The sequence below is a fragment of the Natator depressus genome, chromosome 14 (assembly GCF_965152275.1).
Source record: "Natator depressus isolate rNatDep1 chromosome 14, rNatDep2.hap1, whole genome shotgun sequence".
NCBI classification, from domain to species: domain Eukaryota; kingdom Metazoa; phylum Chordata; order Testudines; family Cheloniidae; genus Natator; species Natator depressus.
In genome coordinates this window covers 35,544,693-35,606,422 of record NC_134247.1, presented here as the reverse complement: position 1 = coordinate 35,606,422, position 61,730 = coordinate 35,544,693, and the positions used below count along the sequence as shown (strand labels likewise).

Below are 61,730 nucleotides of genomic sequence, written 5' to 3'. Positions count from 1 at the left end.
ATTTCCCAACTCCAAACTAATTTGCGACTGATCGGTAGCAGTCTGGAGTTGCCAGCTTCCACACAGCGATTGTCATTCCCTTCTCCACTATTAGGGCATCACCCATTTTGTTTAATGACAGGTTTCAGAGTAACAGCCGTGTTAGTCTGTATTCGCAAAAAGAAAAGGAGTACTTGTGGCACCTTAGAGACTAACCAATTTATTTGAGCATAGCTCACGAAAGCTTATGCTCTAATAAATTTGTTAGTCTCTAAGGTGCCACAAGTACTCCTTTTCTTTTTACCCATTTTGTTGTCCTTTTTCTGGAGGGCAGGGGCAAGTGGAGGTGCTGGAACAATTTGTGTAATGGGGGTGCTGAGAGACATTGAACCAAACTGTAAACCCTGTATATGATGGAAGCCACTTCAAGCCGGGGGTTCCTGCCGAACCCCCAGCATCCCTGGTAGCAGCACCTTTCCAGGCGTCAGCTCCAGTCATTGGAATTCATTGAGATTCACCAGACCCCTGCTCTCAGAAATCTCCTTCCATGTAAGTCCCAACAGCCCACAACTTTGAAAACTGTCACTGAGCACTCCCTGGCCATCCACCCTTTGTTTTCTCCTCAACAATGGAAAATTAACATTACTAAAATGTCAGAGTCATCTAAGTGAATAAGCAGGCACGTGGGCTTGCATGTTCCAGGCTCTGTGCATGAAGCGTATTTGGGTTGTACAGCTAGAGTAACATGCATGCCCTCATGCCCATCATGCAGGTCCTATATACGCGGGAGCGCCAGGCAGGCGGAGCGGGGCAATGGAGCTCAAGGGACAGAATAAAAGGTCTGATGGGCCGGATGCAGCCTGCGGTCCGTAGTTTGCCCACTCCTGGTCTACACTGACAACTGCGTCATTCTAACTAGGTCGCCCTAAGCACTACGCCTCTTGTCAAGTTGATTTTATTATGTCGGGGTTGCAGGAGAACATAAGAATGGCCATACTGGGTCAGACCAAAGGCCCATCTAGCCCAGTAGCCTGTCTTATGACAGTGCCCAATGCTGGTGCTCCAGAGGGAATGAACAGAACAGGTAATCATCAAGTGATCCACCTCCTGTTGCTCATTCCCAGCTTCTGGCAAACAGAGGCTAAAGACACCATCCCTGCCCATCCTGGCTAATAGCCATTGATGGACCTAGCCTCCATGAATTTATCTAGTTCTTTTTTGAATCCTGTTATGATCTTGGCCTTCACAACATCCTCTGGCAAGGAGTTCTACAAATTAACTTGGCGTTGTGTGAAGAAATACTTCCTTTTATTTTTTTTAAACCTGCTGCCTATTAATTTCATTTGGTGACCCTAGTTCTTCTGTTATGAGAAGTAGTAAACAGCACTTCCTTATCTACTTTTTTTGCACCAGTCATGTCATAATTTTATAGACCTCAATCATATCTCCCCTTAGCTGTCTCTTTTCCAAACTGAAAAGTCCCAGTCTTATTAATCTCTCCTCATAAGGAAACTGTTCCATACCTCTAATAATTTTTTGTTACCCTTTTCTGAACCTTTTCCAATTCCAATATGTCTTTTTTGAGATGGGGCAACCACATCTGCACACAGTATTCAAGATGTGGGCATACCATGGATTTATATAGAGGCAACATGATATTTTCTGTCCTAGTATCTATCCCTTTCTTAATTATTCCCGGCATTCTGTTCACTTTTTTGACTGCCGCTGCACATTGAGTGGATGTTTTCAGAGAACTATTCACAATGGAGGATTCTCTGCACCTTGAAGTCTTTAAATCATGATTTGAGGACTTCAGAAGCTCAGACATAAGTTAGGGGTTTGTTACAGGAGTTGGTGGGTGAGATTTCTTGGCCTGCATTGTGCAGGAGGTCAGATTAGATTATCATAATGGTCCCTTCTGACCTTAAAGTCTATGATTCTATGATTCAATGACTCCGAGATCCCTTTCTTGAGTGGTGACAGCTAATTTAGACCCCATCATTTTATATGTATAGTTGCGATTATGCTTTCCAATGTGCATTACTTTGTATTTATCAACATTAAATTTCATCTGACATTTTGTTGCCCAGTCACCCAGTTTTGAGAGATCCTTTTGTAGGTCTTCACAGTCTGCCTGGGTCTTAACTATCTTTAGTAATTTTGTATCATCTGCCACCTCACTGTTTACCCCATTTTCCAGATCATTTATGAATATGTTGAATAGGACTGGTCCCAGAACAGACCCCTAGCGGACACCACTATTTACCTCTCCCAATTTTGAAAACTGACCCTTTATACCTACCTTTTGTTTCCTTTCTTTTAACCAGTTACCAATCCATGAGAGCACCTTCCCTCTTATTCTGTGGCAGCTTACCTTGCTTAAGAGCCTTTGGTGAGGGACCTTGTCAAAGGCTTTCTGAAAATCTAAGTACACTATATCCACTGGATCCCCTTTGTCCACATGCTTGTTGAGCCCCTCAAAGAATTCTAGCAGATTGGTGAGGCATGATTTTCCTTTACTAAAACCATGTTGAGTCTTCCTCAACAAAATTATGTTCATCTATATGTCTGACAATATTGTTCTTTATTATAGTTTCAACCAGTTTGCCCAGTACTGAAGTCAGGCTTACAGGCCTGTAATTTCCAGGATCACCTCGGGAGCTCTTTTTAAAAATTGGCGTCACATTAGCTATCCTCCAGTAATCTGGTACATAAGATGATTTAAATGATAGGTTACAGACTACAGTTAGTAGTTCTGCAATTTCACATTTGAGTTTCTTCAGAACTCTTGGGTGAATACCATCTGTCCTGGTGACTTATTACTGTTTAACTTATCTATTTGTTCCAAAACCTCCTCTAATGATACCTCAATCTGGGATGGGTTCCTCAGATCTGTCACCTAAAAAGAATGGCTCAGTTTTGGGAATCTCCCTAACATCCTCAGCCATGAAGACTGATGCAAAGAATTCATTTAGTTTCTCTGCAATGGCCTCAAATGAGAGTTAAATGAGTGTGAGTAGCATTGCAGGGTGTACACCTTTGTAGTTAGGTCGACATAAGACGCCTTATTTCGACCGAACATTGTAGTATAGACAAGGCCTTAGACCTGCCTCAGAAAAGGGGAGTGGATCAATCAATCAAGGTTAAGTGGCCTGTTAACACTTTGCCAGTCAAACGGGCATTAGTGGGTTACAGACTGTTGCCGCTTATAACTCCAGGTAAAGGGAGTGGGAGTGAGGACTCAGATCCTCTCGCTATCCAATTCCACTGGGGTAGTGCAGAAGCCAGGAAAGTTCCCCACAATAGTGGGACCATTCCCCCATGAACATAATTGGCATGGGAAACAGGATCCTTTCTGTAGGATTTGCCCCATTGGTTTGCTGGTTGAATTCTTGTAGTACTGTCCAGGTCTGGGTCAGAAATCTATAAAGGCTGGAATTGAAGAACTACACATGCAGTTTTCTGAACTTCAGCACATATTACTGGACAGGCTGAGGCATTACGACAAGCTAGATCTGAGCAGCAAGAAGTTTTATCATTGGCTAAGGTGATGAAAGACCAGCATGCTGATGCAGCAAAGAAGCCTCCTACCATTTATGTTCCATGAGACTGGAAGAGATCTGAGTTCAATAGCTTGGCAACAAAGCCAGGGGACATCACGATAGAAGACTGAATTAAGTCAGTGAAAGCAGATCTACAGGTGATGAGAATTGAAGATCACATGGATTTTGTGGAAGAGCACGGCAAAAGCCAGACCAGATCCATAGTGAAGTTTAGGGCAACAGCTGACAAGACAGATGTAGAGAAGACATTTCAGCTTCTCTTAGAAGAGTATGGAAACTCTGACGGGTTGGGTCACAGAGATCTCCTTGGGACTGTCACCTGATGTGCTAAAATCACCTCTGAGCCAGTTTTCCCTGCCAGCCCAGGCCCCCCAGAACCCTGCCTTGATGGGCCAGACACACTAGCCTACCCAACACACACACAGGGGCTGGGCTAAACCCCAAAGCTGCAGACTTTAACTGAAAACAGCTCAGCAAGTTACCTATCTCCAGCATCCAGACACCCAGCTCCCAATGAGATCCAAACCCCAAATAAATCCATTTTACTCTGTATAAAGCTTACACAGGGCAAACTGATAAATTGTCCACTCTCTATAACACAGATCGAGAGATATGCACAGCCGTTTGCTCCCCCAGGTATTAATCACTTACTCTGGGTTTATTAATAAACAAAAGTGATTTTATTAAGTCCAAAAAGTAGGATTTAAGTGGTTTCAAGTAGCAACAGACAGATCAAAGTAAGTTACTGAGTAAAATAAAACAAAACACTCTGGGCTAACTTAATACATGGAGGATCTAGTTACAGGTAATATCTCACCCTCAAAGATGTTCTAATAAGCATACTTCAAGACTGGATTCTTTCCTAGCCTGGGCCCAATCCTTTCCCCTGGTATAGTCCTTGTTAGTTCCAGCTTACATCTCAGGTGGTAAACAGGGGTGTTCTCCTGACTGGCAGCCTCTTGAGCCAGCTGAAGAGAAAATGGAGGGGTTTCCAGGGCCTTTTATATTTTCTGCCTAGTGGGAGGAAACCCCTTTGCTCCTTTTCAAGATTACAGCAACAAGATGGAGTTTGGAGCCACATGGGCAAGTCACATGTCCATGAATGATTCAGCTTTCTGCACGTCGATGCCATTGTTTCAATGTTAGCTTAGCACATGTGGATTGGTGTCTCCCACAGTCCATTGTTAGTCAAGTACTTCCAGTTTACTTGAATAGTCTCTTCAGAATAGGTTGGCTCACCCTCCCTTATGTGTTTCCCACAGCAAACACTTAACATATGAGAATAGAGCCAACGCTCATAACTTTAAATATATAAAAATGATACATGCATACACATAGGATGAATATATTCAGTAGATCATAACCTTTTCAGAGATATGCTACATGGCATATTTAGCATAAAGCATATTCCAGTTGTATCATATTCACATTCATAAGCATATTTCCATAAAACATATGGAGTGCAACATCACAGAAACAAAGTGCCCATTGGAACCAGACTCAAGGAATTCTACAAGCTGACACAGAATCCAGGTGAGACCATTTGGTCCTACACATACAACCTCCAGGAGAGAATGAGCAATCTGGGGCTCTGGGACCCACAACGAGTTCCAGACAGAGATATGGTCCTGAAAGAGCAGCTGGTGTTGGGGCTCCGGGATGACTCCCTCTGCCGTGAAATGAAGAAAAGGTTAAAAGAAGAGACCATTAAGAAGTTCCATGAACTCGTGCCAGCTGCTGTTACATGGTCCAAAGAAGAGGAAGTTCCTGTGGAAGAGATGGACAAACCCAATATCTGTACACAAAGTGGAGGCCTAGTGAATGCAGCTACCAGGGAAAAGGCCCTGCCCCAAACACAGTTAACACTGGAAAGTTTAAATGAAGCTGTCCAGAACCTGGCTGAAGGTGGCTGAAGGTGATGACTGAGGTGATGAAAGCTAAAATCTCCCCAGTACACCGAAGTACCCAAGGGCACTGATATCCTGAAAATCTCCACTGAAGGATGAGCAGGGAAGGTACATTTGCTACGCTTGTGAAGGGCCAGGGAGTACTAGCCGAGAATGTCCACTGAGGAGACCAGAGTGCCAGGCACTCAAAACCAAAACTCATTCCTGGTGCCCCATCTACAGTAGAAGGCCAAACAGTGGCAGAAGGATTCCTAGGCCTGTCCTTGGTGGAAAATCACTCTGCAGACAGTGCTGGAAGAAACATGAATAGAGCCAGCATATCTAGTGACTTCTGTTAGTGAGCATTTGGAGACTGTTTAACTTTTGAAGTACTTATAGCAGGGGTGAAGACCAGATGTTTGTTAGATACAGGCTCAGAATGCAACCATTACTGAGTCGCATTTTTAAAAATATTTGAAGGACAAGGAGCTGACCATGCACAGCACACGGTTTGTACATCTAACAGCAGCTAATGGAATGGCAATCCCAGTGGTAGGGTGCCTTGAAACAGACATAGAGTACCTGGGTCAGACACTGCCAGGAAAATGCATCTTCCTCAGGAAAGACAAGGTCTCCGAAGGAAATCATAGGGGAAATGGAGTCCCAGGGATTCTAGGGATGCACATCGTTAGTGAGCTGAAGGAGCTACTGTTGCCAGGAGAAGGAACCAGGAGGATGAACTGTCACAGGCACTTTAAGAAGAATGCTGTGCAGAGTAGGGTCCTGGCTTGAGCAGAGAGACGCCATTCCCTGGGCCCCTTCGGCAGATTGGAAATGTGAAAGTGGAAGGTGGCTATTCCTCCCTGGAAAGGAAAGATCCTTGATGAATGCTTCTGGGTACCAGGAAATATGGATGGATATGAAGTGCTTGTAGAGCCTGCATCTTGGGCAAGCCTACCTAATGGGTTCTGGCCAGCCAATGTACTGACAAATGCCGTGAAAGGAAGAATACCAGTGAGTCTTCTAAACTCAAGTGTGAAGGCTGAGGGGTTGTATCCTCGAATTAGAGTTGCTGAGGTACACCAGCCTGAGGAAGTGGTTCCTCAGGTGGAGATGATCTTTGAAAAGAATGAAGATGAGCTGGAGTTTTATGCCTACATGAGAGCTCTCTCCCATCAGCATAGAGTGTCTTTACTAGATATAGAGCTTCTAGTGTAGACTAGCCCTGAAGTATGTTGCTAGAGAAGCATCAAAAAATCTTTTCTAAGGATGAGCTGACCAATTTGGAGGCCTGGGTCAAAGATCACCATGACAGGCTGAAGACAACCTGTGAAGTTGCTCCCAGCACAACTCAAGACACAGCCCAAAGTAGGAAGAGGACTTCTGATCATAAGACCAGTGGGGCTCTCGTCAGACCTGCTGACCGTGTCCTAGTTCGTAACCGTAGACACCGGGGATGTAATAAAATACAGGACAAGGGGAGTCAAATCTCCACATTGTACTTGCTCACAACAACCCTGATCGGTCAGTTTACACCATCCAGCCTGAATGAGGAGGTCCCGAGAGAGTAGTGCCTAGGAACCAACTAAAACATTGCGCTCTTAGTCCGATTAGGGACCATAGGAGGCACAGATCAGCATGCCCCGAGGAGACTGATACCAGTGTGAGTGTGGTTCTAGTCACATAAACTGAGTCCCGAGGGGAACAGAGTAGAGCAAACCCAAACCCTGATGAAAATGGCCAGATCCCTCAAATTGACCCAGTGTCACTCGGGGACGGGGAATAGAAAATATGGGTAATAAACCACTAGTGTTAAGATGGTTCCAGGGAACTAAGAGAGGTGAACTACCCGTTAAATTTACAGATGATTATGTTATTAGTTTTGTGCATTGTATTAGTGAATGTTATCATGTATAAGATAAAGAAGTGGACATAGAATGTTAAATATTTATATATATCAAATGCTTGTAAATGTTGTTAATGTGGGGCCTGGATGTGCTGGTGTGGACATTCTGGGTGTGGCAGAATTTTAGAAAGGGGGAATGTAGGGGTTGTTGGCCCTGTACTGAAATGTAGTGGAGGTTTGGCACTCTCCTGAAAGAAAGGGGAAAGGCCGAAGAGAAATTAAGATCCTCAGACTGGCAGTCCCCAGGCCCAATGGGGAGGGGCCAAGGCTCCAAGTCAACCTGATTGACAGGACAGGCAGGCCAATGAAGGAGTCAGGAGCCCAGAGGACCATCTTCCACATGACCTGGAGCTGCCTGACCTAATCCGTCACAATTAGCTACCCCTGGACCAGAGGACGGCAGAGATGCGAGGTAGAAAATTGTGACATATGGGTGCTGCCCTGTCATAATTTGCTACCACAGGTCCAGAGGATGGGAATGGTAAAAAAAAAATTGTGAGAAGTGTACCCCCATTTGTTGTAATGCACTATCCATACAGCAATCAGAAAGGAGGGTGGGGTATCAAATTAGAATCATAGAATAGAATAATAGAATATCAGGGTTGGAAGGGACCTCAGGAGGTCATCTAGTCCAACCCCCTGCTCAAAGCAGGACCGATCCCCGACTAAATCATCTCAGCCAGGGCTTTGTCAAGCCTGACCTTAAAAACTTCTAAGGAAGGAGATTCCACCACCTCCCTAGGTAACGCATTCCAGTGTTTCACCACCCTCCTAGTGAAAAAGTTTTTCCTAATATCCAACCTAAATCTCCCCCACTGCAACTTGAGACCATTACTCCTTGTTCTGTCATCTGATACCACTGAGAACAGTCTAGATCCATCCTCTTTGGAACCCCCTTTCAGGTAGCTGAAAGCAGCTATCAAATCCCCCCTCATTCTTCTCTTCTGAAGACTAAACATCCCCAGTTCCCTCAGCCTCTCCTCATAACTCATGTGTTCCAGTCCCCTAATCATTTTTGTTGCCCTCCGCTGGACTCTTTCCAATTTTTCCACATCCTTCTTGTAATGTGGGGCCCAAAACTGGACACAATACTCCAGATGAGGCCTCACCAGTGTCGAATAGAGGGGAACGATCACATCCCTCGATCTGCTGGCAATGCCCCTACTTATACATCCCAAAATGCCATTGGCCTTCTTGGCAACAAGGGCACACTGTTGACTCATATCTAACTTCTCATCCACTGTAACCCCTAGGTCCTTTTCTGCAGAACTGCTGCTGAGCCATTCGGTGACAGGACACCATGGATGTCAATAACTGCTACTTGTAGCAAAATCTGGTTGACTTTTCCAACGTGGCATTTAGTATTAGATGCGCAAATCTGTCTGTATTGCTGGTCTGCAGAGTCCCTTCACTGCATGCAAGGACAGTTCAGGGACTAAATGTTCTCCACTTTACATTGTCTAAAGGCCAGGAGAATGTGGCCAATGCTTGCCCTAGAAAGCAAAGGGAGGTTCAAAATGGAAGGAGGTTTGAATACTTAGTGTTCTGTAGCATTTATATTTTCAGAAATTTCCAAAACTTCCATTACCCTGACTTTCTATGTGAGCTTTGTGATATTCCCGCCTCTCCTGAAATCTTCTCAGTGCACTTTTAACTCACTGGTGAATGTGAGCTATGCATCTGCCTCTGGTCCCGAGCCACAGAGTATATTCAGCTTTTACACCTCTCTACTCATTGTCTCCCTCCTTGCTTCACCACCTGCTCCTCTCTCCTGCTGTTAAACAGGGTCATACAGATTGTAATCGCGTCACAAATGACACAGGGTGAGGAGAAAGTTCAGTTACAGTGTTTCTTTGCACTGGGTGGGGAGACTGGGTGGGGTCAGATTAGTCGGGTAAATTATTTACCAGGCACTGGGAGAAATAGCAGCGGGTGAAGATCTCGTGTCCTCCTGCTTGGCAATCAGGGTATTTCCACACTGGGGAGTAACCTGCATGTCAATGAGCGGCTAACATGGTATAAACACAGTGTGGGGTGGACATCCCCATTTAATCACCAGGTTTAAAAGCCTGATTCTGCCCTTGAAGAGGGAGGAAAGTTTGGGGGCTAACAGGCTAAGGTGACTGGATTTTGCCCCGACATCTCTCTGCTGCCATGCGTGATACTGAGCCACTGGCAATCGCATGGGAGGGCCCCACATGGGGCCCAGCTGACGTCAGTGGGGCTTTTAACCATTCACCCAATGGGAGCGGGATGGGGGCTCACAGGTTTGAAGAATCGAGCTGAGGAGTGTTGCTTCCCCCTCACAGCATCAGGAACAGACAGACCATGTGGGGGGATCATGAGGCTGGATCTGCCAAGGACAGAAGGGAATAAGCTAAGATAAGAGAAGGGTGGGACACTGGGAGGGGGCACAAGGAGTGGGTGGGTGGCAGCAGGAGAGGGGGCCATGAGGGCAGAGTGAGAGCTTGCCCCATGAGAAGTTCTGTACCCTTATCACTGTCCCCTGTGTGAGCCAGGATCTGCCACTATTGTTACCTTGTTCAATGCTAGATGAAGTTTTCTAACTTTTCTTCCTTCTCTTTTTAAGAATGAAACTTCCCAAGAGCCAGACAGTTAATGTCTCCCTGGCCATCGCAAGCAACCGTTGACCTGATAAGGGAATGTTTTATGGTCCTACCCGTATTATTTATTGCTGTAAAGTCTGAAGGTTACAACAATTCCTGCCTCCAGAGACAAGGAGCCTTTCAGCACAAACTGGTGTGAAGAAAAGTTACCAAATGCGGAGGTGACTCATGTCCCCCTGCCCAGATCTGCTCTCACAGGAAACTTCTGCACCAGGGTCCCCTGCTCCCATGTGAATGGGCTCAGAGGTCTCTGTGGCACTGCCCCCCCCCCCATAGAGTGTGCTCCATGGACCCTACAGCAGATGGTGAGGGGAATGGATGGGCCAGAGCTGGCGACACCCATCGTCCCTCCCTCAGCCTAGTGGAGATTCATTGGAAAAGGCAATATCACCTGGGGCTGCATGATATTTTCTGCACCTTCCCAGTCTTGGTGGGGATCCCCCTTTATGGGGTTCCCCGGGGCAGCTGCGATCACAGGGGACTTCCTGTAAGTGCTGCTCCCTAGGAACTGTGTTTCCAAGGAATGGCCATGGGCACTGCCTGGGGCTTAGGGCATCCTGACTTCTTGCTGGTCCCTCAGCACCGGCCAGTTTTGGGGCAAGTCTCTGGCTCAGTCTGTGGGAGAGCAGCCCCCACCCACTGACAGAGCTGTGTGAAGGGTATTCCTGTATAGGAGCCCCATGGAGACTTTCTCCAGCCGCAACCCCTCCAGCAGGTGGTACCACAGCAGGGGTGTGATCCCTCCTGCTCTAGTCAGGTTCTTATACTGCACTCATCCCTGTGCACTCTGCAACCTTGTAATTTATATATTTAATCTTTCATTAATTTTGGAAGAGTTAAAGAAAAGGAAATCAACCTTACGAAAAAGTAGAATACAAATGTTCCCAGCAATAATTTGTACAAACGATTCTGGGAAAATGCAGGGGAGATATTGAGGTATCAAACCCAGAAATCAAAGCAGCTAGAAGGACAAATATAATCCAATGATCCTTCAAAAAGGTGTCTGTTATAGAGAAGTGGCTGGGCATTGGCCCACACCGGGCTTTCACCGCTAGGGCACTGGTACAGTCGGTCAGTAATAGCACAGGACAATACGTGGACGATGTCTGGTGACCTGTGTGAAGGGAGCTGTTGGGTCTTCGTCTATTTCATAGGGAACTGGCCCCACATCGCCTCATCCACCCTCACAATCGGCACCGACACAGATGCTGTTTGGAGTATCAGCAGAGAGGTGAAACAACCACTGGACAGGGAGAGTGACTGACTCTGATCCCTAGAGGGGGCCCTGCCCACGGGGTCTCAGCCTGTGCAGCTGCACGAAGGGGACGTGGCCACAGACTCTGCTAAATTGTTTTATTTAATTGCACCAGGAAATCTATGAATGAAACTGACACTGTGGAGAGGGTTTTGTCTGATTATCTTGGGCGGCTGCCGAGCTCCTGCCAGTCTGCCGGCCCTTGTCACACTCCTCACAACCAGACCTGTGTCGGGGTTTCTCTCTAGTGCAGCAGGAAGCCTGGCAGGTGGGTGTTAATAAACATTATTTCCTTAATTACACCTGGGCCCAGTGAATTCCTCAATTCTCAGGCTGCGGAATTCACCTTTTGCTGGAGAACTGGGCTCCAGAGTCTCCATCTGCATCTTCAATAATCACAGGTGGGATTTTCAAAGCCCCACAGAACACTTGGAGGCCCAGCTCTCATTTGAAATTAATGGGGATTAGGCACCCAATTCCTTTACTCATCGACTTCAAGGGCAGAAGGGGCCATTGTGATCATCTAGTCTGACCTCCTACATGACACAGGCTACAGAACCTCTCCCACCCGCTCCTGTAATAGACCCATAGCTGCTGCCTGAGTTACTGAAGTTCTCAAGTCATGATTTAAAGACTTTTAAGCAATAACCTTGAAAATGTGAACAGGCAATGACGGCCTGAGTCTGCAGACAGCCTGAAACAGTAGCTCTGAGAGGAGTGAACTGCCCCAGACATCTGAGCCAAGGTCCCATGGAGGGGAGAGAAAAGAACAGCAGGGAGAGAAAATGCAGCTTCTGTCTGGGAGTCTGACTCTGACTTGCAGCCTCACTGCTGGAAAATCACAGCACATGGTCTGATCAGCCACTCTGAGGACAGAGCAAACTTGTACCAGCATCCGGCTGTTTAGGTCATTGCTTTTAGTGCCTCCCCTGCAAAATATACAGAAGGAAAAGGAAAGGGACTGGACAGAATAAAAATAAGGTAGGGAAGAAAAAGTACACACAGAGGTTGTGTGTGTGTGTGTGTGTGTGTGTGTGTGTGTGACAAAGTCTCTTATCCTAGGAATATAGCCAGAGTCGGTGATGATGTCACCTGGGACTCTCCCTGGCTCGGTCTGGTCAGCACATCTCTCTGGATCAGGGCTATGAAGGCCCAACTGCGTAATGGTGGATTCTGAGGTCTGAACACTCGGTGGGGATGGCAGCCGTGATGGTGAAGCTCTCTCTTTCCGGCCCACCCAGCTCTCAGTTAGCCAGCATCAGCTAATTCGCCCCCCAGGTTCTCTTCTAGAGGTCCCCAAGGGGATTGGTGGGTGGAATAGCCCATCTCCTCATTATTTTGTTCACCAGCTAGGCCTAATTTCAGACACACGCATTGTGCTTCACTGATTTCCCACACCACCCTCCTCATGTTTACCAGGCATGATCTGAACACAGTCCTGGAGTTAAACCAGGAGCCCGTCTGTTGGGACTGATTCAGTCTGTCTGTCTCCCACCAGAGCCAGCGCTTGGCATAAGCAGACTAAGCAGTTGCTTAGGGCCCTGGGCAGCTCAGGGGCCCTGATTTTTGAAAATAATGCAGTTAGAATTCACAGGGCTGGGTAAAGGCCTCCCCCCCGCCCACATACTGTTCTCTCTTAGGGCCCCCAATGGGGTAGCACCAGCTCTGTTTGCAGCTTTTCCTATCAGCATTTATTGCTATCAGCTATTGTGATATTTTATCAACTATCAGAGTAACAGCCGTGTTAGTCTGTATTCGCAAAAAGAAAAGGAGGACTTGTGGTTAGTCTCTAAGGTGCCACAAGTCCTCCTTTTCTTTTTATCAACTATCTCTCACTTCTCACGGTTCAGCTCACAATTCGGGTGGTTGTGTGGCCCAATGATCACAACATTCCACAGTGAGGGAATTCAGCATTTTCCAAGATCCCACAGAATTCAGGAGGTTTGTTGCATGCAGCCAGGCACAATCTTATTTTTTGTCTCCCTGCCCTGCTGGGACCTGTTTCTAGGGGAAGAGCAGCCAGGGCCCAGGAAAGAGGATCTGGGCCAGGCTTTCTGAATAGCACTGCAGGAGTGGAGGCCCAGGGAGTAGGGCTGGCCCACTGGAGAGCATAGAGCAAAACCCTATCCCCCAAATAATCACTGGTTAATTTTACATCAGGGAACTGGAATGAATTAACATGGCCACTGAGTCTAGGGGCTGCTGCAGCAGGATTTGGTCCCACTCTTTACACAGGGCTGAAGTAATTACAGAGATTCGTAGCGCACAGGACAAACAGCCTGCAGAACTGGCCGTCACCAGGCAACCTGTAGAGCTGAGGCTGCTGGCACCGAAGCTGCCCTCACACTAGCCCTGTGGGTGTGGCAGAGGAATTTGATCTTTGTGCCTAACCGTCCTGTGAGGCGGATCCAGTCACTGTCACGTTCCAGCCTCCATCCTTCTTTCACTTTTGAAGGTGGTGGATGTGCCAAGAGAGGACGGGGCTTAGGAGCAGGCTGCAGTTAATTCCTGCGACTCCCTGACCCCTCCGGCGGGATGGATGTCAGAGCCTGGGAAAGGGAACCAGTCACTGGGAGCAGGAGCTCTGCCTAGGGAGAATGGCTCTGGGTGCTAGCGAAGCAGGGAGCCCCCCGGAGAGACTGGAACGGCTCAGAAACGACTCCACAGGACACCGCAGGTAGGGGGTCACTCACTGCAACCTCAGCTGAATTGCTCCCCTGGATAGTTCTAGGCTGATTAGTCAGACGAGCTGCTCCTATCAACGGGCCTCGTTCCTGGGATTTGGGGGATAAACTGTCACTTTCCTACTGGGAACACAGCTGTGGCTGTAGAAATGCTCACACAGATTCAGAGACCTGCTCAGTCCCTTCTCCACTGTCAGGTTTTTCGTTTGTTTGCTGTTCTGCTCCATTTACTGGCAGCCGGGGTAGGCACCGATCGCCGGCTGTAATGTTCCTGTGGGGTGCTGTTGGGAGTGTGCGGGTGTTTTCATCTTCAGCTCACTAATGGGACACTCCAGAGCGAGAGGGTGAAAGATGGAAGGGAAACACCTGGGGCCAGATTGGGTGCAACTGATGCAGGGAGGCAGAGATTTTATAAAGCTCCTAAGGAATTTAGGGGCACAAGGCCCATTGATCCTAACTCTCCTGTGTTTGTAAAAATCTCCCCCTCTGAGTGTAAATTGCAGCTGTCTGTGCCCATGAGGCCCTTTGTATCCCGGGGGGCCCTCACCCCAAGGGAGGCAGGGGAGGCTGCTGTGGCCCTCAGGGGGTTTCTGGCAGGGCGGGGGGAGCTTTACCTCTCACTGGTGCTCTATCAGCAGGTGCTCAGTGAGTGACTCCCCCACCAGCCCTGCTCTCACCGACTTCCTCCCTGGTGTGGCTGCTCATTGGGTGGTGCCAGACCCTGCAGCCATCCTGGACTGAGGCAGGTTACAGCCGTTTCCCCTTGTCACAGTCCAGACCCAGACAGAGCTTCCATCAGCGCAATGTGGTGTGAGGCCCGAGTGAAGTCAGCCCTTGTTGGAAGCCCACTGCCCTTTACAGCAACGCAGCCTCTTGCAGGTGCTGGGGGCCATAGAGGCCTAGGGCCACGTTTCCAAAAGAGCTCAGCTCTGAACTGCTCCGTGTGTGACAGGGCAGGTTTCCGGGGACTCTGAGCAGTTGCAGTTGGGAGGGCAGGGCAGGCAGTGACACAACCCCTTACTGGTCTGGATTGCACCCCAAACTATCACAGACACTGCAGAAAAGGGTCACCAAAAAATGATTCACAGTAGGAGACTGAAGGAGATCAATCTGTTCACTTTAGCAAAGAGAAGATTGAGAGGTGACTTTCTGTCATGGATTCACAAGGTCTGATCTATGCCCTGGCCTTCAGCCAGTTCCTTGGGAGTGACCTTCTATTGGGGTGGACCCCACAATCCACACAATTCCACATTACTATGAGGAGGACCAGTGCTAATGAGAGCAATTCGATCAGGGTGGATGTGGTCCATTCCCAGCAGTTGATGAAAAGGTGAGAATACCAAAAGAGGGAAAATTACTTCTTGTAGTGAGCCAGCCACTCCCAGTCTCTACTCAGACCCAGTCTGATAGTGCATATGAATTCCAGCTCTGCAGTTTCACGCTGAAGTCTGGTTTTGAAGTTTTTTTGCTGAAGTATGGCAACTTTCAAGTCTGTTACTGAGTGTCCAGGGAGATTGAAGTGCTCTCCAACAGGTTTTTGAATGTTACCATTCTTGATGTCTGATTTGTGTCCATTTATTCTTTTGCATAGAGACTGTCTGGTTTGGCCAATGTACATGGCAGAGGGGCATTGCTGGCACATGATGGCATATATCACATTAGTAGATGTACAGGTGAATGAGCTCCTGATGGTGTGGCTGATGTGGTTTTGTCCTATGATGGTGTCACTTGAGTATATATGTGGACAAAATTGGGCAACGGGATTTGTTGCAGAGATTGGTTCCTGGGTTAGTGTTTCTGTTGTGTGGAGTGTAGTTGCTGATGAGTATTTGCTTCAGGTTGCAGGGCTATCTGTAAGTGAGGGCTGGCCTTCCACCCAAGGTCTGTGAGAGTGAGGGATTATCTTCCAGGATAGGTTGTATATCCTTGATGATGTGCTGGAGAGGCTTCAGCTGGGGGCTGTAGGTGATGGCCAGTGGTGCTCTGTTACTTTCCCTGTTGGGCCTGTCCTGTAGTAGCTAACTTCTGGATACCCGTCTGGCTCTGTCAATCTGTTTCTTCACTTCCCCTGGTGGATATTGTAGTTTTAAGAATGCTTGATAGAGATCCTGCAGGTGTTTGTCTTTGTCTGAGGGATTGGAGCAAATGCGGTTGTATCTTAGGGCTTGGCTGTAGACAGTGGATCGTGTGATGTGTTCTGGATGAAAGCTGGATGTATGTAGGTAAGTATAGCAGTCAGTAGGTTTCCGGTATAGGGTGGTGTTTATGTGACCATTTGCACTGTAGTGTCCAGGGAGTGGATCTGTTATGTGGACTGGTCCAGGCTGAGGTTGATGGTGGGGTGGAAACTGTTGAAGTCCCGATGGAATTATTCAAGGGCCTCCTTCCCATGGGTCCAGATGATGAAGATGTCATCAATGTAGCTCAAGTAGAGGAGGGGCACTTGGGGATGAGAGCTGAGGAAGCGTTGTTCTAAGTCAGCCATAAAAATGTTGGTATACTGTGGGGCCATGCAGGTACTCATTGCAGTGCTGCTGACTTGAAGATATAAATCGTCCCCAAATCTGAAATGGTTGTGGGTGAGGACACAGTCAAGAAGCTCAGCCACCAGGTGTGCCATGACATCATTGGAGATACTGTTCCTGATGGCTTGTAGTCCATCTTTGTGTGGAATGTTAGTGTAGAGAGCTCCTACAGCCATAGTGACCAGGATGGTGTTTTCTGGAAGATCACCAATGGATTGTAGTTTCCTCAGGAAGTCAGTGGTGTCTCGAAGACAGCTGGGAGTGCTGGTAGCGTAGGACCTGAGGAGAGAGTCCAAATAGCCAGACAATCCTGCTGTCAGGGTGCCGATGCCTGAGATGATGGGGTGTCCAGGATTCCCAGGTTTACGGATTTTACCCTTGAAGATAGAATACCCTTGGTCGGGGCTCTAGGGGTGTGTCTGTGTAGATTTGTTCCAGTGTTTCTTCAGGGAGTTTCTTGAGCAGACGGTGTAGTTTCCTTTAGTACTCCTCAGTGGGATCAGAGGATAGTGGCCTGTAGAATGTGGTGTTGGAGAGTTGCCTGGCAGCCTCCCGTTCGTAATCCGACCTATTCATGATGACTACAGCACTTCCTTTGTCAGCCTCCTTGATTATAATGTGTTCTCACCTTCTCAACAACTGTTGGGAGTGGACCACATCTGCCCTGATTGAATTGACCTCGTTAGCACTGGTCCTCTGCATAGTATATATATCTGCCCACTGAAGTTTCCACTTCATGCATCTGATGAAGTGGGTTCCAGCCCACGAAAGCTTATGCACAAATAAATTTGTTAGTCTTTAAGGTGCCACAGGACTCCTCGTTGTTTCCATTGATATGTGTTGATTCCAGCCCAGACACTCTGAGTGGCTCTACATCTCAGCTCTCTGGCCTGTTCAGCCTAGTCTCAGCAAGAGAAGCAATTCTTTCCCCAAAGCAGTAGCGATGCCAAGGGGATCGGTAGAGAGTCCTACTGATAGTTCATTAAAATATTTCAGTAAAGTTCCCCATCTGTCAGACCTTCTGTGACGGAGTAGGGAAAGGGGAGTATTGACCTGGGAATGTTGCATGGAAGTTTTACTGGTTCTGTCTGCATTGGTGCTGGATGGTGGTGGGATATCAGGGTGTGACTTCACATGGGGGATGATACGTGAGCATGTAACCTGAGCCCTGGAGGGGGTTGTGGCCAGGTGACACCTTCTGCCTGGGAAACTGGACAAAGGCTGGAGGAGGAGCCCAGGGGGGAGGGGGGAGAGAGGGATGGCTGGGTGAGACGGCTGGAGGGGGTCTCAGTTTGGAGCTGGCTGGGGAATGGAGGGAGGCCCAGGACCAGGATCTGGGCTCCTTGGCCCCCAAGGTGGACCTGACTGAGGGGGTCCTGTTGTCTGTACCTACAAGCCCTGTTTTGGACTGTGTTCCTGTCGTTGGATAAACCTTCTGTTTTATTGGCTGGCTGAGAGTCACGGTGAATCACAGGAAGTGGGGGGTGCAGGGCCTGGACTCCCCCACACTCCGTGACACCTTCATGGAGAAAATACAGGGTACTAAAGTTCTCTTTAATATAGGATAGAAAGGCATAACAAGAACCAATGGCTGGAAGTTAAAACTGGACAAATTCAAATTAGAAATAAGGCACAGAATTGTAACACTGAGGGTGATTAATCATTGGAACAAACTACCCAAGGAAGTGGTGGATTGTCCGTCTCTTGCTGTCTTCAGATCAAGGATTAGTGACTTCCTGGAAGATGCTTTAGTCAAACACAAGTTTGGGCTCAGTACAGGGGTAAATGGGTGAGAGTGTTTGGCCCATGGCACAGATCAGACTAGATGATCTAATGGTCCCCTCCGACCTTAGTCTATGAATATTGGAAAGTGTGCTAATGTAAACGTAACTGATCCATGGACCAGAGCTGTGAAAGTCCGACAACAGTGGCACTGTCACTGCATCCCACTCACTCACCGTCTGGTTTGTTATTTCTCCTGTTCCCCAGACCAAGCTATGATGATGGGGAAGGTTCCCTCGTTCTCCCCCGGCTCCACTGTGAGCTCCTCTCTGCCCGGGTACGTCGCTCTCTGCCTCACTCTACACGTTCACAGGCTGGTGTCAGGTAGGAGCTCCGGTCTCCTCGCTGGGTTTGCTGCTGTAGCTATTGCTGGTCACCAACGTCCATCCCACATCACTGACATCTCTTACAAACCACGTCTGCTCAGCCTGCCCACAACCAGCAACATGGAGAAAACACAGGGCACAGCTGGGTCCCCAGTAACTGTGGTTACTATCTATACAGCATCATGTCAGGCCTTGACGCTACATCCATCCTACTGCTCTGGCTGATTTCTGGCAGCTTCATAAACACAGAACACAGTGAGCACCACTACAGGGCTCACAAACTATTTAAAAAGGCACTACCAATTGCTAGACACTGCACCGCCAGACCGTATACATCACAAATCAGACTCTTCAGCCAGGAAGGAGTCCTGAATCCTAGACTCTCCAGTTTAGAAGTAACAACCCACATGTCATTCATGCTGCACTAGACATATCTGACTGGGGCTCAGAGCTAGACCTCGTCTCACAGTGAGGATGTTTCCTGGCTTTTTCATTCTGTGCCTTCCGTGAACCCCTGATAGTGACCCACTCCCCCCCCCCCCCGGGGTGCCTCCACACCCACTCCGTTGTTTTGGTTCCCTCCTCCTGTGGTTTCCATCCTGCTAATTTAATGGGCTCTCTCTGAATGCTGAGTCTCTGCACCAAGGCACCCCCTCCCCCCCACATCCTGTGCAGTTCCACAGTGACTGGCTCTCTGTTTCCTTCACTTTTTTATCTGCCTCCTTCTCCCCTCCATTATCTGGCCTCTGACTTTACCTTTGAAGCCATTGCCTGTGTAGTGATGATCCGTTTTCATCTCTTTACACCTTGCCACCCTTTACACCACCCCTCCTGCAGATGAAGAGGCCCCTGTGCTGGAGCAGCCCGATTGGGGCACCATTTCAGATTTTGGTGGTGGGGGGGCTTTAACCATGATTCTCAGGGGTATTTTTTTCTGCGTCTATAGTCCACAGTCACTTCAAAAGTAGCCCAATATATTTATTTAAACATTATTTTTATTAACACTACGGTCTATACCTTTAAAAAGAATCACGAGCTAGAGTATAATTAAATGATGGATGTTAGCAGCATATAGATCTATAACACATTTTGGCAGCCAAATCATAGAAATTGGTTTTGGTTTATGTTCACTGAAGGGTTTATACAAATAGTTACAATAACTACAAAGGGTTAAGTTGGAAGGAGGTTTCTGGTGTGCTGCTGTAAGGATTTGAGAGAGTAAACATCACCTCCATGAAATTCACCGATTGCACTCAAGTTTGTGAGACTCTGCCACCCTCACAAATGTTAAACAGTAAGTACAACAGGAGATACGAATATTTACCAGCTGGAAGAGAAGATACAGCAGAAAGCTGCAAAATGGCTACTTGAGGGTAGCAGCTTCTCAAAAGGTATCTGGGGAAAAGGTCCTAGAATAGAAAAGTGCAGCCCCACTTTGGGGAGATTTGGTAAAATCCAGACATTCCCAGGGGAATCGGTGTTTCTGTGTCACAGCCGATGGACCTGACCCAAAGCCCATTGCTGGCAAAGGAAAGACTCCCACAGACAAGTGGGACTAAATGGTAGAATAATGGCAGTGCCCCAGTGTGTCCATTTTACTACAGAATTAAAGAGTTGGAAAAAATTGGGAAGTTGTAAGTGCGATTTAAGCAATGTTTGTGGTGTGACACCTCATGTTTGTTTCTTGCCAGCAGGGGGAGATCCCAGGTGCTCATTGGTTAGCTCTGCTGCTCTCGCAGTGAAGCACCGACATCCAAAGCTGGGCTTCTAACCCCACTGTGCAGCAGCCAGCGTCCCCCGCCTGAGCAGCCCTGTCTGCCGGTGTCACAAGGAGGGCGCTTGCTCTTCTGGCCTAAGCACACTCACTCCCTGAGCTTGCTTGGTTTGAGTTTGAAAAAAGTGCTGCAGGAGCTTCCAGCCCTGAGTAGGCTCAGTGAATGTCCTGGAGGTGATGTTTACTCTCAGCCTTACAGGAGTTTGCATGGGCTGAGCCTTTAATTGTTCTGCCTGATGAGCCGGCATCCCTCACTCGGGGCTGGGGAGGGGAGTAAAGCAAAGACACAAGCTGCCTGCGTTCCTCTCGCTCTTGGCTAGTGAGGGGAGAGGCAGGAGACAGCGTCCTGGTACAAAACTTGGCCGGGGGACTCCACCCCCTCCCCCCATGGCACCCTTGAGCACGAAAAGGCCTGGGTGTATCAGAGACCCAGGCCCCCAGCACCATTACCCCCAGGGCGCCCATGAGAAGTGTTGAGCCCCATTCAGAGATAACAGGGACAGTGTCTAGCACACACGTGAACTCTGCGTGGCAGATATTGCAGCCACACGTGACATTTTTGGGACTGTCGAATTCACTTTATGAGTGTTCTTTGTATTTTTGTGTCCCTTTTATCCATGGCCTCTATCCATGTTAAATGAACCTGTGTGGGCTGGGGATTGTAATCTACGCCATGGGGGAGGGTTACCCCACCTCCTTCAGGAGCTACGAACCATGGGGGGCAATTACTTGTGGGACAGGGAGCAGCTCCAGAGAAGTAGCACCCTAGGGAGAGTTGCATAAACTGGGTTAGACAAGGCAGGGCTGGCCTTAGGGGTGGGCGAGCTGGGTGACCACCCAAGGCGTCTGGAGCAGGGGTGTCCTGTCTCTCCTCCCCCCGCTGCTCCGCCTCCATCTGCAGCCGCTGCTGCTCCTGGTTGGAGGTGCCCCTGGCCGAGCTGCTCCTGGGAGCCTCGTGTCTGCTGTGCAGAGTGGGGTGGGGGGGGCTGATGTTGGGGCGTCCCCACCCCCCTGACCTTGTAACCAGTCTCACTGAGCTGGGGCAGGGGGACAAGAGTCTGTGCTGCTGCCGCTGAGTCACAAGTGGGAGCTGCTGGCCGCTGCTGCTGCCTGAACAAGCCTTCAGCCTAATGAGTGCTGTGCTTAAAAAGAGACAGTGCGCTATTTCTCACACTCCCCCAACATACACTCTCTCTCACACTCCCACCCACACACTCTGTCTCTCAAACTCCCCAACACACAGAGATCTCCCCTCAACACACACTTGTACTACTGTTGTTGTTGTTGTTAATTCTTGGTAGTTCCTGTCAAAATGCACAATGCAGATATATTCCCTGTAATTTTATACTTTCAAAATTTGTTAAGGATTACAGGGCTGTATTTTTAGGGTTTTTTTTTTTTTTGACTTGTCTGTGCATTTCATAATCTTATTTCTCTTTTATGCTTAAATTTAATTCTTTGAGTGGTGAGTTCTAAAATGCCCAACCTGTTTTGGCTGGAGTAATTCTCATTAGTACTTTTATTACCATATTGTGCTTTGCCATTCATTATTGAAAGTGGTACAGTCAAATAATAGTATCCTTCTAGAATGTAAATTAAGCTTGTAGTTACCTTAGCAATACCAGTTTAAACAACAACAAATGCTAAATACATAACTTTAGCCATTGTGCAGATGAAGGTCGCTTATTTTCAAATGGCATTTTTAGTTATGGCTGTAAAATAACTTAAAATTCATATGAAAATAAATGCAGTTCTAAGTCTGATACTAATAGCAATGATGGGGTCAAATATTAGTGAGTCACTTACATGATTGTGATGGGTAAACACGAATGCCAAAGTAATTAGAAAAATAAAATCCTGTTCATAATAAAAGAGAAAAAAATCCTTTTTTAAAATTAAGTGAATACATTTTTAACAGAGTGAAAAACAATTGACTAGAATAGAGTAGATAATGGCAGTAAAAGAGAGTGTGTCTGTTAGCAAAAGTAAGCAGATTTTATTTATTTATGTCTACTAAAGAATAGTTCAAAGTATCACACTTGTGTTTCTTATATCTGTGTTAAAGCTCCAGAACTGATAGCTCAAGGTTTGGGATTGGGAATATCTTGCTGTCTTATCTCCGGATTGTTCTAAATTTACATATAAACTTAAAATGTGGCTTTAATTGGAGTTTGGGTATATTTTTTCCTCTTTCTGCCAGGTGGAGTTGGCAGCAACCAAGGCTGGGTTCAATATCTAGAGCGTAACAGGGCACAGATTTACTGGTGCAGCTCCTCCTGCTGGTCACCTTGGGAATTAGCTCTCCAGCCTCAGAGCACCCCCCACTGGCCGGTGTCCCTCCTGCCTCAGGCCCCCAAGTCCCTCCTGGACCCCAGTGCCCCCTGCCTTGGGGTTCTTCCCCACAGCAGTGCCCCCACTCTCTGGGTCTCCCCTCCCAGGGGAACCCCACCCCCCTATACTCACCTTGCCTCAGTGGCTACTGCCAGTCATCATCTAGCCCCCTCTCACTGAGGAAAACTGCAGTCTGAAATGGCCACTCATCATTGGCAAGGGGGCTGGATCTGCTGGCTTTCTAGTCCCCAGCTGCCTCCCTGTAGTCCCAGTACCTCCTTGGCCTTTAGCAAAGCCTCAGCCTGGGGTTTTACCTGGCCAGAGCTCCCCAGCTCTGCCTGCTCTTCCCCAGCACTGCTCTGTTTAAGGTACCCTGTGCTCCCAGGCAGCTAAGCCCTTCTCACTCCAGCCCTGGAGTGAGACTCTTCTGCCAACTTAGCTCTCAGCCCTTACATCAGGGCCAGCTGTGGCCTGATTGGGTGTGGCCACAGCCGTGGCTTCCTCCCCAATAAACCTACCTCAGCTGCTTTTCACCTTCTAATCCCAGGAGCAGGGTAACTGCCCCGCTACATACGGGTTCCTCTTCAACAACCCAGAACTGGCTCGAGTCCCCACTCAGTAACCTGGGCAAATTACACACCACCCCTGGGTGCCTCTGAGAGATGACACTTCCCCACTCACAAGCACAGAGTCTGAGTGTAGAAAAGAAACTTAATGAAAGGAGGGGGGAAGTCAGCTGACATTAATTGGGAAAAATGCCACAAGCAGGCTTCATAATCATAAAACTGTGAGTAGGATACTCACCCCAGAGTGTGTAGGGCAGTGTCTTCTGCCTTGTGTTCTTGAGTTCTACAACCAGAAGTTCCTTTTCTGTGCCCCTCTCTGCTCCCTCTCCCCACCCCACTCCACTCACAGTGGTTGTCCTTGATCAGTGAGGAACCAGGGCTCAGAGGTGCATCTGTATGAGTTCACCTCCCTCCTGGGGAAGAAGGCACCTGGCTTGATCTACCCTCTGAGCACTTGCTCTGGCTAGTTACCCCATCAGCCCCTGTTCCTCTTGCCGATCACCTTCTGCCACCTGTGTCTGCTGTGACCTTGGCAGGTCAGTCTCTTGAGGTTCTATCCAGCTCTTAGTGACTGTCAGCTCTGAGGCTGGGCAGAGACACTATCCCACCAGAATTGATTGTCAGCTCTTTTAAGCACTTAAAATAACAAAAGGCTCCTAATGGAGCCTATTTAGCTCTACCTTTGAACCATGGGGAGGAACAAGTTAAACCAGCCCAGGGACCCTTAGGGAGCATCCACACCTCCTTGCTAAAACACTTGTCCCCACCCGCTCTGCTTTCTCAGGGTGGGTCTGGCATTGGAGCCCCTGGCTTAGCAAGGTGACCTCTCATTTGGGACTGGTTAAGCACAGTTCTGCTTCCTTCTACTCAGACAATAAAGACAACAACACTGATAACAGCATTCACTACCCCTGCATTCAGCAATAAAGTGATTTGTAACCCAGCACCAGCCAAAGTAGATCACTTGGAGCTACACAGCTCCTCTCAGCTAATTCCCAAGTTATATAAAAAAAAAACACCCTAGAGTTTTCAGGTACCTAAGTAGCCCCTGGAATCACAGTTAAAGTTGCCCCCACTCCCCAAAATCAGAAATGGCACCCCGGTGAGCCAGGAGTGGCCCAAAGGGCTGTGGGCTCTGGCAAGATGCAGCTCCTGTGTGATGGTGTAAAGCCTACCTTGAGCTGCAGGCTGAGTGCCAAGCACCATGAGTCACAGAAGCAGAGAAGGGTAACATACCATATATCATGCCACCTCAGCCTGTCCTCATAAGTCATGTGCCCCAGCCCCCTAATAATTTTCGTTGCCCTCCGCTTGACTTTCTCCAATTTGTCCACATCCTTTCTGTAGTGGGGGGACCAAAACTGGACTCAATACTCCAGGTGTGGCCTCACCAGTGCCGAATAGAGGGGAATAATCACTTCCCTCGATCTGCTGGCAGTGCTCCTACTAATACAGCCCAATATGCCTTTGGCCGTCTTGGCAATGAGGGCACACTGCTGACTCATATCCAGCTTCTCGTCCACTGTAATCCCCAGGTCCTTTTCTGCAGAACTGCTGCTTAGCCGGTCAGTCTCCAGCCTGTAACAGTGCATGGGATTCTTCCATCCTAAGTGCAGGAACTGTTTGGTTTCTGGCATACACTGTTCATAGCCCTGGGACAGAAAGCAAAGCACAGGTGCTGGTCTTTAGTCAGGCCTGCGGGAGAACCACAGTGAATTGCGGGGCCTGAAACCCCAGTGTGAGGGAGAGGGACGTGGGTCCCTGCCCAGAAAGAGGTGACAGCTGGAGGGTTGAGACCTAAGGGGCCATTCCTTGAGCAGACCACAGAGGGGTCAGAGGTGCAGTTACCCCAAGCCTGTAACTCTCTGCACTCATAGATATGTCTAGGGCACTGCGTGGGGACATGATGTTCACTTCTAATGCAGGGCATGCTCTCACTGTGGGTCTTACTGCTGAATTAATGCCGCCTCTCGCCAATTTAATTTCCATTTTTCATTGTACATTTCACAGCACAGTTCACAGTGACTGGACCTGACCGTCCAATCACCGCCTCCCTAGGAGGTGAGGCCGTCCTGCCCTGCCACCTCTCCCCCAGGATGAGCGCTGAGAACATGGAGGTGAGATGGTTCCGGTCCAGGTACTCTGCAGTGGTGCACCTGTACCGTGATGGGCAGGATCAGTATGGACAGCAGATGCTGGAATATCGAGGAAGAACTGAGCTCTTGAAAGACGACATCACCAGTGGGAGAGTTCTCCTGAGAATACGCGATGTCCGACCCTCCGATGATGGGCAGTACACGTGTTTTTTTCAGTCCAGTGTCTCTTATGAAGAAGCTTTATTGGAACTACAGGTGGCAGGTCAGTGACTTGTGGTACTTTGACGTCTTCAACAGGGTAATAAGTGGAGTCAGGGGGGTCATTGTGAGATGACAGGCGATTTTTCTCATTATAGTGGGGCAGTAGCTCTGCTCTGGTTAAGGTTTGTTCTAGTTCACTGTTTAACAACAATTTTTTCCCCTAAGGGCTCTAAAATCCACACGCATACTCAGATTGCCTTGAAAATTGTTGTGGCTCATTGGAGTCTGGGGCTAAATCTGAGGTCATTAGAGCAACGGTCCTCAACCAGGGTACATGTATCCCTGGGGTAGGCAGAGAGCTTCCAGGGGGTACATCAGCTCATCTAGATATTTGCCGAGTTTTACAACAAGCTACATAGAAAGCACCAGCGAAGTGAGTACAAACTAAAATTTCATACAGACAATGACTTGTTTATACTGCTCTATACGCTATACACTGAAATGTAAGTTCAATATTTATATTCCAATTGATTTATTTTATAATTATGTGGTAAAAATGAGAAGTCAGCAATTCTTCAGGAATAGTGTGGCTGTGACACTTTTGTATTTTTATGTCTGATTTTGTAAGCAAGTAGTTTTTAAGGGAGGTGAAACTTTGGGGGTACGCAAGACAAATCAGATTCCTGAAAGGGGTACAGTAGTCTGGAAAGGTTAAGAGACACTGCATTAGAGCCAGGGGTTAAGAAGATTCACAAACACCAATAAAAAGTCAGGTGATATTAGCATGTTGTGGTTATTACAACTTTATTGTGCACACCTGGGGCAAACAATGGCTGATCCTCCCCAGACTGATGTCACCAGTTGGGGTTGGTTCTCGGCTGGTGTCTGGCACCCACAGGGTAACAGTGGTTGATACACAGGAACCCATAACCCAGAGTCTGGTGTAAGCATGGGAGAACTGAGGAATTCCCCCCGCCCCGCAGGACAGGTGAAGGCAGGAGGCCTGACAGCTGAAGGTGGTGCCAGACAGACCAGCCAGGGCACAGGTGTAGCTAGTTCTGTAACCAGGACATGAGGCTTAGGGTAGGTGCAGTAAACACCACACTGCTGACAATCCCCATGGCTGGAAGACACCTCTGTGCACTTCCATTGACACAGCCTACAGACCTAGGGTGACCAGATATCCCAATTTTATAGGGACAGTCCTGATATTTGGGGATTTTTCTTATATAGGTGCCTATTACCCCCCACACTCTGTCCCAATTTTTCATATTTGCTGTCTGGTCACCCTATACAGACCTCAGCACTTAAATGAGACATACGTGATCATATCACAATGACAGCTCTGCCAGCCTGCTGTAATGAATCCCTTCGCCAGTCACTACAGAAACTCCAGACACAGGGAAGGCAGTGGGAGTGCAGGCAGATAGATGCTGGAATCCAAATCCGAGAAATACAACACAAACAATGGCACCTTCCTCATGCCTGTTTATTATGGCACCACCCTCACTGAAGCACTCCCCGAGCCTATTGCCAGCCCCAGGAGGCAGAGTTAAGGTTGCAGGGCTGGGGCGCTGTGTGCCGTTACTTTGTATCTCTTGGGTTTCAGAAATGTAAGTTTAGCCGCTCTCTGCATTTGGAAAGGCACAAGGCCCTACTGGGAAACTGTAATTCTGCATTGGGAAGTACTTTGTGGGAATTAATATGTAACTACAGAGCCCTCATGGCCAAGATGGAGTCTGCTCTGCAGAGCAGCTCCGGCCAAGAACAGATGCACACTGGAGCCCAGCGGGGTAACTCCCTTCCACCCCCGGGACACCTGTTCCAAAACCCACTAGTGTAAATACACACACACCAGAATAGATCAGTGAATATAGGAAAGGGAAATATTTATTTACAGAGGGATGAAGATAGAAAAACAACAGGGGGGAAATATGGGAGCACCGGTAAAACAGTGATAACACAATTCAAAATGGAAGATGCCAAACACTCCGTCTACACTCACAGTTCAGGAGTCCTGGGTCGAGTTCCCGTGCAGCACTGAGTCTTGTGTGCTCCTGGTTGTCTTTGACACCAATGAATTTTCCACAGCAAACCCCTCCAGTTCCCTCTTCTGCCGCTTTCTGCAAACCCACACAGAGCGACAACCTCTCCACTTACCTAGCTAACAGCCTCCCTCCTTATTCCCAATGCAGAGTCACAAACCCAAGTACTCACAGCCCCATACAGCTCGGGGTGACAGCGAAACTGGGTCTGGCTCTGGATTGTCCTTCTCAGGTGATTCCTCCCTTGCACAGTGCTCTTCCTGGCTCCCATCCTAGGGTGTCCCCAGCCAGCCACTCTGTCACTCCTGGGCTTTGGGGAGGTTCTTGGCTGCTGTCACTGTGTGAGGGCCTCTCACTGTAGCCCTCGTGTTGGGAGCTACAGACACACTCACCCTGTCTCTCCCCCTGTCTCCACCCTCCTCCCCCTGGAACACCCAGCACTTCCTTTGCCCCAGGACAGGTTTGAAGGGGCCGTGCTCTCTAAGCCCCAACGGGGTCACAAATGTTCGTAAAATTATCTTTGTAACTAAGTGAAAGTAGTGGAAGACTTTAGCCTCCCTGCCCATCACTTAAGCAGTGCACAGCTCCTTCCAGTGGTTCTTCTGATTCAGCCCTTTGTCCCTGCTGAGAGGCATTGTCTGTGTTCATAAAAGGGAGAGTCAGTCTCTTGTTCTTGCTCAGGAAACTGCAGGGTTATGTAGCAGCGCCAGCTCCCCACTACTGGTAGAGAATATGAAGCATGTGCACATAAGCTAGAACAGCACTAAATGAGAGACACAACTGCCTGGTGGATAGCACAGTGCACTGAGTGTCAAGGGACAGGTCTTTTAGTCCTGCCTTTACCACTGAGCTGTGCAAGAACTTGGGCAAGTCTCTGTGCCTCTGTTTCCTCTCTCACCCTTTGTCCATCTTGCCTGTTTAGACTGTAAACTCTTCAGGGCACAGGCTTTCTTCTATGATGTGTGTATAGTTCCCAACACACCAGGGCTCCAGTGTCAGCTGGGGCTTCTAATCGCTGCTCTAAGACAGACAATCATAGCCAATAATTCCCATACACTTGTAATTTGTGTATCTCATCATTTTAATTTGAATGCACTAACAATGTTACATTCTATTTAAAACCCTTCCAGCCCTCACTGCCATCTACAGGACAATAACTGTCAACTGTGGGTAACCTGAGCTGCCAATCATAGCCAGGGGTGAAAGTGGAGGCCAGCGTCCATAATGTGGGGTCGGGGGCGGATTTGGCCCCCAGAAGGGGTAGGGCCTCAGGCGGAAGGGGCAGGGCTGGGGAGTCCCCACCCTGCCCCTGTGTGCCTGCACTCCATCCAAGCCCCGTCCCCCAAGCGACGCAGCCTGGGTGATTATCAGGGGGCCTGAAGCTGGCAACAGGGGTTGGGCTCGCCCCCCCCCCCCCAACACACTGGTGCAGCAGCACTGCTGGACCCTACCAGCAGGCCCGCTGACAGGGGGAAGCAAAAAAGTCTGCCGTGTGCAGGCCGGAGCGGCAGCCAGATCTTGCCGGCGTGCTGCTCCAGCATGCACCAGCCCACTTTCACTCTGATCTCTTTACCATAGTGTCTTCGCAGTGGTTATTCGACAGCTGACAGCTCCCATCCACTCCGCCTGCGCTTCTCATTCTGGTGGAATACCGGAGTCGATGGGAGAGCACTCAATGGTCAATTTATCACATCTACACTAGACCCAATAAATCGACCCCCGAGGGATCAATTGCCACGCATCGATCCGGCCCCTAGTGTAGACATGCCCCAAGACACCACAATGGAATAAAGCTGCTCAAACTAAAACAATCATTAGGCTCATAAGAGGACAATCTGAGAGTTAACTGAGACTCCTCGTAAATCTAAACACAATCTTATCATGACATCCATACAGCAAATACTTTGCAAACAACAACAATAAAATTAGCATCAAACATACAGATTTCTTCAATACCAAATGGTTCACAGGCCACAAATCCTGTGCATTTAAAACATACTCTAATGATGTGCCATTAATGTCACCACACTGCCATGAGCTGAACAAGCAGCAAGCATCCAGTACTTCAAATAGGCTGGTAACCTTCTCCTTGTGGCTATCTTCTTGCTGCAATGAGTAAAACAGGCCTGTGACTATCAGTGCTCAGGGTGGAGATCTGATGTGGCTGTCTCCCTCTGGGTCTGGCTGAAATAACTTAAGATTTTGGAAAACGTTTTTCTTTATATAGTAAAAGCTGTTTTATCCAGCACTTCACCATCCAGAAAGCTCTATAAACTGGCATTTCTGATCATTATTGAAATTCCGGTTTATAGTCCACTTGGCGCAGGGCTGGCAGGGGGTTGGCGCGCAGGAGGGGTTATGGAGTGCGTGTTCTGGGAGGGAGTTTGGGTATGGGAGGGGGTGTGGGGCAGGGGGTTGTGGGGTGGGAGGGGCTGCGGCATGCCAGATTTGGGGGGCACTACCCTTGGGCGGCTCCCCGTAAGCAGCGACCTGTCCCTGCTTCTCCTAGGCAGAGGGGTGGTCAGGAGGATCTGCATGCTACGTCCGCCCACAGGCGCTGCCCCCACAGCTCCCATTGGCTGCGGTTCCCTCAGGGTGGGGTGGGGACAGCACACAGAGCCACCTGCCATGCCTCAGTCTAGGAGCAACCAGGACAGGTTGCTGCTTGCAGGGAGCAGCCTGAGGTGAATGCCCCAGGATCTGGCACCCGCCCCCCTTTCTGCCCCCCAACCCCTTGCCCCAAGCCTCCTTCAGCACCCAAACTCCCTCCCAGAGCCTGCACTCCACACCCCCTTCTGCGTCCCAATCCCCAACTCTGCACCCAAACTCCCTCCCTTTCAGTTAACCGGCATTTTTCACTCACCAGTACCCCCCATTCCTCCAACATGCCGGATAAAACAGCTTTTACTGTATTTGGGAGTGGAATTGGCCCCCACCCTTGGAGATGCCCTACTGAGCATGCTGCAAGGGCTCATGAACTTTTCCCTTTGTTTACCTGCTAGTCTTCAACTAGCTGCAGTCAGTGGACTGTTTAAAAGGAACAACAACAGAAGCATGGGGGGTTACATAGAATTTTCACCTTAGGCACTTTAACCTCAGTCCTTGTCTGTGGCTCTTGGGCATTTCCTATGAGTCTGTCGGACCAAAGCCTTGTGAGTCACACCCCTTCTGGGAGAGGACTCCGTAGCCTGTGCTCTTCTGGGCAACAATCCCATATGGGGAAGGCTCCAGACACTTGTAGCTTCTTTGTCTCTCCTTGTGGGTCATTTCCCTCCCTAGGATGGTCTGTGTGAAATTTCCAAACAACCTAAGGGCATCTCTGCACACACACACACTGACCCCACAATAATGAAATCAGTTTGAATTCACACCTTTGATTAAGGTACAAGACTCTTGTTTCAGATTAAGATAATTTTATTTCAGTTTAGCTCATCAATAATAAAAAAAACTCCAAGTGTGATCAGGTGTGGGAGGTGTTACCTTAAATCCTACATTTCCTTGTTGAGTGTTTGTGTTTCTGTTTTTCTGAGGCTGTGTCTGCACTGAGCTGTGTCTGCACTGAGGCTGTGTCTGCACTGAGGCTGTGTCTACACGTATAAGTTCAAAGTGCTGCCGCAGCAGGGCTTTGATGTGCGAGTGTGGACGTGCTGTGAGAGAGCTCTTCCAGTGCTCCTGGTAATCCACCTCCACAAGGGGATTAGCTCTGAGCGCTAGGAGTGCGGCTCCCAGTGCTTGGAGCCTGTCTACACTAGCGCTTTAAAGCGCTCAAACTTGCTGCACTCAGCAGGGTGATTTTTCACACCCCTGAGCCAGCAAGTTGGAGCGCTTTAATTTGCCAGTGTGGACGTGGGCTAAAAACCTCAAAGCGCTGCTGTGGCAGCACTGTCGCGGCAGCGCTTTGTTCGGACAGTGTGGTCACCCGCGAGCGCTCGGGAGAGAGCTCTCCCGGCGCTCTGTGTCATCCACCCCAATGAGGGGAATAGCTCCGGATGCCTCCCAATGCTCGGAGCCTGTCTTCACTGGTGCTTTACAGCGCCCAAACTTGCTGCGCCTGGGGGGGAGGGGGGGCGGGGGTTGATTTTTCACACCCCTGAGTGAGCAAGTTACTGCGCTGTGACTTGCAGTGTAGACATGGCCTGAGTGTATTTCCTGGCTTTCAGTTGTACCAGTTTTCTGCTATTCACATCTTTATTCTGGAAGGGTACAAGGCACTGCCAAGCAACCTGAAATCCCCCATAACAAGGTTTTTTATTTGTGAATTAATTTAATGCTTGTCTACCCATACATGGGCACTGGTCTTGATGAACTAGTGCAAAGCTCTGCGTGGACAATCCTAAATGAATTTGGAAATGGCTTATATTGATTTATCTTTAGTCAATTCCTTCTGGATTTAAGTGTGTCCACAAAGGAATTTGCACTTGATTAACTAAACCAGTTTAACTAAACTGGAGCAAATTTGTGCATAGAAAAGCCCTAATAGAATATTAATTTTCCTGTATATCAAATATTAATCTGGCCAACTTAACTGACCAACCACACTCGTGAACTCACATCCGATTATTAGTTTAATAGGAAATGGCTTTTGATAACAGTGTAATGAAGCTTTTGGCTCATTACTGGGCACTGTAGGATTATCACAAGTTCATTTATTTCTTCTGTAGATATGGGCTCTGCCCCTGTCATCTCTGTAGAGGGACATCAGGATGGAGGGATCCAGGTTGTGTGTCGATCATCTGGATGGTACCCACAGCCCAAGGCTCAGTGGAGAGCTCTCCAGGGCCGGCTCTTACCATCGGCCTCTGAAGAAATAACCCCAGAGGCCAATGGCCTGTTTCAAACAGATATTGTCATTGTTCTAACAGAAAAGTCCAATCAGAAAGTGTCCTGCAGTGTCAGGAACCCCCGACTCAACGAGGAGAGAGAGTCAGCGATTTCCATAGCAGGTCAGTGCCCGTCCGTGCTGCACATGGATAGACTGAGATGCTGCAGATATGGGCGGAGAGTATTTATCACTGTGTCTCCTATTTATTGGCCTGAAACCTCAAGGTTCTGAGCATGTCTTGTAAAGTCCTGAGCAACCTTAGTTCTCTTTGGATATATCTACAATACAATTAGACACCTGCTGGTGGCCTGTCCCAGCTGGCTCAGGCTAAGGGGCTCGGGCTAAGGGGCTGTTAAATGGCAGTGTAGATGTTCAGGCTCAGGCTGAAGACCAGGCTCTAGGACCCCGTGAGGGTCCCAGAGCTCAAGCTTCAGCCTAAGTCCATCTACACTGCCATTAAACAGCCCCTTAGCCTGAGCCCAGTGCACCTGAGTTAGTTGGCATGGGCCAGCTGCAGGTGTCTAATTGCAATATAGACATAAACTTTGACTCCAGTAGGAGCTGAGGGTGTTTAGCACCTTGCAGGCTGGGACACCATTGGCCACATTTTCATAATAGCTCAATACCCAGCTGTGATGGGTGGGACCCCCTTGGGATGCCACCTGATGTGTTGAGATGCCACTGAGTCAGTCTATTCTGCCAGCCTGCATCCCCTTTACCTGGTCTTGCTGGGCCAGGCTCACAAGGCTCTTCCAGCCAAGCACACAGGCAGGGCCACACCCAGCTGCAGAATGATACAGACACTGAGATCAGCTCTGGGAAGACTCAATTTAAGGGATTTGCCACAGCCCCAGGTGTTCACCTCCCTTGGAGCGCAAACCCAAACTTATATGAAATTCGTCCCTTCCCTCAATGTGGAGGAAGGTATGTACAACTCTCTCCCCCCTGCAGTTAAAAATTATATAAACTGGGTTATATTATAAACAAGAAATGTGTTTACTAACTTCAAAAGATGTATTTTAAGAGGTTAAAGAGGTACTAAACAGAACAAAGCAGACTACTAAGAAAATAAAACAAAGTACACAAACTAAGCTAGATTCACTAAGGAAATTGGTTACATATAGCAATTCCTCACCCTAGACAGAGGTAGGTCTTAGGTAGATTCCTTCACAGGCCAGATATCTTTCCTGCCTGGGTCAAGCAGTTCTTCCCTTCCTCGGCCCCTCCAGTTCTTGTTTCCAGATGTTTTTCAGTGTCTCTTTGGGTGGGGAGACAGAGGAGAAATGAACTGAAGACCTTGATTGTTTACATCCCCAACCTTATATAGGATTTTGATAAAGCAGGAATCCTTTGTTTGATTTCTCACCCCCCAGTGGAAAAGTTCAGCAGTCCAAAATGGAGGTTAGTATCAGGTGACCAGGTCACCTGTCTCTGTAGCATCACAGCGTCCGTCAGTGGCAGTATGGAGCATCCACAGGAAGGCCAAGACTTTTCACAGTCCATTGTCCTCACTGATGGGCCATCGGCCCTGTCTGGCTTCTCCATTGTTCTACCTGAAGTGTTAGCAGTGACTGTCACCCAAAATAGCATAGTTGAAATACAAATACATAGTCAATATTCCTAACTTCAGATACAAAAATGATATATGGATACAAATGGGATAATCATATTCAGTAAAAAGAAAAGGAGTACTTGTGGCACCTTAGAGACTAACCAATTTATTTGAGCATAAGCTTTCATGAGCTACAGCTCACTTCATCGGATGCATACTGTGGGAAGTGTAGAAGATCTTTTATACACACAAAGCATGAAAAAATACCTCCCCCCACCCCACTCTCCTCCTGGTAATAGTTTATCTAAAGTGACCACTCTCCTTACAATGTGTATGATAATCAAGGTGGGCCATTTCCAGCACAAATCCAGGGTTTAACAAGAACGTCTGGGGGGAGGGGGGGAGGTTAGGAAAAAACAAGGGGAAATAGGTTACCTTGCATAATGACTTAGCCACTCCCAGTCTCTATTCAAGCCTAAGTTAATTGTATCCAATTTGCAAATGAATTCCAATTCAACAGTTTCTCGCTGGAGTCTGGATTTGAAGTTTTTTTGTTGAAGAATTGCAACTGGAAATGGCCCACCTTGATTATCATACACATTGTAAGGAGAGTGATCACTTTAGATAAGGTGTTACCAGCAGGAGAGTGGGGTGGGGGGAGGTATTTTTTCATGCTTTGTGTGTATAAAAGATCTTCTACACTTTCCACAGTATGCATCCGATGAAGTGAGCTGTAGCTCACGAAAGCTTATGCTCAATTAAATTGGTTAGTCTCTAAGGTGCCACAAGTACTCCTTTTCTTTTTGCGAAAACAGACTAACACGGCTGTTACTCTGAAACCTGTCATATTCAGTAAATCATAACCTTTCCAATGATACCTCACAGGGGCCATCCTGCATAAAGTACATCTCAGTTATATCATATCCATATCATAAGCATATTTTCATAAAGAATATGGAGTGTAACATCACACCAGCAATCATCATTCTTCTCAGTAGGGGTGGGGGAGGGAATTCTCCTTTGTTCTTGTGGTGTAGTGACGACGCTGTTGGAATTTCAAGCTATCACTTTAAGAGGGGGTGTTTGCCAGGTCCTGTTCACAGACCAGAGGGCTGTGTAGAAAATCCTGCGAGTCTACAGAAACAGTTAGTTTGTGGCCAGCTGGGGTGTAAATCTGCCTCTCACTAGCCTGCCACATACTAACTGTCCATGTGGACCCTGCTACGTACACTAGTAATTCCGTAATGTGCTTTGTTCTACCCTGTTTTGAAAACGGAACAGATCAAAATGCACCAGGGAACTTGTAGTTCACAGCAGCAGGGTGCACACAGCCAGTTAGTGTGCAGCAAGCTCTAGTGCAAGGTGGATTTACATCCCAGTCTGCCACGCACTAACTGTTCCTATAGACAAGCCAATGTAAAGCAAGGTGCCCACAGCCTTAGGGAGCAGCCTCCTCTCTGTGGTTTTGGTTCTTGTGAGTTATGGTTCTGGATTCTAAGAAGTAAAGTCCTGTTGGTGACATCCCCTAGGGTACAGTCTGGACTGTTGAACTGCTGTGTCCCTTTAACTCTCCAGCCCAGGGTGCCTTTTACACGGCTTTGCTAGTGAAAAGCAGCCTCTCCGGGCTCTGCTCACACACAGCCATTAGCATGTAAAGTCACTCCCAGCAAAGTGACATGAATGCTTTCCCAGCCACTTATGAACTACATAGGGTGACACTCGCAAATTCCCCAGCCTTGCACCCAGAAATGTGCATCTTGTAGTGTCCAGCACACTACTGAACAATCTTTAATAGTCAGTCATTTCATCAACGGAAATGATTCTGCTGGGGTGTTTGTTAACCTGAGTAGAGATTTCCCAAACACTTCAACCAAAACACACTGGTTTAGGTAAAACAATAAAATAAGTTTATTAACTAGAGAATGGTAGATTTTAAATGATAATAATTGATAAGGCAGAAAGGTCAGAATTGGTTACAAAAGAAATAAAAAATAAAACCAAAAACTAATTCCTAAACTTTACCAAGCTAAGTAAGATTTGAAAGCAAAAAGGTTTCTCACACCCAAAAACTTACTGGAGTCCAAACTAACTGGAAAGCCTTCCAGCTCGGACTAACTCTTCCCCCAGCCCCTCTCCTGCCCCAGTTCAATGATGCTCCTACTGACTTTCAAGCAATCTTATTGCTGTGAGTAGAGATGGGGGAGGAGAACATGAGAACATAAGAATGGCCATACTGAGTCAGACCCAAGGGTCCATCCAGCCCAGTATCCTGTCTACTGACAGCGGCCAATGCCAGGTGCCCCAGAGAGAGTGAACCTAACAGGTAATGATCTAGTGATCTCTCTCCTGCTGTCCATCTCCACTCTCTGACAAACAGAGGCTAGGGACACCATTCCTTACCCATCCTGGCTAATAGCCATTAATGGACTTAACCTCCATGGATTTATCCAGTTCTCTTTTAAACCCTGTTATAGTCCTAGCCTTCACAACCTCCTCAGGCAAGGAGTTCCACAGGTTGACAGTGCGCTGAGTGAAGAAGAACTTCCTTTTATTTGTTTTAAACCTGCTACCCATTAATTTCATTTGGTGGTCCCTAGTTCTTATATTATGGGAACAAGTAAATAACTTTTCCTTATTCACTTTCTCCACACCACTCATGATTTTATATACCTCTTTCATATCTCCCCTTAGTCTCCTCTTTTCCAAGCTAAAAAGTCCTCGCCTCTTTAATCTCTCCTCTTATGGGACCCATTCCAAACCCCTAATGATTTTAGTTGCCCTTTTCTGAACCTTTTCTAATGCCAGTATATCTTTTTTGAGATGAGGGGACCACATCTGTACGCAGTATTCAAGATGTGGGCGTACCATGGATTTATATAAGGGCAATAAGATATTCTCTGTCTTATTCTCTATCCCTTTTTTAATGATTCATAACATCCCATTTGCTTTTTTGACTGTCGCTGCACACTGCATGGATATCTTCAGAGAACTCTCCACGATGACTCCAAGATCTTTTTCCTGATTAGTTGTAGCTAAATTAGCCCCCATCATATTGTATGTATAGTTGTGGTTATTTTTTCCAATGTGCATTACTTTACATTTATCCACATTAAATTTCATTTGCCATTTTGTTGCCCAATCACTTAGTTTTGTGAGATCTTTTTGAAGTTCTTCACAGTCTGCTTTGGTCTTAACTATCTTGATCAGTTTAGTATCATCTGCAAACTTTGCTACCTCACTGTTTACCCCTTTCTCCAGATCATTTGTGAATAAGTTGAATAGGATTGGTCCTAGGACTGACCCTTGGGGAACACCACTAGTTACCCCTCTTCATTCTGAAAATTTACCATTTATTCCTACCCTTTGTTCCCTGTCTTTTAATCAATTTTCAATCCATGAAAGGATCTTCCCTCTTATCCCATGACAACTTAATTTACGTAAGAGCCTTTGGTGAGGGACCTTGTCAAAGACTTTCTGGAAATCTAAGTACACTATGTCCACTGGATCCCCCTTGTCCACATGTTTGTTGACCCCCTCAAAGAACTCTAATAGATTAGGAAGACATGATCTCCCTTTACAGAAACCATGTTGACTTTTGCGCAACAATTTATGTTCTTCTATGTATCTGACAATTTTATTGAGGTAATGTGAAGATCACTGTCTCTTATTTTAGACCATCTTCCTCTCTTTGAGGGTTACTCCCCACTGGGGTGTAGAGAAAACAGTCCCCTGTGTATGTGAGATTCAAAGAGTCTATCAGGAGAACTGTAAATTTCTTGTTCGCACCATCTGTGTACGTCACGTTTGAGATGTCACTGGGGATGATATGCAAATCTTTTGTTTCCAGTCCCCCTGATGGCGAATGGTTGCCTCAGCAGTTAATAGCTTTCCATCACCTGTTGTCAGTTCTTTGTTGTCTCTGAGGAGCTAGTCTGTGGGCATTCCCCAGAATTACAACATATTTCACTAACAAACATAGTAAAATCTCATAGCTCCACATACAATGTTAACGTACACATTTAAACAGAACAATGATATTCAGTAAATTACGAATTTCAAATGATACTTCACAAGGCACACTTTGTACAAAATATATCATAACCATATAACAGTGGTGAACATGGGGGTTCAGGGTTTTAAATGGGGTGCAGTGTGTCACAGTGCTATGTAAAGCAAGGTGGGATGAATTGTGCCCGCTGCCTTAGAGACTCCATTGTGGGATTCTTGTGGGTTAAGGTTCTGGATTCTAAGGAATAAAGTCACGTTATGCTGCAACCTTCCAGCAGGAGTATTGATGTCTGTGTCTAACTTCTCTGTGTGCTGTGACCATCGCAGTTCTCAGTGCGGGTGGGGGAGGGAATTCTCCTTTCTTCTCACTGAGAGCTGCTGGGTGCTGAGTATTTATGAAAATCTGGCCAATTAAGTCATTTTTCCTGACTAGCACAAGAGAGCCCTCGATATGGTCTGAGCATTGCTCCTTAGATAACATCTGAAACTCCCACATCAGTGTGAGAACTGCGCTATGGGCCCCGTCCTGCAGTTCAGACTCTGGCAAAATCTCATCACCTTAAATGAGAGTTTTGCCCAAGTCATAACTGAGGATCAGGTCATAACTTGTACTTAATTGCTCAGAAGGCCATAAACACAGAGCTCCACAGCCAGCATCGACCATGAAAGTACATTGTGGTTTTTTATTTCACGGTCACACAATGGGACGGATCCTACCTTCCCTGCATAACCAGGTTGATGAGAGTTTTGGCAGTGCTAACAATAAAGGATCAGGCCCAAAACATGCAGAAACAAACTTTTAGCTAAAAAGCATCTTGATTTTTAGAAAAAAGGTTCATATTTTTCTGTATTATTATCTACCAAATAACTTTGTTAATACAGAATGAGTAGTTCATCACGATAATAATAACAACAATGTTGCATATGTTAATCACTATTCATCTGAGATCTCATAGTGCTGCACTGCTGATAAGTTTATGGTATGCCCCGTATCCTATGATTGTTGTGTTCACAGCATACCCACAGAGAGTTAGAAACAAAACAAATACTCTTCCTGGAAGGCTGCAATGTAATGCTGCTTTATTCCCCCAAATCCAGAACTCTAACATACAACAGCCAAATACAGAGCGAGACAAAGCAGGCTGCTCCTTGAGGCAGGGAGGCAGAACATAACCCACCTGGCTCTGTGCAGAGTGACTGCAGAGGCCCCACATTGCATGCTCCTTACAGAGCCCCCTAGCCTGCAAGCAGCATCAGAAAACCCCTCAGGATTCAGAGTGACAATTTGTGATTTCTACACAGTTTTCAGTACACCACACTAATCACATAGCAAGGACCCTGTCGTCAGCATTGTCCCAGGGCCCAGGGAAGACGAATCTGGAGGAATTTTTAATCTGACTCTCCAGGCTCAAGTTTTGTTTGTATTAAAATCCTGCAATAACATCTTTTGGGCCAGACTCTCTCATGTGGCTGAGCCCCTCTGAACACAGGGGAGTTGGGGGTGTCAGGAAGCTGGTCACAACTCTCTGATTCTGAGGGCCAGTCTGCACTGGCTGCAGCTTGGGGATCAGTTAGAGCAGCCTAGAAAATACCTGAATTTATGCAGGTGGGGGATAGATGTAACACAGCAGAGCTCCACCCTACCCCCTCCCTACCTCCAACACACCCCCTCCCATTAACGAACTATGATCAGTAAGAAGAATAAAGCCTGGACTTTCATTGACTTAATAATAAAGCACAAAGGAGCCACATCTCACGATGTATTTCCCTGTGAGAGTCTTTTAACTAACCACGGTGTCACCACTGTCACAGTGTCCTGCCTTCATTCTGCACGTGTTTGCTCCCAAGTCAATGGCACTTTCTCTTGCAGAGCCATTTTTCCCAAGGGTCAATCCCTCGAAAGTGGCTCTCTGGGTGATCCTGGCTCTCCTCGCTGTTCTCATGGCCCTGGCCGGTTACTGCTTCTGGAGGCGACACAGAGCAACAGGTGAAGTAATGAGAGGGGGGAATTTGGGGTGGGGGCTAAAAATAAAAATGAAAAACAAAAGTAAAGATACAGGGATTAAGGGGCTTTGATTCCACGTTCAGAAGAGTTTCAGGCCATGGGCGGCGGGAGAAGGGTGAACGATGACTTCACAGTTGAGCTGAGAAGTGTCAAATGGCTTCACCCCTTCAGCACTCACTAAAGGATCCCAATCAAATGGGATTCTGAACTATTCCATGGGGATCAGCACCCCTTACATTGAAACACCCATGTGGGGCTCAGTGAGCCGGGCTTGGAGCGCTGACATTTGTAACTTGGCAAGAAAAAACTAACAGAAAGTAGGAGGAGAGAGGGGATTTCTTCGGTTCCAGTTCTGCCCCTGCCCCAGTCTGTGCAAGCCTCTCCCCCTCCCCATCTAGAGGAGTAGGAGCTGTGAATGGGAAAGTAGTGATAATGGAGAGGTTAGCAATTACCTTATCTACTATAAAAAGAAAAGGAGTACTTGTGGCACCTTAGAGACTAACCAATTTATTTGAGCATAAGCTTTCATGAGCTACAGCTCACTTCATCGGATGCATACTGTGGAAAGTGTAGAAGATCTTATTATATACACACAAAGCATGAAAAAATACCTCCTCCCACCCCACTCTCCTGCTGGTAATAGCTTATCTAAAGTGATCACTCTCCTTACAATGTGTATGATAATCAAGTTGGGCCATTTCCAGCACAAATCCAGGTTTTCTCACCCCCCCTCCCCCACAAACTCACTCTCCTGCTGGTAATAGCTTATCTAAAGTGACCACTCTCCTTACATTGTGTATGATAATCAAGGTGGGCCATTTCCAGCACAAATCCAGGGTTTAACAAGAACGTCTGGGGCGGGGGGGTAGGAAAAAACAAGGGGAAATAGGCTATCTTGCATAATGACTAAGCCACTCCCAGTCTCTATTCAAGCCTAAGTTAATTGTATCCAATTTGCAAATGAATTCCAATTCAGCAGTTTCTCGCTGGAGTCTGGATTTGAAGTTTTTTTGTTGTAAAATAGCGACTTTCATGTCTGTAATCGTGTGACCAGAGAGACTGAAGTGTTCTCCGACTGGTTTATGAATGTTATAATTCTTGACATCTGATTTGTGTCCATTTACTCTTTTACATAGAGACTGTCCAGTTTGACCAATGTACATGGCAGAGGGGCATTGCTGGCACATGATGGCATATATCACATTGGTGGATGTGCAGGTGAACGAGCCTCTGATAGTGTGGCTGATGTTATTAGGCCCTGTGATGGTGTCCCCTGAATAGATATGTGGGCACAGTTGGCAACGGGCTTTGTTGCAAGGATAGGTTCCTGGGTTAGTGGTTCTGTTGTGTGTTATGTGGTTGCTGGTAAGTATTTGCTTCAGGTTGGGGGGCTGTCTGTAGGCAAGGACTGGCCTGTCTCCCAAGATTTGTGAGAGTGTTGGGTCATCCTTCAGGATAGGTTGTAGATCCTTAATAATGCGTTGGAGGGGTTTTAGTTGGGGGCTGAAGGTGACGGCTAGTGGTGTTCTGTTATTTTCTTTGTTAGGCCTGTCCTGTAGTAGGTGACTTCTGGGAACTCTTCTGGCTCTATCAATCTGTTTCTTCACTTCCGCAGGTGGGTATTGTAGTTGTAAGAATGCTTGATAGAGATCTTATAGGTGTCTGTCTCTGTCTGAGGGGTCGGAGCAAATGCGGTTGTATCGCAGAGCTTGGCTGTAGACGATGGATCGTGTGGTGTGGTCAGGGTGAAAGCTGGAGGCATGTAGGTAGGAATAGCGGTCAGTAGTTTTCCGGTATAGGGTAGTGTTTATGTGACCATTGTTTATTAGCACTGTAGTGTCCAGGAAGTGGATCTCTTGTGTGGAGTGGACCAGGCTGAGGTTGATGGTGGGATGTTCTTGTTAAACCCCGGATTTGTGCTGGAAATGGCCCACCTTGATTATCATACACAATGTAAGGAGAGTGGTCACTTTGGATAAGCTATTACCAGCAGGAGAGTGAGTTTGTGTGTGTGTGGAAAGGGTGGGGGGGTGAGAAAACCTGGATTTGTGTTGGAAATGGCCCACCTTGATTATCATACACATTGTAAGGAGAGTGGTCACTTTAGATAAGCTATTACCAGCAGGAGAGTGAGTTTGTATGTGTGTGGAAAGGGTGGGGGGGTGAGAAAACCTTGATTTGTGCTGGAAATGGCCCAACTTGATTATCATACACATTGTAAGGAGAGTGGGTCACTTTAGATAAGCTATTACCAGCAGGAGAGTGGGGTGGGAGGAGGTATTTTTTCATGCTTTGTGTGTATATAATAAGATCTTCTACACTTTCCACAGTATGCATCCGACGAAGTGAGCTGTAGCTCACGAAAGCTTATGCTCAAATAAATTGGTTAGTCTCTAAGGTGCCACAAGTACTCCTTTTCTTTTTGCGAATACAGACTAACACGGCTGTTACTCTGAAACTTATCTACTGTGTGGTCATGCACCAGCGCTCAGAGAGAGCTCTCCCTGCGCTCCAGGAAAACCACTCCACGAGGGGCGTAGCTCCCAGTGCTGGGAGCCTGTCTACACTGGCAAGTTATTGCGCTGAAACTTGCTGTGCTCAGACTGAGGGTGGATCTACACTGCACACTTCTATCGGTATAACTACATCCCACGCTTGGGGGTGTGGGAAATCCTGACCCGTGAGCAACTCAGTGATACCGACCTAGCTCTCGGGGAGGTGGAGTACCTACCCCAATGGGAGAGGCTCTCCTGTCAGTGTAGGTAGCATCTCCACTAAGCGCTCCAGCGGCACATCTGCACTGGTGCAGCTGCAGTGCTGTAGGTGTAGACAAGCCCTGAGATCCTGCTACAAGGACAGGGCAATAAACTCTCTATTGTAGTACAAGTGCTCAGCTGTAGGTTTTCCTCTGATCACAAGGGGTAGAAATTGGCCTTCAGTGATCTGGGCATCTCTAGCAATGCTGGGGTTTTCAAAGCTGCCTAAGGGATCTGAATACTCAATTTTTGTTTAAATTAATGGGCACCAAGTGTGCAACCCCCAAGGCAGCTGTGAAAGTCCCAGCCAGGGTTTTCTCGCCTGAAGTGCTGTGTAGGAATTTACAAGTATCTAAAGAATTGGGAAGGGGAAATGTCTGTTACAACGATTTCCCAGTGGGGACAGAAGCAGGTAATTCAAAGAAGCAGAAAGGAGCTGTGCTTTGTACTTGTGAAAGCTGGAACTGGGTGTTGTACCTTTGAATTGTCACCGGTAAGCCTTCTGCCTGTTGGAACTGGCAGCAACAAGGGCCTAGTTCAATATCTAGGGGTTTCTCTTCAACAAGGCAACACAAAACGAGCTTGAGCCCCCATCCAGTAACCTGGGACAATTATATACCACGCTCTGGGTGTCTCTAAGAGGCAATACTTTCCCTCTTGCAAGCACAAAGTCTCAGTGTAGAAAGAAACTTTTAATAAAAGGTGGGAAATAACCCGGCATTAATTTGGGAAAACACCACAAACAGAGTTCATAAACATAAACAATGAGCTAAAGACTCAGGCAGTGTCCTTTTCCCCTCAGGTTCTTCAGTCCAGCAACCAAATGTCCCTTTAACATGCCCATCCCTTCTCTGCACCCCACTCACAGTTGTTGTTCTGGGTCAGTGCAGACCCAGAGGTGCATCTGCAGAGTTCACCTCCCACCCTGGGTGGAGAGGGGGTAAGCAGGCACATTAGTAGCTCTGCTGCCCAGGCAATTGCTTGCCACTCCTCGTCGCCAGCCACCATGCTGGCTGATCACTGTGCCTCTTCACCAGCTACCCTGCCAGACAATTGGCCCTCGGCTTCTCTTCCCCAGCCATCCTGCTGGCCCATTGCTACACCAATCCACCAGGATGTTTTCAGGTCCCCCCCACTTAGCACAGCTCTCATGATTTCAGCTGTTAGAGTGTGGGAGCCTCACTGGCTGGTGCACGCTAGGCAATCTCTTACATCAGAGACACTGTCCCAAACAAGGTCTAACAGTGAGAACTAGATATCAGTGATTTCAGCTCTGGGGTGTATAACAAAACTCTCAATTGAGTCCAAATTAATTTTGTTATTACACAGCAGACATAAAGGATCAAATAGCTGGCTGGCCAGCCTCACTAGGCTTTGGAGCCCATGTCCCCTGCCTACAAGTGCCATTTAGTAAAGAGTGAGTCCTTCAATCAGTTATGCCAAGTACAGTTCTGCTGCCCTTGATTCACACACCAAGGATAACAACCCTTTATTACTCCTGCCCCAATAACAAGGAGATGAGGGATCCCACATCAGCCAAAAGTGATCATTTGGGCAAGCAATCCCACCCAGTGGTAGGTGCAGGAAGGGATAGGGGGACCCAGATCCACACTGCTCCACTGGGTGCCAAACCAGGGCCCTGTGAAACCAGTAGCCCTGGTTTCAGATTCAGGTTCCAACCTCAACAAATAATCTTCCTGGGCTGCTTCCCACCCATGATCCCAGTGATGGCATTTCCTCCACCAGCAGCAGCCATCTGTCTTCCTCTGTCTCCGTGGTCAACCGGGGTCCTGCCGTGGGCTCGGTGTGTTCAACTGCCACAGTCTGCAGCTCTAGCAGCTTCCTGGCAGGAGCTCAGAGCATGCGTACGCTCTCTTCCACTGTCAGCCCAGACTGGACTGAACTTGTCCCTTGTATATCCAGCGTCCAGTTGGAGCGTGTCCAGGAGGGGCGAGGAAGCATGGCCTCTTGCACCCATAGGCTGTGTTCAACCCTTGTTGGGCCAGTGCAGGGTTGATAGGCCCCATCACACAGGGATTCACTATTTTCAGTCATATGTAAAATTTGTCTATGTGTCCAGAGAGAGCTATGTGGGGCTCATTTCCAAGCACTAAAAAAATCAGAACAATTAACTGTCACTGTCTTGTTCCCTGGGTCTTTCAGAGAATTATCCCACCAGCTGCACTGGTGAGCTGTGTGGCTAGGATGCTGTAATAACATAAACACACCCAGGACTTGCACGGCTGGTCTGAGACACTCCTCACACTGGGCATAAGATGGTCTCGCTCAGGCTGTTCTCAGCAGTGACTGGCAGACATGACACTACCTCCATTTCCAGCAGTGTTGGTACCTCAGGGCTGATGCACCAAGTGGATGAGCTCCAAATAGGAAAGAGCTGATCTTAGAGGCAATGCCTGTAGCAGCCCATCCACCCACCCCTCCCTGGCCCATGCTGAGCCAAGCATCCAGCTAAAGAAAGACCCCTCCACCCCATTCTTAGCTGGGGCACCCCATCTACCCAGGCCCTAGAAGGAGCTTTTCCCAGATATCACTAGGATCAGGGAATAGGCATGACCCTAGTGATACATGGCCAGGAGTTGACCTATGATGGAGACAATCAGACCCTGTCCCTTATCCAGCTCAGGTGAATGCCCCATTCCCATCACTCACTTCCCTCCCCCATCCCCACAGTCAGGAGCTGGGGAGAGCTGGGGCTTTTCAGGGGATGCGCACAGAGGGGAGCAGACAGGGAACTGGATAAAAAAAGAGACCTTCTTTCCTCTCCCCCGCAACAGCCAGATCAGACAGGAGTGTGACGGGTCCCAGGAAGCGGGGATGGCTCCTGGGGGAGACACTTAGAGCAGCTCCTAGAGGTGATGGTCAGTGCGGGAGGGAAGTGAGGGATGGTCAGTGCAGGGATGTTGAGACAGATCTGTCTGTGTCCTGTTTGTCAGTCTGTCTGCCTCACTTTCATAGTTACAGCACAATTATATTAATATCTGGAACTGCACCATAAACACGACAGTGAAATCTCACCTCTCGCCCTTTTCTCCCTCTAGAGATTCTGCGATCTGATATGGAGAGCGAGAAAGGTCAGTGTTTGGATCCCATTACACTAGCTGACAGTAGAGTTATCCCCATAAATAAAATAGGATGAAATCTTGCCATTATTAATTAACTGTTGGAATAGTTTCCCAAGGGCCGTGGTGGATTCTCCAGCACTGGCAGTTTGTAAATCAAGATTGTATGTTTTTCTAAAAGATCCACTCTAGGAATTGTTGTGGGGAAGCCGACGGGCTTGTGTTATGCAGAGGTCAGACTAGGTGATCACAATGGTCCCTCCTGGCCTTGGAATCTATGAATTGATGAATCATCTCTTTCCCTTTTCTCTCTCTAGAGACCCTGCTGTCTAAACGGGAAAAAGAGAAAGGTCAGTGTCTGGGCCAGTTACAAAATTAACATTATCCCCATAAACCCAACAGGGTGAAATCTCACCTCTGCCTCTTTTCTCCCTCTAGAGACTCTGCGATCTGAGATGGAGAGACAGAAAGGTCAGTGTCTGGACCAACTACATTAGCTGTGGAGTTACTGTTATAAACACGACAGGGTGAAATCTCACCTCTCTCCCTTTTCTCCCCCTAGAGACCCTGCAATCTGAGATGAAGAGGCAGAAAGGTCAGTGTCTGGGACCAATGGGATGCGTTGAAGATTTCATGTCAATTCAGTCAAGTCAGCTCAGTCCAGCCAACTTAACTCAATTGAAAGCCACATTTAATGCCAGTGGAGTCACAGTTTAACATCTTGAACTCAATTTTAGCAAGTGGAGTTACAGCGTGTTTGAATGAGTGACAAGGAATGTCTCTGTATTGGCACCAGAGCCCCAAGCAGGGAGCTCAGGGCTGCTCACACTGACACAAAGAGGCTCTGAAGGGTGAAGGGCCCATTTGTCCTAATAAACCCCATGGAAATGACAGAAATGCACCTTGAGCCCAGGGCACTGAATACACCAGCCCAGCTTGGTCAGTCTCATTGCTGGAGACTGTGGGTACATATACAGTGCCAAAACCCACCTGTGGCTGGGGCTTGTGCTGCAGGGCTAAATCTAGCAGTGTAGCCGTTCCCACTGGGGCTGGAGCCCAGGCTCTGAGACCCTCTCCCATCGCTGGGTTTCAGAACCCAGATGCCAGCCCAAGCAGAAACTTCTACACTGATATTTTCAGCCCTGTAGTGCGAGCGCTGCAAGCCCAAGACAGTTGCCCCAGGCTCACACCCACTGACACAAGGTTTTCTGCAATGTAGATGAACCCGGAGAGACTTGTCCAGTGTTTGACAGGATCCATCACCCGGGAACCCCCTGTGTTCTGACCCTTCCATGCCCATGTAATATGGGGGGGTAGGGATTTTACCCTCAGTGACCACGCACACCCACAACCTCAGCTCCACCCTGCAGTGACTCCATACAATAACCATACAGGTCTGATCAGTGCAGAGCAGTGTGTGTGGTTCTACATTAAATGAAACTGATTTTTAAAGGCACACAATGTTTTTCAGTTTTCCCCTCATGATCTTACTGCAGGGCAGAGTTAAGGTTGTTTAGGTGCCTTAGCTGCATTTCTAGACTATAGATTTCTTTTATAATTTAACCATAATTTGTATTTCCTGGGTGTATAGCACTTGGTTTGGGAATAATTAAAAGATTCCTCCTGTAATGTGTTTTACCCTAAGTTACAAGTATGTTCTCTCAGCCTTAGCTCCACATTAATGTAGTTTTTATCTGAGAATTGCATTGTGCATTACGACCTGGATCTACAAAGAAACCCCAGACATAGGCCTCTCAATCCCAGTTTTAGGCACCATGGTCCACAAAACCCCACTTGGTTGAAACCCAACCCTGTAGGCACCTAAACTCACTCGGGGCATTAATCTCTGGTGTAAAAGTTCTCTCAGTGTCTAAGTTTCTGCCTCTGGGCACATGGAGGACATGGTTGCCTTGCTATAGACATCTGGGCACCTATCTCCCACCTGTGCCCTTGGAGACACATAAACTGAGGGGAGAAGCATCTAGCTCACTTGTGGGGCCTGATCCAGTAGATGTGCTCAGAGGTCACCCAACAGCACACAGAACGAGGTGGGAGATGGAGAGGCAATGAGCCTCCCTTGTAACATTTAGCTCAGGGGTTAGAGTACCCACCTGGGATGTGGGAGACTCTGGTTCAAGTCCACCATCTCTGCCAGATGAGGAGAAAGCATTTGAACACGGATCTTCTATCTCTCAGGACAATGCTCTAAGCACTGGGCTATGGGACATTCTGATGTGAGGCTCCCTCTGTCTCTTTTGTTCAAGTTGTTACACTTTAATTAAATATTAACTCCGAATCACTCTATAACACTCCTCTGCATTTTGGCCATCTTGTGTGGCGTGTGGCCAGTGCCTTCCTCTGTCTCACAGACACACGGAGGTACCTAATCTGCCCGGCTCCAGAAGAGGGGCTCCTGGCTGTGGATCACTAGCAGAGAGAGGCACCAAATTCAGGAGAGGGGTGGGGCTTAGAACATACCCCTCTTGTCGGCCTCTCCCATTGGCTGGCTTACATGGCTCCTAACACGCTGGGTTCTGTGGATCCCATTCTAAGGCGCTTGCTTCTCCCCATTCAGTGTATCGGGAGCTCTGAGATGCCTTTGGGGTTACACGAGTTCTAAATCGCTGCAACCTGCTCACAGTGTGGGAGCCTTGTCTGTGCCCACTGGGGGAACTCTCCCAAAGCTACTGGCTACAGGCAACATGAGGTGCTGTGCTCCGGGCTCCATGAGCCCTGGTGTGTCTCTCTTCAGGCTAGCAATTCACACCCCAGCTTTGTTACACCCCTGTGCCCAATCCCCTGTCTCCTCCTGGACACCAGCAATGCACCCCCGCTTACTGGCTTCACCTTGGTTCAACACACTCCTTTGCACCAGGCACTTAGACTTCTCTACAGTAAAACCAAACTGAAGTTTAATTAATAGAGCCTGAGACAGAGACTCAACTAAAAGTGTGTGTAGATTTGGAAACATAAAGTTACAGGTATAAGAAACACAATCTATAGCCTATACTTGTTCACAGGTTATCCTGCCTGACAGGGTATTTCTCACCCATTGGTCAGTTCTACTCACAGTGGCTGCGAGAAGGCTGGTGCAGGGAATGGAGTTACAAATTTCCAGCCTTTCACACAATGAGGCTGAGGTTTTCGAAGCTGCCTCAGAGATCTGGATGTCCGTCCAAATTCCTGCTTGAAACCTTGTTAAAACTTTGTTTTCATGTTTTTGTTACAATCGGACATGAACAGGACTCTTTTCCCTGTCCTAGGATGTCCTGCAGGTGTCTTCCTGCTCCCTGAAGCTCTCCTTAGCTGAGGAACTTGCTGGCCAGGCTTTTATGAGGACAAGGAGATCTTTAAGCCGTCACCTGATCCCTGGCCTCAACATCAGCTAATTAGTCACAGGGTGGGGCTCAGCCCAACTCCCCTTAAAAGAACAGACACCCTGTGACACTTAGTCTCACCCATCCTCACACTTTCCATCCCCAACCCCAGTTCCCTGTCTACTTATTGCCCCTTCTGCCTTCCATCTCTAAGCTCAGTGAACACTCTGTCTACAATTGCTGTCTGGAGTTCCTCTCCTCCAATTCCATCCTAGACCCGCTCCAATCCAGCCTCTGTCCCCTGCACTCCCCTGAAACCGCTCTCGCCAAAGTCTCTAATGACCTTCCTGGCCAGATCCTATGGCTTCTATGTGATCCTCATCCTCTTTGTGCTAGCTTCATGCTCCTCCTTCTGACACCATAGACCAGACCACTCGTCTCCATTAAATCCTTGGCTTTCACAGCTCCCGCCTCTCCCAGTTCTCTTCCTGCCTTTCTAATCCCTTCTTCGGTGTCTGTTTTGTTGGGTTAGTCTCTTCCTGTCTCCCTCTTTCAGAGAACATCCCCCAGAGCCCAGTGCTTGGACCCCTGCTTTCCCCTCTCAACACCCTGCCTCTAGTAGCTCTTACCTACACGCATGGCTTCAGATACCACCTCTGTGCATTGGTCTTTCAAACTCCTTCTGCACTAAAGACTGTTCCCACATCTCGGCCTGTCTGACATCTCCTCATCAATGTCCAGAGGGCAACTTAGGTTCAACAGCTGAGTGTTTAATCTCTTCTGCACCCCTCAGAGCCCTCCACACTTACTAGTTTCTTCGTCTCTATGGATAACACCATGAGCCAGAGGCAGGGGTCTGTGGCTGCTCTCCCTCCCTCCCTGCCGCCCATCCCATACACTGGTCTGCCCCGAGCTAGGTACCAGGATCTCTGCCCCTCCTGTGTCCAGAGCTTGTAGCCCTGAGGTGGGGTGTGAGGCTTGAGCTGACTGCAAGGAGCCCAGAGTGGAGTGGGAGGCCTGGGGTCTGAGCCCTGCTCGAGGTGGCTCCTTATGGGAGGGGACCGGGGCTATTTCCCCTGCCCTGGCTGGGAGAACCACTCCATGTTGTTGGCCTGAGTTGGGCGGGCAGGGCAGAAAAAACTGTCCTGTATTTTTGAAATACAGTGTTGGCCACCCTAACAACACCTCCATCTGCCCAGTCACTCAGGCCAGAAATCTGGGCATCGTCTCTGACTCAGCCTCTCGCTGGGCCTGCACGTCCTGACCTCACCCCAGTCTCCCTGCTCCTGCCTGTATAACACGTCACAGATACAACCTCTTGTGTCCGTCTCAACAGCCCAGACTCTCGTTCATCTCACACCTCCACTGCTGTGATCTCCTCCTGTCCGGCCTTGATGCCAGCCGCTTTGTCCCCTCAGCTGCATCCAAACCATGGCTGCTAGGCTCAGCCCTCAGGCTCGTCTCTCCTACCACATCCTCCACTTAGTTCCACTGAGGCCCCCTCCAGCACAAGCTCCTTGTCTTTGCCTTTAGGTCCCTCACCAGTTAGTCCCACCCTGTCTGAGCGATTGGTGCCACCTTCCCTGTGCCAGCGATGGCAGCCTGCAGGGCCGGTTCTAGGGGTGGGTGCATGGGGCCGGGTCACCCTCGGCACCACTTCCAGGGGGAGCCATATTGCTGCTGGGTTTATTTATTTATTTATTTATTTTTCTCCTGGCAGCCTAGGTAGGGTGACCAGGTAGCAAGTGTGAAAAATCAGGACTTTTTTTTTTTTTGCAGTAGGGTGTATAGTTGCATATATAAAACAAAGCCCCTCATATTGGGACGGTCCTCATAATATTGGGGTGTCTGGTCACCCTCAGCCTGGGTCACCTGCCTGTCTGCTTCTCCCTTAAACACCTCAGTGTTTTCTCCCCCTCCCTTTCCATGTACAGAAAAACACCCCCTCAGTATTAGTAAAGCTGCCCCCTTCTCTCTTCAATCCCTCCTCCAAACCCAGCTGTGCTGTGGCCCCTGGAATCTCTCCTGGCTGGCATTGGGCACCTGGTGAGCTGGGCTTTGGTTTGTTTTTATCATTATCTCCCTCTCCCAACCCCTTCACCCCACTTGTCTATTTCATCCCCCTGTTGTACCCTGTCTGCCATGCAGAGGGTGAGCTCCCTGGGCCAGGGACTGTCGCTTTGTTAGATGCAGTTTGTGTGGACAGAAGGGGGACAGTGGGTGCGTATGGGAGCCATAGAAGAGGCTGTGGTTTTAGTCGTGGCAGGATATAATGAGGGTCTGAGAGAGAGATTGTGCTGCAAGGATGGAGAGAAAAGGGCAGATAGTAGAGATAACACTCAAGAAGCAGCAGCAGTATTTGGAAATGGCCTGGGTGTGCAGAGGGAGGAACCAAAAATAACCACAAGGTTGTGGGCACTGAGATTTGGCGAGGGTGATCACTAGGGACCCCAGTGAGAGCGGTCTGAGTGGAGTGGGAAAAGTCAGACTGGAAGGGATCTAGGACAGCTGGAGACACAAGCATTGTTTGCAGACTGGGTTCACTGAGTTCAGAGACAAAAGGGAGGAGGGAGATGGGGCAGCAGTTAGAGGGGTGGGTGGGGAAGAGGAGGAGGTTTGTGGGTAAAGTTAGACCGGGGCATAAATATTTGCAGGGTCAGGCCCCAAGACTGTAAACTCTGTGGGCAGGGCCAGATTAAGAAAGAGACATTAGGGGCTGTAGGTGGCCCAGGGCTAAGCGGGGGGGGGGGGGGGGGGGCCGGGCTGCAGCCACTAAAGCTCCTCCGTGTTGCATTCTTGGCCGACTCTGCCTGGCGGGGGGTGGGGGGAAGCGGCTCCGTGCACTGCTGACCCTTTCCTCCCCCACCCGCCCCGATCTGGAGCTGTGTCACCGCTAGCACAGGGAAGCTCTCTGTCCCAGTGCTTCGCTCTCTCTGCCTCCACCGCTCCCATTGGCTGGGAATCGTGGCCAATGGGAGCTGTGGGGGGCGGTGCCTGCAGATGTCCCCCCACAGCAAGCAGGAGCGCCAGGTATGCGCCCCGCATGCCAGCCCCCTCCTGCTCCCTCCCAGATGCCGCACTCCCACCCCCCAGCCTGCTCCAGCACCCTACATAGAATATCAGGGTTGGAAGAGACCTCAGGAGATCATCTAGTCCAACCCCCTGCTCAAAGCAGGACCAGTCCTCAATTTTTGCCCCAGATCCCTAAATGGCCCCATCAAGGATTGAACTCACAACACTGGGTTTAGCAGGCCAATGCTCAAACCACTGAGCTATCCCTCCCCACTCCCTCCCTCCCTCCCAGACACTGCACCCCTCAGCCCGCTCCTGCACCCTACCTCCCTCTCAGACCCCCCACCCCCATTCCAGCCTGCTCCAGCACCCTCCCAGACTCCCCCACCCCCACCCCCAGCCTGCTCCTGCACCCTACATCCCTTCCTCCCTCCCAGACCCCGGACCCCCACCCTGCTCCTACGCAGTCCCTCCCAGACCCCACACTCCCACCCCCCAGCCTGCTCCTGCACCCTCCCTCCCTCCCTCCCAGAACTTGCAGCCCCACAGCCTGCTCCTGCCCCCTACCTCCCTCCCAGAGCCCCCACCCCCGCCCCTAGCCTGCTTCTGCTCCCTCCCTCCCTCCCAGACCCCCAGTCCCAGCCTTCTTCTGCACCTTACCTCCCACCCAGCCCACTCCCTGGCAGCTGCCTCCCCCACACCGAACCCCTCATTTTTGGCCTAACCATGGAGCCTAGGGGACCCCACAAAATCAACTAGCCCTGGGCCCCCAGAAGAGTAATCCAGCCCTGGCTGTGGGGCCCAGCCCTGAGTGTCTGTGTACAGGACCTAGCGCCGTGGGGCCCAGCTCTGAGTGTGACCTCTAGATGCAACTGGAATGCAAATAACAATGTGGAGTGGGGCAGGAGACTGGCTATGGGATATGCAGGTATGACATCGGGTGGGGCTTAAAGGTACGGTTGCCAACCATGATTGGCCTGGAGTCTCCAGGAATTAAAGATCAATCTTTAATTAAAGATTATGTCATGTGATGACATCTCAAGGAATACATCCAACCAAAATTGGCAACCCTACTTAAAGGTGTGTGTGTCTGTGCAGAGGACAGGGGATGAACAGGGGCAGGTGGGGAGGGTTTCGGGGATCAATATGGGAGGGACAGAGAGTAGTGATGTGGAGCCAGGAAGCCCTGGTCTCTGGTCCAGGTTTACCTGTGCAACGTTTGAGGTGTATAACTGTATAACTTGAGCTGGGACAGGACAGTTTGGGTCCCTGCCTCCATAAGAAACCAGCTCCTGGGCTGTGCTCTGCTTAGCATCTTATGGACAAATCTTGCAAAACACTCGTATCACCAGTGAGGGAGGCGTTGCTTTTCGCTTGACTATTTCCCATTAAGTTTTGAGACTCAGCGTTAACTCAGGATGTCTTTGACTTTCCAGGGGAATATGAGGCAGTGAAAGGTATGTGTGTTTTTACTAGCTTTGATTATGCTTTAAATTGGAAAAGGAACACTCAGAGCTGTGTGTGCAAAGACGTGAAGTGTAAACAATTAATGTGTTACTGAGACAGGTAAGGTACACGACAAGGGGAAATCCAGATATTGCCCAGAAATAATGAATGGAAAATTTGTGGTATTGAAATATTAATATTAACTACAGTTGCCAATGGCACAATACCATACACCCTTGCCCCACCCTCTGCCCCGCCTCTTCCCCTAGGCCCTGCGCCTTCTCTGAGGCCCCACCCCCAGCCACTCCATCTCCCCTCCCTCCGTCGCTCGCTCTCCCCCACCCTCACTCATTTTCACTGGGCTGGGGCAAGGGTTTGGGGTGCGGTAGGGGGTGATGGCTCTGGCTGGGGGTGTGGGCTTTGGGGTGGGACCAGAAATGAAGGGTTCAGGGTGTGGGAGGGGGCTCTGGGCTGGGGCAGGGGTGCAGGAGGGGGTGAAGGCTCCAGCTGGGGGTGCAGGCTCTGGGGTGGGGCCAGGGATGAGGGGTTTGGGGTGCAGGAGGGGGTCTGGGCTGGAGCCGAGGGGTTTGAAGTGTGGAAGTGGGCTCAAGGCTGGAGCAGTAGTTCGGGGTGCGGGAGGGGGTGTGGGCTCCAAGAGGGTGTCAGTGGGAGCTCAGGTCTGGGGCAGGGATTTGGGGTGTAGGCTCTGGGAGGGAATTAGGGTGCAGGAGAGGGTTCCGACCTGGGGCCAGGGGTTGGGGTGCTGGAGAGGGTTTGGGGTGTGGGCTCCAACCTGGCAGCGCTTACCTCAGGCTGCTCCCAGTCAGCCCTGGCTCTGCGTAGCTCCTGGAAGCAGCCAGCATGTCTGGCTCCTAGGCGCAGGGTCGGCCAGGTGCCTCAGCACCCACAGGCACTGCCCCCGCAGCTCAAATTGGCCCTGGTTCCCGGCCAATGGGAGCTGTGGAGCCGCCACTCAGGGCAGGGGCAGTGCGCAGAGCTTCCCTGGTCACCCCTGCACCTAGGGGCTGCAGGGACATGCTGGCTGCTTCCAGGAGTCACACGGAGCCAGAGCAGGCAGGGAGCCTGCCTTAGCCCCGCTGCACCGCCGACTGGACTTTTAATGGCCCGGTCAGCAGTGCTGACCGGAGCTGCCAGAGTCCCTTTTCGACCAGGTGTTCCAGTCAAAAACCGGACACCTGGCAACCCTAATATTACTAGTTTTATTTTTCACATTAACCCTTGGAAATAGAGTCTTAAACACAAACAAACAAACTTCACTTACTGACACCAGAGACACCCTGTAACGAGAACAATAATTATTATGCATGAATAGGGCCCACCCTGTGAACTGTCCATGGATGTACTCCTACAACTCCTGCTGCCTGGGGGGTGGGAGTGTGGGGTCTGGGAGGGAGGGTGTAGGAGCAGGGTGGGGGTGCAGAGTCTGGGAGGGAGGGAGTTGTAGGAGCTCAGCACCCCTTGGGATCACCAGCATCACCCAGATGATGGAGACACTTATGAAGGAAGAGTTCTCTGAGCTGCAGGCCCAGGTTCTCTTCTGGGCCAGGACTTGCTCGAGGTGGGGGGTGGGGGCAGGGTGGGAGCTAGTTATGGCTCCCTGGTTCTCAGGCTGCCCCAGGGGCTGTTCTGATTCACTCCAGCTGGCTGTGGTCCCTGGGAATTGGTGATGTGCCCTGCCCTGCCCCAGCACACACACCCCAGCCCCTCAGTCCCAGCCCTGACATGTCCCCTACACCAGGATGAGGGGGGCAATTGGCACAGGAGCCAGTTACACTGTTTTACCCCAGCTGGGCTCTCCCTACACCAGGGAAATTCTCTAATGTCCAGGGCTTGGTCCCAGTCAGTCTGCACCATCCCTGCACACAGTGACCAGAGCAGGGAGAGAACTGGGCCCTTTATCTGCCTGCATGACTCACATGAGTGATCCCCACAGGTGCGGCCCCACTTATTTCTGGGAGGAGGGTTTGCAGGATCAGATGCGATAAAGGAGAAGTCATAACTAGTGGTTAGGAGCCCAATCCTGCTGTCCTTACTCAGGCAAAATTCCCACTGAGGCCAATGTAATGTGGGTTTAGAACTGGGCACTTCTGTTACTGAGAATCTCTCCTATTGATTCATTTATGTTCTTTTTTCCCTTTTCTCCCCTCTCATTCCCGTGGACACTCTGGCAGAACTGGGTAAGCTCCATGTCGTTTGTTTTTCACAGTGTGTGACTTGTTGAGTCTGCGACTTGCTGAGTCTGCATTTCGTTGGTGTAAATTCTCATGTCTGATTATTTCAGGACTCGCCAGAGCCCGAGGATACGCAGGTAACTAACGCTGACACTGCCGCAGTCCCTCTCCGTCCCATTCCCCTGGGATACGCGGTCGCTGCTCAGTCCTCTTACAGCTCTCACAGTAACTAAGGGGTGGAGCAAATGTCATTGTCCATGTGAAAGTTAGAGAGAGCGAGAGAGAGAAAGAATACCCAGGCTACACACACGGTACCTGCTGTGAGGGGGAAGCTGTTTAACTGCTCTCTGTTGCTATGTTATGGCCTATAGTCAATTAATTGGACAGAGGATCCTGGGAACTACAGGCCAGTCAGCCTCACCTCAGTCCCTGGAAAAATCATGGAGCAGGTCCTCAAGGAATCAACTCTGAAGCACTTAGGGGAGAAGAAAGTGATCAGGAACAGTCAGCATGGATTCACCAAGGGCAAGTCATGCCTGACTAATCTAATTGCCTTCTATGACGAGATAACTGGCTCTGTGGATGAGGGGAAAGCAGTGGACGTGTTTTTCCTTGACTTTAGCAAAGCTTTTGACACGGTCTCCCACAGTATTCTTGCCAGCAAGTTAAAGAAGTATGGGCTGGATGAATGGACTATAAGGTGGATAGAAAGTTGGCTAGATTGTCGGGCTCAACGGGTAGTGATCAATGGCTCCATGTCTAGTTGGCAGCCGGTGTCAAGTGGAGTGCCCCAAGGGTTGGTCCTGGGGCGGGTTTTGTTCAATATCTTCATAAATGATCTGGAGGATGGTGTGGACTGCATCCTCACCAAGTTTGCAGATGACACTAAACTGGGAGGAGAGGTAGATACCCTGGAGGGTAGGGATAGGATACAGAGGTCCCTAGACAAATTAAAGGATTGGGCCAAAAGAAATCTGATGAGGTTCAAGAAGGACAAGTGCAGAGTCCTGCACTTAGGACGGAAGAATCCAATGCACCGCTACAGACTAGGGACCAAATGGCTCGGCAGCAGTTCTGCGGAAAAGGACCTAGGGGTTACAGTGGAGGAGAAGCTGGATATAAGTCAACAGTGTGCCCTTGTTATCAAGAAGGCCAATGGCATTTTGGGCTGTATAAGTAGGGGCATTGCCAGCAGATCGAGGGACATGATCGTTCCCCTCTATTCGACATTGGTGAGGCCTCATCTGGAGTACTGTGTCCAGTTTTGGGCCCCACACTACAACAAGGATGTGAAAAAATTGGAAAGCGTCCAGCGGAGGGCAACAAAAATAATTAGGGGACTGGAACACATGACTTATGAGGAGAGGCTGAGGGAACTGGGATTGTTTAGTCTGCGGAAGAGAAGAATGAGGGGGGATTTGATAGCTGCTTTCAGCTACCTGAAAGGGGGTTCCAAAGAGGATGGATCTAGACTGTTCTCAGTGGTAGCTGATGACAGAACAAGGAGTAATGGTCTCAAGTTGCAGTGGGGGAGGTTTAGGTTGGATATTAGGAAAGACTTTTTCACTAGGAGGGTGGTGAAACACTGGAATGGGTTACCTAGGGAGGTGGTGGGATCTCCTTCCTTAGAAGTTTTTAAGGTCAGGCTTGACAAAGCCCTGGCTGGGATGATTTAGTTGGGGATCAGTCCTGCATTGAGCAGGGGGTTGGACTAGATGACCTCCTGAGGTCCCTTCCAACCCTGATATTCTATGATTCATGGTTTATATAGAGGCAATATGATATTTACTGTCTTATTATCTATTCCTGCTTTCTTAGTTATTCCCAACATTCTGTTCACTTTTTTGACTGCCGCTGCACATAGAGTGGATGTTTTCAGAGAACTATCCACAATAACTCCAAGATCGCTTTCTTGAATGGTAACAGCTAATTTAGACCCCATCATTCTATATGTATAGTTGGGATTATGCTTTCCAATGTGCATTACTTTGCATTTATCAACATTAAATTTCATTTGCCATTTTGTTGCCCAGTCACCCAGTTTTGAGAGATCCTTTTGTAGCTCTTCACAGTCTGCCTGGGACTTCATTATCATGAGTAGTTTTGTATCATCTGCATATTTTGCCATCTTGCTGTTAACCACTTTTTCCAGATCATTTATGAATATGTTGAATAGGACTGGTCCCAGAACAGATATCTGGGGGACACCACTATTTATCTCTCTCCATTCTGAAAACTGACCATTTTTATCTGCCCTTTGTTTCCTATCTTTTAACCAGCTACCAATCCATGAGAGGACCTTCCCTCTTATCCCATGACAGCTTACTTGCTTAAGAGCCTTTGGTGAGGGACCTTGACAAAGGCTTTCTGAAAATCTAAATACACTATATCCACTGGATCCCCTTTATCCACATGCTTGTTGACCCTCTCAAAGAACTCTAGTAGATTGCTAAATCATGATTTCCCTTTACAAAAACCACGTTGACTATTTCCCAACAAATTATGTTCATCTATATGTCTGACAATATTGTTCTTTATTATAGTTTCAACCAGTTTGCCTGGTGCTGAAGTCAGGCTTACCGGCCTGTAATTTCCGGGATCGCCTCTGGAGCCCTTTTTAAAAATTGGTGTCACATTAGCTATCCTCCAGCCATCTGGTACAGAAGCTGATTTAACTAATAGGTTACATACCACAGTTGGTAGTTCTGCAATTTCACATTTCAGTTTCTTCACAACTCCTGGGTGAATGCCATCTGGTCCTGGTGACTTATTACTGTTTAATTTATCAATTTGTTCCAAATTCTCCTCTAATGATACCTCAATTTGGGACAGTTCCTCAGATTTGTCACCTAAAAAGAATGTCTCAGGTTTGCAAATCACCCTCACATCCTCAGTCGTGAAGACCGATGCAAATAATTCTTTCCAGAATGGCCTTTTCGTCCTTGAGTGTCCTTTAGCACCTTGATCGTCCAGTGGCCACACTGGTTATTTAGCAGACTTCCTGCTTCGGATGTACTTACAAATTTTTTTGCTATAACTTTTTGAGTCTTTGGCTAACTGTTCTTTAAATTCTTTTTTGGCCTTCATAATTATATTTTTACACTTAATTTCCCAGTGTTTATGCTCCTTTCTATTTTCCTCACTAGGATTGAACTTTCACTTTTTAAAGTATGTCTTTTTGCCTTTCAGTGCTTCTTTTTCTTTGTTGTTTAGCCATGTTGGCACTTTTTTGGTTCTCTTTTTATGTTTGGGGTATAAGTTGAGCCTCTATGATGGTGTCTTTAAAATGTTTCCGTGCAGCTTGCAGAGATTTCACTTTTAGCACTGTTCCTTTTAATTTCTGTTTAAATAACTTCCTCATTTTTGTGTAGTTCCCCTTTCTGAAGGGGCCCCAGAGTCCAGCTCCCCTGCCCCAGTGACCCTGTAATTATTGATCCATAACCCCAGTGAGGGGAGGGGTTACGGCCCCTTGCACAGCAGTGTCTCAGCCATGTCGGTGCCCCAGTGCAAACCCCTAGTGCAGACGGGCTGCAAGGGTGTGAACTGGGACTGGCCCCCGCTGCAGGGGGGGGGGCAGGAAATGGGGAAATGCCCCCTTCCCTCCCCACTGACATGGCCTTATTAGCAACAGCCCCTGTTGCCCCCCGCCACTCCTCAACTCCCATGCTCCCACTGCTCTGCCCCCTTCCAGCAAGCCCAGACACCGTACCCTCATGTCTCCTGGTGCCAGCCCCTCTGTTCACTCCTCCTCTGCCCCCCTGAGTCACATCTCTACCCTGGCCCCCATCTGCCTCCATGGTCTCTGCCCTTTCCTTTACCCCCTTTGCCCGCCTGGAACAATTCCCTTCCCTCGCCCTCTTTGGACTTCCTAGTGTAAGTCTTTCCCCTCCCCCCATCTCTGTCCCCGTGGTGAGCACCCCTCCCCTCCCCTTGTCCTAACATCTGGGTCCCTCTCCTCTACCTCCCTCTGCCCACCTAGGGCCCACCCTTCTCCACGCCCCACTCCCGTGTTGTCCCCTGGGGTCTATCCCACACCTTGCCCCCTACATCCCTCTGGCACCCCCCCTACTTCTCATCCATCTTTCTACCCTTGTCATCTTCACCTTCCCCACCCCCTTCTTTTACCCTGGTGCCAGCCCCTCCTTCCACTCCCCCTCTGTCTCCCTAGCACCTGCCCCTCTGTTCACCACTTGTGTTCCCTGGTGCAAGCCCCTTCCCTCTCCCGCTCTGTGCCCGCCCCTTCTCCTGCCCCTCCTTTGGCCCCTGGTGACCACCCCTCCCCTCATCTCTCTGTTTCCCTTGGTACCTGTCCTGCCCCTCACTCACGCTCTAGGGCCCTGGTCCCTGCCCCTCCTCTTCCCCCTTAGTCCCCCCCAGTGCCCACCCCTCCCATCACCCCATTCTGCCCTCAGCACATGATCCTGTCCTCACCCCCCCACAGTCCCCTGGCACCTGCCCCTCCTGCCTCCTCCCTCCTCCATCCACTAGTGACTGCCTCTGCCCTAGCCAGTCCCTCTGTCCCCGGGATCCTGCCTCATTCTGTCCCCTGTTGTCTCCCAATTGCTCCCCCGCGTGGTCCTGCCACCTGCCCCACTGCTCATCCCCTCCACCACCTGGCACCTGTCCGTCCCCTTGATTCCCTCTGCCACATTTGAGCCCTCCCTTTCCCTCACACCCCTCTGCCCCCTGGTGCCCACCCCTTCCCTTGCTTCCCTGTGCCTCCTGGGGTCCGTCCCCTTCTTCTCCCCTGGTGCCCACCCCTCCCCTCATCCCCTGCAGCCCCCTGGAACCTGCCACCCCCTTCGCTCCCCTCTGTCCTCCTGGTGCCCGCTCCTCTTTCCCCGCCATTGCCCTTGTGCCTGCCCCTCCCCCTCCCCCTCTACTCCTCCACCCCCCTTTGCGCCTGTCACCTGCCCCTCCCCTTTCCTCTCCCAGCATCAACCTGTCCCCTCTCCGCCCCTCACTGACACCTTCCTGCCCTTCCGGTGCTCCCCCTGCCCTTTCCCTTTCATTGTCTCCTCACAGGCAGACGGGCCCTGACTCCCCACAGCCAACAACCCCAATCCCCCCCCTCAGTGATTAACGGGGACGCAGGTTAATTTCCCTTTGATCCCAGTGCGAATCCCCTGCCCCTGGCACTGACTCTGTGACTCTCTCCCCAGTGGACGTGACTCTGGATCCAGACACGGCTCATCCCGAACTCGTCCTGTCTGAGGATCAGAAACGTGTGAGATTCGGAGACACCCGCCAGGATTGGCCCAACAACCCTGAGAGATTTGATACTTGTTCCTGTGTCCTAGGCGCTGAGGGGTTCGCGGGCGGGAGGCGTTACTGGGAGGTGGAGGTGGGAGACAAGACAGGATGGGACATGGGGATTTGTAGGGAATCTGTGAACAGGAAGGGGAAGGTCACACTCACACCTGGGAATGGATACTGGGCCGTGCAACTGTGGGGTGGGAGATACGAGGCCCTCACCTCCCCCCCTACCCCCCTCCCCGTGAGCATCCGGCCTGGCCGGGTGGGGATTTTCCTGGACTATGAGGCGGGCGAGGTCTCGTTTTACAATGTGACTGACAGGTCCCGTCTCTTCACTTTCACTGACACCTTCTCCGGGATGCTCCACCCTTATTTCAATCCTGTTTGCAATACTTGGGGTAAAAATGTGGCTCCCCTGATAATCTGCCCGGTCCCAGCTCAGGCTGGAGGGAATCTCGGTCACGGACAGTGACCCCGTGGCAGAGACTGGCCCCTCCCAGTGCTGCTGCTCTTCGCACCCCCAGTGGTGGGGGCCAGTTACAGCAGGTAACTGGATGCTTTGTGCCTACCGGGTGCTGCCAGTTTCCCTTTTCAACTGGAGGTTCCAATCGAGAACCGGACACCTGGCAACCCCAGCCCAGGCTGGATGAATGGGACCCACTTGCTGGAAGGAGCCCAGACAGCTTCCTCCCACACTCCCTGCCCTGTGTTTGCCCCATCCCTGGCACAGGGTGATGC

General features: G+C 49.0%; 1 protein-coding gene across 1 annotated transcript; it reads left to right on the top strand.

Annotated features, from left to right (window-relative positions):
* Window positions 1-13,665: 13,665 nt before the first annotated feature.
* Window positions 13,666-61,464, top strand: LOC141998861 (butyrophilin subfamily 1 member A1-like). The gene is made up of 12 exons (XM_074971834.1): window positions 13,666-13,893; window positions 18,415-18,531; window positions 25,215-25,562; window positions 32,208-32,489; window positions 39,799-39,915; window positions 45,749-45,781; window positions 46,087-46,119; window positions 46,208-46,240; window positions 46,332-46,364; window positions 53,535-53,636; window positions 55,772-55,873; window positions 60,899-61,464. The coding sequence occupies exons 2-12, from the start codon at window positions 18,423-18,425 to the stop codon at window positions 61,462-61,464; spliced, it is 1,758 nt and encodes a 585-aa protein (XP_074827935.1). The 5' UTR covers window positions 13,666-13,893; window positions 18,415-18,422.
* Window positions 61,465-61,730: the final 266 nt, after the last annotated feature.

Coding starts and splice junctions, on each gene's coding strand:
- LOC141998861 (XM_074971834.1), top strand. CDS start 18,423: ATGATGATGGGGAAGGTTCCCTCGTTCTCCCCCGGCTCCACTGTGAGC. Junction 32,490..39,798: donor GTCAGCGATTTCCATAGCAG/GTCAGTGCCCGT, acceptor TTTCTCTTGCAG/AGCCATTTTTCCCAAGGGTC. Junction 53,637..55,771: donor TGTGTGCAAAGACGTGAAGT/GTAAACAATTAA, acceptor TGTTTTTCACAG/TGTGTGACTTGTTGAGTCTG.